We start from the raw sequence: 72,089 nt of genomic DNA on the forward strand, positions 1-72,089 counted from the left end.
CTTAACTGATAAAATTTTTATACTGTTTTCACTTTCAAATATATCCCTCCCCACTTCTTGACAAAGAAAGCATAATATGTAAGAAAAAAACTCAATCCAAATGCTCAGATGGCTCTGTGATCTTTACAATCCAATAATGAAGTTTATAACCTATCCATCTGAGACCATCTCTCTGAACTTCATCCATGTCCTCCCCTGGAGTTGGCCAGAAGAGTATGCTCAATGTGGAATTTTTTGAGTAGTTCAGTTACACTAACACATCAACTATCACAATGAATGCCAATAGTGTAATCATAATACCAGCCCACCCCCACAGACACAACACACACACAGAGACCTTTTTCAAAGAAGGTATGAAGGTTCATTTTTTCATTTCTTTGGGGTCAAACTTAGTTCCAATGTTCAGGATTAATTACATGGTATTGTTTCATTTTTTTTATTTTTTCCATTTATTTTTTATTTTTGCTGGGCAATGGGGGTTAAGTGACTTGCCTAGGGTCACACAGGTAGTAAATGTCAAATGTCTGAGGCCGTATTTGAACTCAGGTACTCCTGAATCCAGGGCCGGTGCTTTATCCACTGCACCACCTAGCTACCCCTCCATTTACTTTTTGTAATGCATATATTTGATTTCCTGATCCTACTTACTTTGCTTAGCATAAATTCACAAATCTTTCTAATGCATCTCTGTATTCTCCATATTGTTTCATATGATATAGTATTATTTCATTACATTTATGTATCAATTTGTTTACCCAATCTCCATCTACTTGGGCATCTACTTTGCTGTCCATACATGTAATTTTATGAATCACAATTCACATTTACCCAACCAAAAGATTTTAATCTTCATGGATACCCTTTTATTAGATTGAGGGTTAACTTCTAATTTTGCACTTGTTTTTAAATATTTCCTTAACAATATGTATTTTATGCGTTTGTAAGAAAGGATCCATAGATTTGTTTCATCTGACTTCTAGGAAATGTATGGCAAAAACTGGGGCAGCTAGGTGGCACAGTGGATAGAGCACTGGCCCTGGAGTCAGGAGTACCTGAGTTCAAATCCAGCCTCAGGCACTTAACACTTACTAGCTGTGTGACCCTGGGCAAGTAACTTAACCCCAATTGCCTCACTAAAAAACAAACAAACAAACAAGAAACTGATTTTAGATAAAATAAATATTTCCTCATGAGCCAGGCTTCCAAGTCTCCCTGATTTGGTTTCATGGGCCCACATTTCAATGACATCATTATAATTGATTCATAATGTTTTTATAAAGCTCCCTTCAGTGATTCTGATGCTTTCTTTCTTTCTTTTTTTGGTGAGGCAATTGGGGTTAAGTGACCTGCCCAGGGTAACACAGCTAATAAGTGTCAAGTGTCTGAGGCTGGATTTGAACTCAGGTACTCCTGACTCCAAGGCCAGTGCTCTATCCACTGTACCACCTAGCTGCCCCAATTCTGATGTTTTCTAAGCAGAAACTCCATTCAAAAGGCACTTAATTATTTAAGTTGTCGAGATGAGGTGACCTTATATGCTATTTTTAATTTGTGCCTCTCCAATTTCTCTTACATTTCCAAAACTCCATGATCTATAGCATTGAGTCAGAATGATTTCCTTAGCTAGAAATAACCCACATGCTTTGTGAAGAAAATCCTGAATTTCCACTTGACTTCCAATATTATTTTCCTAGGTCTCACATCTGTTCCATGATGTCCCACCCCATAATAAGGTAGGTGCTGTACTGTAGTTACTTCCATTTTACAGCTGAGAAAACTGAGATTAAGAGATGTTAAGTGACCTGCCAAGGGTCACTAATTATCTGAAACAGCTTTAAGGACTTTCCAATGAATCACTATACTGGTCAAAATGGCAGTCATTGCAATATTGTGAAACAGGTTGTTTCTACTTCCTTGGGCTCTATTGGTTTGTTTGTTTTTGCAGGGCAATGAGGGTTAAGTGACTTGCCCAGGGTCACACAGCTAATAAATGTCAAGCATCTGAGGCCAGATTTGAACTCAGGTACTCTTGAATTCAGGGCCGGTGCTCTAGCCACTGCACCACCTAGCCGCCCCCCTTGTGTTCTATTAAAGTATATGGAGCAGTAGAGTCTTGTCTCTGGAGTCAGAGGGCCTGGGTTCAAATTTTACCTCCAGTATTTATTATCTAAATAACCTTAGACAAGTCACAATCTTCGTGGAAATCATTTTTCTCAAGATGGGATTGGACTAAGTGACTTCTGTTGTCCCTTAAGATTTTAAATCAATGATCTCTGAATAATTAAAGGGGGTATGGGAGGAGAGCTACTGGATTAAGAGCAGAAACAGGCACTGGAGAAGTAGTAGGGTGGGGTGGTCACATGTTGGAGAGCCATGGAAGGCAGCTGGCTAGATGATCTCCATTACTTTCAATGTTAGGAGTTAGGGGTTCCAAGTGTCCTGATAGACACTAGCCATCTGTGTAGCTATGAGCAAGTAATTTAGCCTCTCTGAATGTCAGTTTTCTTATCTGTAAAATGAGGGTAGAGGGTAGATTAGGTGACTTCTAAAGTTCCTTTCAGTCCTAAATCTATAATCCTATCAACTGGAGATTTAAGAAATTAGGTTTGAGTCCTGAATCTGTCAGGTAATTTTCTTACCCTGAGTAAATCATTTTATGTTTCTGACCAGTTATCCCTACTGTAAAATGAGAAACCTATACTAGATTTCAGCTACAAAGTCAAACCAACCATCTTACATTGAGTATATTCCAAACCACAAAAAAGATGAAAAACAAATACTGTTTTAGAAAAGTTCAGATTTATAACTCCAAATAACTGTTCTGTCACTTGGAGATCAAGAGTGTTCCACCAAGTATCTCTAGATGAACATTTAAAACACATTACCACCTGCTGAACACAATAATCAGAAGGAAATAAGTCAATTAAAACAAAATGTTTTTATTCTGAAGAAAAATATACATATCAATATTCCTATGTCATTCAGTTCTGAAAGACATTTGATGAACAAGGAAATTACCCATGCTTTCAGCAAAATGTAACATTTTAGCAAATCAGATACTTCTTGACAAAGTTATACATATGATAAAAAAAAAAAGCAAAGCGAATTTTTAAAAGGCAGATTTGATGGATGACAGCTTAACTCCTGTAGTTTTATTTGCCCCCAATCTGGCGGTATAAGACCATAGAAAACACCAAGCCAAGGATCTAGAAAAAGAAAAGGTATACCATTATTTGGCAGTTTTGAAAAGGAAACAAAGGACTACCTTTAATGAGTCAGCTTTCTCCTTATCTTGGCACTTCCTGGGTCATCTCTACCATACAGTCACTTTCCCCAAACCCCACCTTCCAGCTCCCCCAATTAGCATATAAATTCTTTTGAGGTCAAGTGCAAATCTTGCTTATTTGCATGATTATCCCTAGCCCTTAACCTAGAACATAGTAAGTATGTAATAAATGTTTCCTCTTTCTATTTATCTAGTCTGTCATCTTTTATCTGATTCTAGTTATATCCATATATCATCTATCTATCCGGTCAAAAAGATATCTGAAAAAAAGAATCCCCACTACAAACATGAGCCATGTGTTCATCTAACCTCTTCAAAAAGACCTCTCTCTTCCTTAAGTTGGAGAGGAGAGGAACCCACCATTTCCTATGACAGTCCATTCCATTTCTAAAGGTATCCAATTATTGAGTTTTTCTAAATTTACTTCTTTGCGGGTTCTCTCTATTATTCCTAGTTGAAACCCCCTTGAATCCCCAAGGATTCAAAAGAACATCTAATCCCTGTTCTAAATGTCATTCTTTCAAATACTTTTTAAAAAATGGCTGTTTTGGACACATTCAGGACTGATCTCACTCAAACCATTTGGACCATTGGCACCTGATACTTAGATGGAATAAACTAGGATTGTTAACACAGATTGATTTTTTTCTCTTTAGAACAGATGTTCAATCAGTCAATTGTGAATTCCATTATGATTCCTATAGGACTGGCAACCACTATTATGTCACTACCTGGTCTCCCACCTTGGACTGCTTTTATTTCCAGAATGGAAGGTGGCTTCCCTAGTAATCCTAGATTCAGAACTGGAAAAGACTTCAGAAGTCATCTAGTCCAACTCAGATGAAAAAACTGAGGCTAAGAGAGAGTAAGTGCATTGCCCAGAGTAACACATGTTACAGGTACATGGCAGACCAGGGGCCAGTGATTCCAAATTAAGTTTTCCAAGTTCATTGCCTCAGGGTCACAGCATCTACTACCTCAGATACTGATATCAGATCAATACCTTCCTCAAGGAAGTCCACTCAGCACCTTCTCCAGACCTCTATCATTCCCAATTCAAAGACTTAGAGGATCACAAAAGTTGCCACAAAGAACTAAGGGACCCTAGGTTCAGGCAATCTATCTAAATCAAGATCTACAACATAAGATTCCAAGCATTACTAAGCAGGACCAAAAGCAAGAGGTAGCCTCTTTTGCACAATAAGCTTCAGTAATGAGGAAACAATATGGTGTAGTGGAAAAAGAGACTCAGAATCCAGAAAACTGGCTTTTGAATCTTCCCTGGCACATACTAGCTATGTGACCACAGACAAGTAATTTAAGCTCTCAGTGACCCAGTCAATCAACTGAGCTACATGCATGTTCTACATCTTCAAATTAAATGTTTCATAGGCATCTCAAAATCAACATCCAAACCAGGACTCATCTTTCCATCTGAATTCTCCACTCTTCCAAACTTCTCGATTTCTGTTTAGGGCATTGTCATACCCTCAGTATCCCAGGTTTATAAACTTATCATCTTCCTTGACTTGACTTCCTTGCCTTCTTCCTCTCACTCATCCTACATATCTAACCTATTGCCAAATCTCATAATTTCTACTTTTACAACATGATTGTGCACTTCCCTCATATAGCCCCCACAATTATAGGCAGCTAGGCAGTTCAATGGATAGAGAATTGAGTCTGGAGTCAGAAAGACCTGAGTTTAATTCAGCCTTGGACATTTACTACCCCCTGGATAAATTACTTAAATCTCTACTTGGCTCAGTTTCCTCAACTTTAAATGGAGATAATAGCAGAACCTTGCAAGGATGTTGTGAAGTACTTAGCACAATGCTTGGCATATAGTAAAATTGTAACTAAGGCTCATTCCTTCCCTCATCACCTCTTGCCTGGACTGTTCCAATAATGTGCTAATTATTCTGTCTCAAGTTTCTGCTCACACCAATCCATCTTCCACACAGTTACCAAAGTAATTTTTCAAAAATGCAGGTCTGATCATATCACCTCCCACCCCCTGCTCGATAAACTCCAGTGCTCCCCCTAATATGCCTCCAGGATCAAACACACTACTCTGTGGTTGTTCATAAAATGGCTCCTCCCTAATCTTTCCAGTCTTCTCACATTTTATGCCCCTTGTGATCTTCTGGATCCACTGATCAAGACCATTTGCTATATACCTCACATATAACATTCTAGCTATAACCCATCTCTGTGCTCTGACCATCTGTAATCCATTCTCAACTCTTCCTCTGGACATCTCTGGGTTTCATACAACTCAAACACTGCCCTTTTCAGCAGACCTTATCTAGCCAGTGCTCCCAAAAACTTTGTCCTTTCCTTCTAAAATTTCCTTCATTCCAATCTGTATGCATCTTGTCTATACCCATTTACTCAAATGTCTCTCCCATTAGGATGCTTGTTCCTTGAGATCAATCAAGGACTGTGTGTTTGGAGGGTTTTTGCCTTTCTTAATATTAGGATACAAAACCAAAATATGAAACCATCTAGTCCCTCAAGGAGTTTACATTCTATTGGATAAAACCACATGTGAATGTACAAGCACATGTGAAATATATACCAAATAAAGGGCAATTTTATGGGGAGAGGGAAGCAACTTGCATCTGGAAGGAATCAGAAAAATCTTCATGTAGAAAGTGGTGAACAGACTGAAGGAAACTTGGATTCTAAGTAACAGGGATCAGAAATGATTAGGGGTGTGGGTTTTTGTTCCTTTAAAAAAAAAATCACTATACTGTCAAATTTGAGTTTTTGTCTGAATTTTAGAAAAAAAGGTTCTATAAATTTGTCATTTTGCCTTTGGGGAGCAAGGAGGAGGAAGGGGAAGAAGAAAATACATAAAGAAATAATGGTACCAAAAACCAAACAAAACCAAACAAACAAAAAGAAATAATGGAAATAAGCAACTTGATGGGTAATGACAAGATGACAGAAACCCATTGCTCCATTTGTGAAACAAAAGCCAACATTCATTAGTTCAAAAGACAACTCTTATTATGATGTCAGCAGAAAAACATCGTTTTGGGAATGAGCAAACAATTAAGAGAGGCCATTCATATCATGGCATATCTAAAGTTTCATGATAAATTACCAAAAATGTCTTTCTCTAGGATATGTTGACTCACAGGGTCAATGACTCTTTGTCAGAACAAGTTGAACACTCATAGGTTAGAGACTGGATCTGTGATTTCACTGGTATACTTCCTGGGTAGAGAAACTCCCTTTGTCAATGAAGGTCATCATCTTAGCAATACAGGATATTTGAGAGTGACCTAGAATTAAGTGGCTAAGTGACTTGCTCTGGCTGATATAATCATTGCGTGTCAAAGGGAAAATGTACTCTGGGGTCTTCTGGGTTTGGAGGCTCACTTTTTACCCAAACTGCCATGATTGTAGGCTTCAGCAATCAAATGAGGAGATCTAATAATTACTTTTTAGTTCAGATTCTGACAAGGGCTCTGAAGATTTCTTTGGAAGGGAGACTTCCTTTGAAAATATAGCATTTTAAGGGGCAGCTAGGTGGCACAGTGCATAGAGCACTGGCCCTGGAGTTAGGAGGACCTGAGTTCAAATCCAGCCTCAGACACTTAACATTTACTAGCTGTGTGACCCTGGGCAAGTCGCTTAACCCCAATTGCATCATCAAAAAAAATACATAATTTGGAACTCAAAACTTTAAAAAAGTTAAAAGAGTTTTAACATGTAATTGGGGGAATATTCATTTTAAGTTTTAAAAAAAGAAAATATAGCATTTTAATTGATCTTAAATATCAACTCAAGTGGGCAGATTCAGGAAATGGGTCTTCAACATGGTCTCTGACCCCAACAGAGACATCAAAACAAATGAAGGGCCAATAGGAGTTTGGTTCTTTTTGGTTTTGGTTTGTTGTTTTGTTTTTACTTTGAGGATCTGTAACTTTATCATGGTGTAAACACTGCTACATTTGATGTCAAATCTAGTTAGTTACTAACTAAAGTTACTTTAGACAAGTTGCTTAATTTCTCCAGCTACTCATGTATAGTGAGAGAGTTGAACAAAGATAATTTCTCAGATCTCTTCTAGCTTCAACTTTATGATGATAATGAAGGCTTTGAAATTCTCTCCACAAATGCAGATGGGAAGCTAGTCTGTAATTTAGCTATTTGCCACACAGCCAGTAGGTGTAGGAATTCTTTATTTTGAGAGGCAATGAGGCTTAAGTGACTTGCCCAGGGTCACACAACTAGTAAGTGTTAAGTGTCTTGAGACTGACTTTGAACTTGGGTCCTCCTGAATCCAAGGCTGGTGCTTTATCCACTGTGCCACCTAGGTGCCCCAAGGCTATAGGAATTCAATACAAGTCTTAGTAACTTCTAGGGTACATCTTTTAGGAGCAAGTCTGAGTCTAAAATAGGGACTTTTAACTGGAGGTCTATGAACTTGGTTTTAAAATGCATCAGTGCTCAAAACTGGTAGTTCCATCTGCCTTCCTTGGGGCCCAGGCTGGAGGGCTAGAAGTAAAGATTCCCTTTGCTGGGTTTGTTTCCATGGTGATAGGCAGAAGGTTGCGGGAGGGGGAGTGTCTCTGCTGTGTCCAGGGGGTGGACCAACAGTCTTCTTCTATCCTACATTTGATAGTAGTTAGCCCTGCCGGCAAAGGTAACTCATTTCCACACAGTACTGGGTGAGTGGTGTATTTATGTATGTATGTATGTATGTCTCATAGTACCTCAGATCATTAAAGGAAAAAGATATTTTTAAAATAAATAAATAAAATGCTTGTGTATGCATGTTTTACATACAGACATATGCATACACTCATATATATCTATATCTATATCTATCTATATACCTATTTTAACAATTGGTTTCCTTTATAATCCTATAATTTTTTAAATATATATTTGAAGCATTCTTATGGAAAGGGATCCATAAGCTTTACCATACTACTAAAGGGGTCCATACAATAGTTAATAAACACAATAGTTAATGAAAACTTTTTATTGTGTTAAGATCTAAATGCCATCTAATCTAAACAAACAAAAATATTACTTGTCTTTTTAAATTCCCTTTGAATTGGTGGGATTCTTTGAAGAACATGTAAGATTGGACCTTAAATGAGATGATCACAGTTCAAATCTTTTTTACTAAGCAGCTGTGGGACACCTATCTGGGCCTCAGTTTCTTCATTTGTAAAATGAAGAATAGATGTCCCTAACCTAAGTACTAACTAAGTACTCTAAATGAGGTTTATATTTCCCTGAGTGATTTTGGGAATGGTTAAAAAAAAAAGCTAAGGATGGGCTAAGCAATAGGAAGGCAGCCTTAGCAAGGATGTGAAAGACTAATGCTCATTTTATGAGCCAAAATTTTCACGGGGAGGATGGCAGAAACTTTTTCCAAGGCTTCCCCTAAAACAGGGAGTCAACTAAAGCCAGAAGAAACACCTGAGGGAACACAAAATAAAGCCACCTTCATTAATAGCTGAAAAAAGATTAAGTTTAATGAATTGAGCAAAATATAGGGTTGTGTTTTTTTTTAATATGGGTCATTTTTTTACTCTACTTACAACCATTTCAGTGACTACCAGAAAGACCTAACCTCCCACTTTATTTATGTGGCATGTCTCAAAACATGGTCACACCTCATTTCCATTGTGGAGCTGCTATAAAGTGCCCTCTCCCTCTCCACCCCACTTGAATAACCTGATCTGTGTTTTAAAAGATATTTCCCTATACAGCAGCTGTCCTTGGAGCAACTAATAAAATATTCCATGTGCTCATAGCTCTCGTGTCTTATTCCTTATTGCTGTCCCTTTGATTTAAGGATTGTTGTAGTAGAAAGAGTGAAGTCTCTGAGGCAGAGATTTCTTTGTTTTTGTCACTTGCCAAAAGCAAAACTAAGAGCCCTGATTCCAGACCTTCTATCTGTCCCTTCATTTTTTGTAACTGTTAACTTATTTCCACATTAGCAGAGAAAGAGACAATGAAGACTCACTGGCTAGTGGCTGATGGTAGAGTTAGGAAGACCTGGGCGTATGTGCTGTTTCTCACAAATATTAGCAATATGATGGCAAGAGACTTGCTGATCTAATGACCTAGGAAAATCTTGAAGACTACAAATTATACAGTAGTTACTGATCTATCCCAGTAAAGAATTTATTTTTTTTTAATACTAGATGTTCCCCATCACAGATGAAATCACAAGTTTTTTTAAAAAAGAACACATGCTCATAATTCAGAAACAAGGGCAAGTTAAGGTGATATTTCATTCACATGTTAGGAATACCAGAAATAATCTAATCCAACTCTTTATTTTACAGATGAGGACTGAGATTTAGAGAAGTTAAAAGGTCACAGAGCTACTTAGTATTAGAGTTGGCTCTAGCTCTTAAAATTCAACCAACAGGGAATTTATTTGGGTTCCTTTGACCCCAATTTGTTATGGGAAATGGGGGCAGGATAGAAAGGAGGAAGGGAATCTACTTTGTCAGGAATATATGAATGAACTTATGCCGGTGAACCTCTAGGTTTTCCAAGGTTTGGAGTTATTACGCATCTCTAAATGAGTCATCATCTTTTATTCTCTTAGACATGAAAAAGTATCCATCAAGGGTATGCAATCCACAAATAAATAAAAATAATTTAAAAAATAAAATCCCATTCAGAAAGGCATAGATGCAGGGGATAGAGTGTTATTTTTAAAAGACATGAAGAGCTAAGCACACATTTCACCTGTAACATTAACACATTGTAGGTCTGTAATCTTAGGCAAGTCACATAAACTCTCAGTGACATAGAAAAGGTGCTAACCTGTATTGGTAAAGGAAGTTTCCTCTCTTTGAGAGTTCTCTGTGCTAATGAAGTAGCAGGTCTAATCTCTAGCCCCAGCAAGGTATGGATCTTTTTATATATAACATTAGTAAATGAATGAGGCATTAATTAACCTTAGTTGATCCATAAGGTATATTCAGAAGGTCACTGAAATGAACTCATGCTCCTTACTCTACTTAATTTCTAAGACTCGTTTGTCTAGACTGAAATAAAATCCTGGGGGTGGGAAGGAAGCCTTGTACAGGTTCAATTTCAACTTTATTACAAAATCAGGGAGATAAAATTGTAATGTTTTTCTTTCAATGTAAAAAAGTTGGATCAACTCTTCATTGTTTCCAGTTGGAAAGGACAATTGAGATTTAAGAACAAAGGAATAATCTAAGTGAATTCCTTGATTTTGATGTTGAAATCACAAAAAGTAGCCTTCCCCATGCCCCCCACTGATCAAATCTGCAAGATACATTTATAAGAAAGTAAATGCTACTCACCTCAACCACTGCCACTCCAAATGCAATTCCTCCAATAATTACCAAATGTTTCTTTAAATAACTTATTATACGTTCACCACATGACTGTAAGAAAAAAGGTAAATATTACAAAGGGTTTACTTATTATGTTAATTTGTTAGTACAAGAGAACCACATTAGATAATCATGCATGGGTTGCAACCCAAATTCCTGGGAAGAAAACCTCCACTGATTGGATTAGAGATGCACTGGAAAATTAAAATAATGTAATAGAGCAGAATTGAAGCTCATCAGAGCCAAGGACTATTGAATGTTCCATCTTTGTGCCTATCCACTGTCTTCAACATGACGTACTTAAGCATTTGCTTAATTTTAAGACTAAACTGAGCTTACTCTATAGAAACCCACCGGGGCAATGAAAAACTGAATTATTATAAAGGAAAGAACTGTACTAATAGCTCCAGTCTACCCTGTCCATGCCTTGTCTATATATAGTAGTTTATATGTTGTTTCCTCTATTAGATTGGGTGCTCCCTGAGGGCAGGGACCTTCTTTTGTCTTTGTATCCCCCTTACCTGGCACAGTGTCAGACACACAGTAAGGCTTAAAAGAGTATTAGCAGAGCAGCAGGAGGCAGCTAGGTGATGCAGTAGATAAAGTACCCTCCCTGCATTCAGGAGGACCTGAGTTAAAATCCAGCACACTAGCTGTGTGACCCTGGGCAAGTCACTTAACCCTCATTGCCCCACCAAAACAAAACAAAAAATTTAAAAACTACATAATATTGGGGCAGCTAGGTGGCAAAGTGGATAGAGCACCGGCCCTGGAGTCAGGAGCACCTGAGTTCAAATCTGATCTCAGACACTTAACACTTACTAGCTGTGTGACCCTGGGCAAGTCACTTAACCCCAATTGCCTCACTAAAAAAAAAAAAGAAAAAATATATAATATTTCCTACATTAGGAAAGAAACATAGTGTAATGGAAAGACCTCTTGGATTTGTTGTAGACTTAAATTCTCATTTAGTCATTTATTAGCTATGTATCTTTGAACAAGTCACAAACTCTGTGGGCCTGAATTTCTTCATTCATGAGTTAGGCTAAATGCCTTCCAGCTATAAGTAGGTAATTCTATAAGCCTGTGAGATAACAATACCCATTTTGCAGATTTAAAAATTAGGTTCAGAGGTGAGAACACAGAAAAGATTGCATAGTTAATAGGGGGTGAAGTTTCTTCTGAGTCCAGTAGTCCCTCTGTGTAACACTGTCTTCCTAATGTAGAAAAGACTGAAAGATTGGGCTAAATTTCAAAAACTATTGAAATTGAGGGAAGCACTATTGTCTTTCCTTTTGCTCAGGCAAGAAGATGAGTGCCAAAGGCGAATCGGCAGACTTTGCCCAGGGGAATTAACGTCATGTTTTGGGATTACTTTTTTCTGGAAAATTAAGATATACTGTCAGATGTGAGGTTGTTGGGACTTAACTATTGCAGAAATTGTGCTTACATTTATGAATTTAGTCCCTATAAGGGAGCTACTTACTGCCTTAAGGATCAAGGAAAAGTATACCCGACACCCATTCCTAATGCTATATCTAATAATTATCCACCAGTGGATTTCCCATTAATAGACAGTAGTCACAATTATTTCTTTGGGAAGTTAACTTCTAAGATGGCATAGTGTAAGCAATATTTGCAAAATATTTTCTCCATAACCCCAGGATGCATTTTCCCCACAAATAAAGAGATTATTCACGAGAAGAGTTGGCGCAAACAAAATGGTAGAAAGCCACAAATGTGTTAACGGCATCTCATAACTTGTTACTGAAGAGCCTGGAAATCCTTTCTCACTTGGAAAAACGTTTACACAGCCACCTTAAGGTGAATCATCTTAGTTATGTTTCTAGGTTATATTTTTCACAGTTCAACTCTTGATTGTCAGGGACAGCACACAAGTTGATAACTGGCTCTCTTCTATGCTGCCAAGAATACTGCCATTCGTCTAGGCTGCTTTAACTGCCTTTATCTACATCTGTCCAAAATGTGTCTCCAGTTCCTGAAGTTACTTGAATTCTTGTGAACCAAGACACTCTCAAATTGCTGAATGGAGTTTCTGGGTCAAGTTATTGCTAGACACCATAGCAAATTAATGTGGGGAGAGAAGAAAAATCTTTCTTGCCCACTTAAAAGAATCTCTTCTACCATAGTATTTCCAAAATCTTGAATGCCTCCCAGTCTCTAGGGCTTAGCTATTCAAAGTCTTCAGAAGGGCAGCTAATTTGTTTGCCCAGTCAATCATATTCCCTCCTGAGCCAATGGAAAGATGTGTTTAGACTAAAACAGTTGTAGGAAAATCTAACACTTCATTTATACTCCTTCATACCTTATTTGTGGGGTATAAAAAAAAATCCTTAACTCTTCTGTTACATGTTTTTTCTCCTTCTCTTAATAAATTGCAATTCTGATATGGTGGATAGACAGAATACTTGCAAGTAAGGGAAGTTGGAATCAGCTTTTTGGGTTGTCCAGTGGAGATTTTCTCCAGCTGGGGGCTTGAGCCAAGTGAAATATGGCAACCCCACCAAGCAGACAAGTATTTTTGACACAAGGATTAGTGTGGTAATAATTCTAAAGGTGTAAACAATTGATTTTTCAAAACTTAGTACTATTCCATTTGTTCTAAAAGTCTCTACAAGATTGCATTAGATAATTTTCATCCTTTCACATAACTTGTTTTCCCACTCACTTGGAATCCACAATTTAGAAAAGGGTTATAACTCAGAGGAAACTAATGAACATATCAAACAAGAATCATATTTTTATTTCCTAGACATCTGGGTTATCTTTGCAAAACTTAAAAAACAAAAACAAAACAAAACATGAATTATGATCATTCCAGGATTTGTAGTTTTCTGGACTTCTCACAAATGACACTAGGCAGATGGAAATATTTTGTGAATTTATGACCTGCCTTTTGGGAAAGTGATATATCAGTGAGCCTATGTCCAACTGAATTATGTGTGAACTTATAGGGTGTTTCTTGTTTTAAATGATTGTTGATCATTATGGAGGTTTTCAAAAATCTTAAAGGAAAGTCTTAGGTATAAATTGTTAACAGGAGAAAAATATAATCATGAAAAGTACATATTTTGCTTTCCCAAAAGGCTAGCTAGAAATTATTAAATAATTCTATATTTACTTGCATAGCTTAGCCTTTCTTTGGAACTATTTTCCCACAAAAATGGGTGGGTACAGAAAACTGGTCCCATGATACTAAAGTTCAGAGGATCAATGCTCCTCTGTGAGCTACTGTAGTTGAAGGCAGCAGAATAGACCTTCTAATGTCTTGATAAGAGAGGATAAAAAAGGTTGAATATTTTTATTTTTTATGGGTTTTTTTTCCCTTGGTTATTGTTTTTCAATTCTCCATTATGGTTGCCAGTACTGGGAAAGATGCCAGAGCTAAATGTAACTTTCTGGCATGGTAGAATATAATCTTATTAACATCAGTTATCAATTATGTATAATCTATGCTTTCTATTGAAAAGATCCCATAAACCCACCTTTGGGCTAAATCAAGAAAGTGCTTGAATTCAATCATTTCCTCATAAGCTTCCTACTTTTCTAGTTAACTATGCCAATACTCTAAAGTGCCAAATGAATATACTAAAATTCAAATTTTGCATATGTATGAAAAGCCTTTCCCAATTTTTTGGTAAGAATCAATAGTTTATTTCTTTGAAATAAGTTTTGAAGTTTTCAAAGGATAAATTTCTTTTGTTTTAAATTATGTGGCAAAAACCTTGAAGCAAACTTGAATTGTAATAGATTTTTTTCTAGTTTATTTTAAATTTTTCTCCTTCCTACTGCAGACAACATCTCTAGGATTGTTCAGAGTTGGCTAGAAATGAAGCCAAGCTCATGGAAGAAAGTGGCTATGTTACTTATTATTATTTTTGATGTCCAACTTCATGTTCTTGATCTTTCCAAAAAGATTCTTTAATGTAGAAAATTCTCTTGAATTTTTTGCACTATTGTTTAAACTGTTTCTTTTAAAATTTTCTTTGTGATGTTTTCACATAAAAAGGAGAACAAAAGAATTACTCAACATGCCAAATTCAAGTGATTCTTACCTCTTTGTAAACAGTTTTCCCCTTATACTGTACGCAAATCGATTTTCCTTCATTTGTACATTCACAAGACGCAGAATACTTGTCAAAGTTATTTCCCCAATCAGCAGCTCCATGGATCAAGCCACAGCATTTAAACTGTGAGGTAAAGAAGCAGAGATGAAAGCTTATTTCTATAACTAGAAGTTTCTTTCTTATATGGCGTATCTCATAAGTAATCCCACTCTATCCCAGCAGAAAGTAAGTAGGATCATTCCTCATTGGTTCCTTCAATATTTACATAGAAAATAGATTAACTAGTTTGCTTATTCTTTAATTTCTTTCTCCATGCCTTTGAGTAAGTCCTAAAATAAGAATCTCAATCTGGACTTGAATTCAGGGCTTCCTGACTCAAAGCCCAGTGTTCTACATGCTTTGGTACCACCTAGCAGTTCCAAAAAATATTCTCACAATAGAGCTCTCCACCCTGATAAAATCATAGGTCCTGATCAAAAAATTAAAATATTTTATTAACACATAGCTGACCCACTTAAAGTTTAAATAAAAAATGAAAGTATATTTTTACAATTACCTTCTTTTGAAGGAGAGGTTCTTAACCTTTTTTGTGTCATGGCCACCATTGGCCAAGAAGCCTGGTGAAGCCTCCAGACCCATTCTCAGAATGACATTTTTCCCTTTTTTGGGGGGGGGGGGCCAGCACAATCAAGGGTAAATGACTTGCCCAGGGGGACACAGCTAGTAAGTGTGTGAGGCCAAATTTGAACTCAGGTCCTACTCTTTATCATATTTAATATCCTACTATATCCAAGGTACTATACACAAAGGATAGATAAAAAAAAATTAAATAGTCCCACCCTCATTGAGTTCCATCCAAAGAAGTCATGGATTAGAATGGCTCATCTTTATCTTTCAGAGTAAATTAGCATTTTTTAAAGTTCCCAGGCACTGTGGGATACTAAGACAGGAAAAAGACAAAACCCTGTGCTCAAGGAGCTCATTCTAATCATAGACTATCTGTAAAATGGACATTCTGATCCTCTTCTAGAAGCAACACACAAGATGGAAATTGAAAAGCTGAGAACTCATGCCTCACTCCCGTTCTCCAATTACCTTTTGTTGCATTTTGTCCAAATTCTTCCTAAAGTTTTCGGATTCAGGATTAGACTCATTCAAAATTTTCACTTCACTCTCAAAAACACTTTTAAGTGTTTTTTCAACCTGTACAACAAAATAAAATATAAAAAGTGAGCCACAGCAGTGATTAACACCACAGGTTTTGCCTAGGGTAACATCATTCACGTTCTTCATACTCACCTTGGATCTGAAGACAAAGCCTACCACACCTGCAGCAATCTGAAGAAGCAGGATCAGAAGTAATCCAATGAAAAACTGGAGAGGAAAGAGACAGCAAACAATAGTTCCATTTCATCCAATAATAACCCAAAGTAATTCTTTTTTTTTGGGGGGGGGGGGGCAATGGGGGTTAAGTGACTTGCCCAGGGTCACACACCTAGTAAGTGTCAAGTGTCTGAGGCCAAATTTGAACTCAGGTACTCCTGAATCCAGGGCCAGTGCTTTATCCACTGCTCCACCTAGCTGCCCCAACCCAAAGTAATTCTAACCTGATAATAATCACTTCATGAGTAACTTAAGACATAATTCATCAACAAATGATATTATTATTACCCAACCTGTTACTTTTCCCTTCCTTCTACTTCCCCTAATAATTTGGGGGGGCGGGGGGGGGGTTGGTTTTTTTTTTTCCATTTCACTGCTCCATAATACATTGTCACATAAGGCATTGTCACAGAACAGTATTGACCCATCATAAGAGTTTAATAAAAGTCTGTTGATTGATTAAAACCAAAATATATCAGTAGGTTTCCTGACCAGTTCTAGGAATAGCTCAAAAGAGAAGGTTGAAAGTATAACAGATAACCTAAGACTTGAGTTATCAATAGTACCTAAAAGGGTTAACAATAACCTAACTAGAGGCGGCTAGGTGGTGCAGTGGATAGAGCACCAGCCCTGGAGTCAGGAGTACCTGAGTTCAAATCAGGCCTCAGACACTTAACACTTACTATCTGTGTGACCCTGGGCAAGTCACTTAACCCCAACTGCCTCACTTAAAAAAAAAAAAAAACAAACAAAAAACCAATAACCTAACTAAAAGGATTAACAAAGAAACTAAGACATGAGTTCTTATCAATGAACAATATCAACAGAAGCCTAAGGAGACATTAACCATTAATATCCATTAATATTCTGAGATGACAGGAAGCAGAAACTGCACCTAGAAACCAGATCCTAAAGTAAAGAGATATCCTAAACAGAGAGACCCCTGGGGTCCGACAAGTTGCCAAATTTAAGATGTTCCTGATTTCAGGTCCAGTATTCATTCTATCCTCTACACGACCTAGCTGAGACCTGGAACCTAGTACTCCATTCTAATCCTCTCCATGTGAAAGATGTCCTCAGATAATTCAACTTTCACATTCCATCCTTAAATGCAAACATATAAGGACTGCATTGATCATGCCAAGGAAAGATAAGCATCAAACTTCCCAAAATTCAGAGCAGAGACTGGGGTCTTGAAACCTACCAAGAGCAGCATGCAACGACTTTCCTTCATCGCACCACAGCATCCCAGAAAACCAAGGATCATGATAATGGTACCCACAGCTATCAAGAGATTCATAGCTGGATATACATTGATTCCATTCGCGTTTTCGCTGATGAGCTGAAGACAAAAGACAAGTTAGTCAAAAAGATAGCTCTTTCCTCAAGTTGCTCCAATGATTAATAATTTGCTAAGCTTGTCCCCCAAGCCCCCACAAAAAGGCAGCTAGGTGGCACAGTGGATGAGAGTCAGACCTGGGGTCAAGAAGAACAAAGTTCCTATCTGTCGTCAATTCTGGGCAAGTTGCTGAATCTCTGTATGCCTCATTTCATCATTCATAAAAAGAAAATAGCATTTACTAGTTGTGTGACCCTGGGCAAGTCACTTAACCCCAATTGCCTCACTAAAAAAAAAAAGAAAGAAAGAAAATAGGAACTGTCTGCAAAGGTTGTTGTGAGGACAAAATGAGATATTTATAAAGTGCTTTGTAAACCTTAACATAAATGCTATTTACCATGCTAATTACTATGTATTATTATCATCATCCTTATTACCAGATATTGAATACAAAAAAATTTATTGATTATATAGGAAAGCTTTGAAAACAATTTCACTATAGCTAATGATTTTTGGTTCATATGATAGTGATTTAGTCATATTTTAGGCCAGTTATACACTCAACTTGAATATAAGGTCAAGATTTGGTGACAGTGAATCCATGAATTGGCTAGCAAAAAAAAATAGAGAGAAAGAGAGATGGCATTTTTCACATGCCTCTCCTCCACCCTGGACCTCAAGGTTCTTATCTTCTAAAAAATGATGGGTTTCCCCAGAGAATCTCATGTCCCTTCCAGGGCTAGAATTAGGTAATTCTCATGTGATGTTCATTACCTCACTACAGAGTATTGTATCTAATTCTGGGCTTTCCTTCCTGAGATGATTGGAGATAATGAGTATTAAGTATTAAGAAGAGAGCAATGAATAGGAACTGTCTCATCTAATTGAGGAACATAACTTATTCAGAAATCATGAGCTCAACTTTCACCTGATGGACTAAATTTATGATTGGTTAAGTACTAACCACATCTTTCTATGGAACTGGAAGGTCACCAGACCCCTCTATACATAGAATGTACTTAATAAAGACTTCCTAGAGGGGATCTTACTTATTTGTTCACTCAAAATATTTTTCTCAGTCACTTCTACAAAAAAAGAATGGAATAGCTATGGGGAGGTGGGGAGGAGTTTTAGCTTACCTCTTGACCATATTTGCTAACACGTGCATATATTGATACTCCCAGGATCACACAGCCACATACCTGGAGGTGAGAGGGGAAATGTCAAGTTAGAATAAGTTGATACTTGGGATCAGATCTATATAGCTAGGTCCTAATTACTGGGCTCAAGAATCCCCTGAAATGGTTGCATTATTGGAATTTACACTGTGTATTTCTTTTATGCTGGAACAAATTACCATAGCTTACAAATAATTTTAACTTTATGTTGTGCAAATTCTTATACATGCTACCATGTCCAGGGGATTCATTGTTCACACTGATCATGACCTAATGTGTTCTAGGCAACTCCTAGACAAGGAATCTTCCTCAGTGAACAAATCAACAAAGGGCAGAACTTAATCTGTAATATAATAAAAAATTATATCTAATTTTTTTTCAACAACAAAAATCTGTCTACTCTCCCTCCCTTCCTCCTAACCGCTCACTCCCTCCACAATTCAGTGAAATAAACACCCCCCAATACAAACATATCCAGTCAAGCAAAAAAAATTTCTGCATTTGCCATGACCAAAAAAAAAAAAAATGTAGATATCATTCATGAAAAAAACACCATGAAGATTACTCAACCCTTCACCTCTGTCAGGAAGTGGATAGCATGTTTTATCGTTAGTCCTCTGGGGACATGGTTAGTCATTATGTTGAGTTCCTGAATCTTAAAGAATTGCCATGGGGCATCAGTACACAGTGGATAGATAAAGCACCAGCCCTGGATTCAGGAGAACCTGAGTCCAAATCTGACCTCAGACTTACTAGCTGTGTCACCCTGGGCAAATCACTTAACCCTCATTGCCCCACCAAAAAAAAAAAAAAAACGAAAAGAAAAGAATTGCCAAGAACTCTAAGGGAGCAAAGTGACTTGCCCAGGGTCACACAGACAAAATGTTGCAGAGGCCAAGAATTGAAAGCCAATTCTTTATCCACTGTGCCATGTTGCCCCTAAATTAATGAAAAATTAGCCTCTAATTCTAAGTATCTAATGGTTGCAATTACAAAACGTGTGTTCTTAAATAGACACAAAGATGTTATAGTCACATAGATTGAGATTCATTAATGACTATGTGGGGTTAGAGCCTATTAATAGTTCTGTGCTTCATTTACAGTGTATGTATCTATGGCAGTGAAATCACCTCAAATTGAAATGTAAATGAGTGTATATACACACACACACACACACATATACATACACACAATACACAGTATTGGAATTGAAGTATGGAAAATGTAGTATTTATATACTATAAGAAGTATGGAAAATATACTATACATTTGATATTGTACATGTTTTATTTTATATATATATATATATATATGTAAGTGTGTGTGTGTGTGTGTGTGTGTGTATTTCCCACCACACTGCAATTCTAATACTGTTTCTAATAGACATTTTCAGGTCCAAAAAAAAAAAGGGTTCCAACCATTTAAAGACAACATATTCTTACTAATCCCTGGGGGTCATCTCCAAGGGGGCTTTCCAAACCAAGGATGAAGTGAATAGCTGACTAATTGCCAACTATTCATTGTGAAAAAGAGGCAAGGGGCTGTTTGGGGTAGGCAGGAGACAATAGAGTATTTGTCAAAATTGTTAAACAACTAGGGCATGAGTTAAGGTTTGTGTATTCCAATAAAATTAATGCTTGAATTTTTTGTTCCCCTCTTTGTTTGGTCCTAAAACTCACTTGTAAAAGAAACAATGAGGAACAGTGCATAAGAGTCTTCAACTCCTTAATGACTTTAGCAGATTATTTCATTTGGACCACAGCCACTATATAAAAATGTAAAACACATTGACTTATTCTAAGCAAAATTCTTATATTTGGGGGAACAGTATGAGTTAAGATGTATAGTATAGCCTCCCCAAAAAGGAATAAATCAAGGAAATGTTATTGGTAAGAGATTCTGAGGTGTCTGTTGAAATACTATGCAATAGGAAGTAGGCCTTCGACTACAGCTGCTCTCACCTTGTCAATTTGCTAATAGAAGAAAGGAATAGGGCTCTTAAATTCAGTAAGAGTTTTCTCTGGAACTCCTCCCTAATGGAGCTCCATGACTAGTATAACTATTGGTTTTAAATTATGTTTCTGTGTTTACTTCATGGAAACATTGGCAAAAAAGTTTTTGTGGTGCTACCTACTTGAGGGATCCTAATATTTTGACGCTGCTAACCCCTCCCCAACCACATCTGAGGTTCCTAGCATCCACCATTTCCCGTTTCTTTTTTAATTTTTTTACTCTGAACCTAAATATTAGAGACATCAACAAAAGCAGAGATATAGACAGAGAAACAGACTCATAGAATGTTTCAATGGTTCTTTTTGGGAGGTGCAGCTTTGTTACCCTTCCTCACCCCCCTACTCCAACTAAATGCAGAGGCAGGATTTGAACCCAGGTCTTCTGACTCATGAGCCAGTGTTCTTTCCACTGTAACAAAATCAAAATCTTCACATTTTAAAAAATTAACATTTAATTTTTGTTTCAAATTTTTCTATTTTTAATAAATATTATCCTAATAATATTTTTAAAACAATAAGTTTACATCAAGAAACAGCACAAAAATTGCATTTCCAACCAGGTCTATTCAAATAAGTAATTGATAATGAACAAAATGGTAAATGACTCAAGGAAAATATGGAAACATGAATTACCACCATTTCTTATGGAAGTTTAGCTAATATAAATCAGTCAACACAATGAGAAGGCCAAGGAAGCCTAGAAAATGCCACAACTAGCAGGCAAATCGCCTTCCCAGAGAGAATACAGTGATTAAGAATGAAAAATCTTAAAACAGAGAAGAATGGCATAAAATGAGGAGAAATATTTCCTCATAAGCAAGAAATGGTAGAAGACTAAAATTGTAGAAAACTGAGTATGACATTAAATAAAGCTAGATAAACTATCCATTTAAAGGTTAACCTGAAGAGTTAAAAGTAGATACAGAATAAAGCTGCCAACATTTCTATAATTAATTCTTTTCTTCACCTGTGACAGAGAGGACTATCATATTTGTGCTCTAACATCTCAGCCCCAGGTGTGATAGGAAAGTGGAAATGGTCCTTAAGAAGAGAAAAAGAAATTACCAAATATAGAAAGTTAATCCATGATGGATATGGCACAATTTTAAGGTCATTGTGGGACAGATTCTGAAAAATGGAAATTGAGGAAGATACCAAGAAATGGGGGTGGGAATATTATTTATATACATATATATACATGTATATGGCATTACTACCAATAATGATAGATACAAGTACTGATATATAAAGCCACTATCTTTTAGTGACAAAAAAAAATCTGTTAGAATTATAATAACTATATCTTTGATGAAAATATGAAGAGGCAGGCCTTTGCAAATGACCAGATTATATAGAATTATTTTCACACAATTGAAAGAGAAAATAAAAGACCTGACCATGCTTATTTTTATTTGAAAGCATTTGATTAGTATGACACATCTTTATCCTCTTCCCACTTACATTACCCATTCTATTCTTCAAAATCACTGGGAGGGGACAGCTAGGTGTTCTCTTAAATAAAAACCTATCTTTTTAACATCAGACTATTTCTTATGGTTTTCAATCATTTTATGTCATAAGTCTGTGATGCATTAAAATTTTGGAGGACCCACCTGGAAAGCTTAGACTGTAATTTGTTACAAATATTGACTTATACACAATAAATGTACTTAAAAAAAAAAAGATATCTTCCAGGAGATGAACAATTGGGAAATTGCATAACCAGAGTAAGGGATAAACTAAGCATGAGTGATAAAGTGCTGCCCTACTACCAGAATAATGTTAACAATCTAAGAGGTCCTCCATCCTGCTCAGCAGATCCCATATTGAAGATTTTTGAATGAATATAGACAAGTATTATTATATAGGATGATAGAAGATGAAGGTTTCAATTTACATCAGAGTGAGGAATGACACATATCCACTGAAGTCTTGAAATAAAGTCATTTTACTTTAGTCTCCTAACAACTTTGAGGATCAAACTAGGCAGAAAGATAATGAAAACAACTCTTGTCCCTATTTATGAGAACTTTCAGTCTTGATAGCCATTGGAAAAATTAATGTAAACTAAGCATTAAAAGAGTAAGAATCTAAATATTTTAGAAACCACGACTGTTTTGCTCAAGCTGAATCTTCCAAAATAGCTACAATTTCTTGTGACTTTTATGTTGTCTAAACAAGCTTGTTTATACCTACCACAGTTTTATTGCCACAGTTCAATGGGTTTCATAAATGAAAACAGGAGTCTAAACAAATTTTAAAGGTATTACTTACTCATTCATGCCATCAGTGGCCACTAATGACATTTATTAAATACATATGTTTAAGTTTTGGTGACACGAAATTATCCATGTAGTGTTTGCTGATATTTATTTCTTAAAACTCACTTCTCTATTTTTCTTTAAAATTACCATTAATGGGGCTGCTAGGTGGCACAGTGGATAGAGCACGAGCCCTGGAGTCAGGAGTACCTGAATTCAAATCCAGCCTCAGACACTTAACACTTACTAACTGTGTGACCCTGGGCAAGTCACCTAACCCCAACTGCCTCACTAAAAAAAAAAAAAAAAATTACCATTGACTTGGAGCAGCTAGGTGGCACGATGGATAAAGCACTGGCCCTGGATTCAGGAGGACCTGAGTTCAAATCCGACCTTAGACACTTGACATTTAATAGCTGTGACCTGGGCAAGTCACTTTACCCTAATTGCCTCACTTTTAAAAAAATGCATATAGAAATATTAAACATATAATATATAGCAAACATATACATGTATATGTATGTGTGCATATGTATATAGGCATATATGTATGTTTGTATATGTGTGTGTGTACACATACATATGCACCCCCCCAAAAAAAAAAATCACCATAAACTGCTATCAGCCAAAACTGGATTCCATTATGGGAAGTATATTTGAATCCTTTCTTTGGTGTAACTTCAATTTTTTAAACCTTTTCTGTGACATTACACGTGGGGAACCTAACACTGATATCATTACTTGATAAATTCAATTTTGTTACTGGAGCCTATTTGTACTTTTTAATCTTTCCAGACATACTGTCCCAATAATGGTCCCTCATACACATTTCTGTCATTTTTACACGGGTTCAACTGAAGCCTTAACTGTTCTCCCTCCCAGCCTCCAACTCCTAAATTCGCTCCCTAGCTTCCTTCAAGTCTCATGTCTCACCTTCTCCAAAAGGCCATTCCAGGTCCCCACAGCTGCTCCTGCTTTCCCCCACAAAACCTACCTTTTATCTATTCCGATTTACTTTATCATGATTTACTTTATCATGCATCTGCTGATTTCCAAATTGTCTCCCTCATCAGAATTTTTTTTTTTTTAACAATTGGTTTTCAAAGGTCCAGCACTCTCCTGACTCCAGGACTGGTGCTCTATCCACTTCACCACCTAGCTGCCCCACCCCCCATCAGAATTTAAGCTCCATGAAGGAAAGTTTTTGGAATGCCTGGTAAATAGTGTTTAATAAATGCTTATTAATTTGTTTATGAATTGAATATATAGAATATATAGTTCTTAATTTGCCTATCCAAGGCTTCTGATTAGAAGAATTATGTTAGCAGTTAATTCAAGTTACTAAATATGGCAAGACAGTGGGGATAAAGGATAGGATTTAAGAGTCTCCAGTCATTAACTAGCTGTGATCTTAAATCACTTTACCAGCTCCATGCCTCAGTTTCCATATCTGTAAAATGGAAATAATACTTACCCTAGTTATTTAAGAGGATTATTGTGAGAAATTAAGATGATAACTATAAAGGGGCATACAAACCTATGGGTTAAGAAGACTATTATAGTATTTTAAAAGTAAAGTATTAGGGGGCGGCTAGGTGGCACAGTGGATAAAGCATTGGCCCTGGATTCAGGAGTACCTGAGTTCAAATCCGGCCTCAGACACTTGACACTTACTAGCTATGCGACCCTGGGCAAGTCACTTAACCCCCATTGCCCCACAAAAAAAAAAAAAGTAAAGTATTAAATCAAATCCCTTGAGAAATAGTAGCAAAGCATAATTTATTTATTGGAGTATTTGTCATAATTGAGTCTATCACATTAGTGATTCAAATGTGAAAGGGAAAAAAATTGGCTAGCCTTTTGTTGTATCTGTATCACAAACACTTTTGGAAGTCTGGTGAACCCTGTGACCCCCCTTCTCAGAATTAAACCCTTCTAATAAAATAGATAAGATTATAAAGAAAATCAGTTTTATTGAAATATAGCTATCAAAATGTTTATTTTTAAAAGTTTGAGCTGGGGCGGCTAGGTGGCACAGTGGATAAAGCAACAGCCCTGGATTCAGGAGGACCTGAGTTCAAATCCAGCCTCAGACACTTGACACTTACTATCTGTGTGACCCTGGGCAAGTCACTTAACCCCCATTGCCTGCAAAAAAACCCAACCAAACAAATAAATAGATGAATGAATAAATAAATAGATAAATAAAAATGTAAAAGTTTGAGGACTGGAGATTAAGAGTTCCTGTGCCTTAGAAGAGAAAAAGCATTGTTCCCACCATAACTATTATAATCCCATTTCATCTTCTGATTCAAAGTTAGACATAGAATTTCTCTCTGAATTAGGGATAGTTGATTCATACTTCATCAAGCCCAGCTTCCTAATATTTCAAAAACTTAACACAGTTCAGCTATACTTGTTGGGTTTAATATGGGGCATTTCAGTAAGCAGGGTCATTGCACCTGAAGGACATGAGATCTTGTCAGTTCTTAGGAACTCCCAAATATCCATAAAGTCCCAGAGAGCAGATTGGAGCAGCTTGAGTAGTTTAAAATACAAATACCTTGCCCAAAGTCACACAGCATGATCATGAGTTAAAATATGCATATACATGCGTGCGCATGCACACATGTGCACACACACACACCTTATTCTGTCAATAAATATTTCACAGAAAGTACATTTCAGCACTTTTGGTATTTAGGCAGCTACATTTGTAGGGAGAGTTGTGTAGTCATATTTTGGAGCATGTAAAGGTTCCCCCCCCCCCAAAAAAATCCCAATTCGAAATTTCAGTTTTAACATCAACATCAACTCAACATAACCCAGTTCCAAGAGATATAAATCATGATATTATATTAAATGAGGAATGGTTACTGCTCTCCATACTGATTTTTAAAGCTACTGATTCTTTTATCAATAATTCTATAAATTAGAAGGCACTAAAAATTTCCATGAGATATTATGTCTTCTCCCTTCAAAGACATCAACATATCACTGATAAGCTATATGTATATATCTTGAAGATAGCCAAATACTATTTGGTCTTATAACAAGCCTCATAGCTAAACAATCACCCTTGAAATAACATGATTGTGAAAATATAAGGTGATAAGGACTTGGAAAAAAACCATACCAGTCTAACCTTTCAATAAATTTTATGATTTTTATAAATTGTTAATTTCCTTTGAAGGATTTTTCTTCTTAAATCCCTATGTTAACTAGGTGTAAGTCCATTATAAAAGACAAAATAAATATGTGGGAAAATGAGTGGCAAGGCTTGAAATACTTTGTTCTTCAAATTCCCCACATCTCCCTTGCTTTCTGTGTTTCAGATTCAGGTACTGTTCCTTTCATTTGAAAAATATACTGTAAGAACCACTCAGGGGGCAGCTAGGTGGCTTAGTGGATAGAGCACTGGCCCTGGAGTCAGGAGGACCTGAGTTCAAGTCCGGCATCAGACACTTAATACTTACTAGCTGTGTGACCCTGGGCAAGTCACTTGGCCCCAATTGCCTCACCAAAAAAAAAAAAGAAAGAAAGAAAGAAACACTCAGGCTGGGCTTCAGAATATCATGAGAAAAGAATCTATACCAACACTCCCAAGGGAAATGAGAGGTATCAACCTTAATTTTATATAGCTATAAGATAATATATCTTTATTAGCATAGAATTAAAGAGTTGGGCATAACTATAAAATGATAATAAAGCAATACAAGTGCCATGCAATAAAAATCCCTGTGTGTGTGTGTGTGTGTGTGTGTGTATGTATACACATGTTATCTAAGCCCCAACCTTTCACCCATTTCAGATAATGCATTAAGTGTTAAAGTTGTAAAGTATTCTAGAAATCAGAAATTCTTTCCTTCAAGGACTGGTTCATTGCTATACAAGATCTGTAATCTGGGCTTGCAACAAACATAGTGACTCATTATTAGAGACAGGAACACTTTGTCCTCAAAGGTAAAGAAGAGGACATTCTCAGAACACAAGAAGCATGATAGAAAACTTTTAGAAGCACTTTTGGAACAAGCAGTCATCACTTTAATGAGCAATAGCAAAAAGTGACCAGAGGACCATTGTTCAAATTGTTCATGAAGCCCATAAAATGGCTAAGATAAAAGATTAAATGGCCTTGCTTTACCAAAGAAACATTGAACAAATTACTTGAGTTACACTGAATTTTGTTCTTAAAATAGAAAGGCTTATGATGGCAATTCAAAAAATCAGGTCCTCCAGGACAGCTAGGTGGCACAGCGGATAAAGCACCGGCCCTGGATTCAGGAGGACCTGAGTTCAAATGTGAACTCAGACACTTGACACTTACTAGCTATGTGACCTTGGGCAAGTCACTTAACCCCCAATGCCCCACACAAAACAAAACAAAAACACATCAGGTCCTCCACTATCCTTAAAGAGCCTAGATATACAAATCAATTGCATAGTATGCATGGAAATGATAGAAAATACTTTAGGATTTAAAGAATCTAGCAGTGGGGGGGGGGGGCCCTCAGACACTTGACACTTACTGTGTGACCCTGGGCAAGTCACTTAACCCTCATTGCCCAGGGTCACACAGCTAGTAAGTGTCAAATGTCTGAGGCCAAATTTGAACTCAGACCCTCCGTCCCCCTAAAGCAATGTTTGGCTTTTTTCCAGTTACACGTAAGTGTACTTTTCAACATTCATTGTCATAAGATTTAGAGTTCCAAATTTTCTCCCTCCCTCCCTTCCCTCCCCCCTCCACAAGACATCAACCAGGTTGTATATGTACAATCCACAAGTGCTCTTTTTATCAGTTCTTCCTATGGGGGTGGATAGTAAAAGCAATGGTTTTTAATAGATGTTGCCAAACCAAAAAAGGAAGAAAGCCTAGCAGAAAGCTTAGCAGAAGAAATCTTTTGGGGATAGGATGAGACACATATCATACTTGGCATCCTGTCTGCTTCTAGCTCAGAGGATGTTATAAGTGATCCTAAAGAAAATGAGCTTGAAGCCCTATAGTTTTTTTTCCAGTTGCAAAAGTTATTCTAGGGGCAGCTCAGTGGCACAATGGATAGAGCACTGGCCCTGGAGTCAGGAATACCTGAGTTCAAATCCGGCCTCAGATACTTGACACTTACTAGCTGTGTGACCTTGGGCAAGTCACTTAACTCCAATTGCCTAAAAAAAAAAAGTTATTCTATCCACCTACAGAATAGGAAATATGAAATAACAGGAAAATGATTTGTCCTTGAACCATTTCTATCTGAATGGCATCAAAACATTTAAAAAACAAGAGGAAAATGATGATGGGGATAATAAATGATTATGATAAAGATAGACACTACACCTGGGATTTCATTGATATAGGGAATTCCTAGATGAAGAAACTCCATCTGCCAATATAGGTCAGTACTTTCTGCACAATTTATAATCTTGGAAATTATGTGGAACAGAAAGGTTAATGTACTTATTTTTCCAAGGTCACACAGTCAGTATTATTTCAGAGACAGAACTTAAAATGGGGTCTTCCTCTCATAATAACAGAAATAATAGTAAAATAATACCTGTATGTGTACATGTTATTTTCCCCAAAAGAATGTGTTTCTTGAAAGCAGACTTTCATATTTGTCATTTCCTCACCTAGCATAGAACCTGACATGTGTATAGGTAGGGCACTTAATTGGTCTGATTCAATACTCGTCCCTCTCCAATTCATCTTCCACATAACTACAAAAGTATTACCCATAAATCACATGCCTTGCTTGCTAATCTCTATTTCCCTACCTATTCTCTTCTGTTAGGACATTTAAAGCCCTTGACTCCAACTTTCCAAGTTTCTTTTATAGATTATTTCCATTCTCATGTCCTTTGGTTCAACCAAAATGACCTTTCTTGCTTTCCCAAGTGACACAGGACACCTTCTATGTCTAGAATGCATTCCATCTACTCTTTTCCATCTTTTCCTCTTAGAATTACTAGCTTTTCGGGGCAGCTTGGTGGCTTAGGGGATGAAGCACTGGCCCTGGATTCAGGAGTGCCCGAGTTCCAAACCAGCCTCAGACACTTACTAGCTGTGTGACCCTGGGCAAGTCACTTAACCCTCATTGCCCTGCCAAAAACAAAAACAAAAAATTACTAGCTTTTCTCAAAGTTCAACTCAAATAACACCCCCATCATGAGATATTTCAGAATCATGCCAAATGCTATCTCATCCTTGAAAAAAAAAGGGGGGGCAGCTAGGTGGCGCAGTGGATAGAGCACCAGCTCTGGATTCAGGAAGACCTGAGTTCAAATCCAGCCTCAGACATTTAACATGTACTAGCTGTGTGACCTTGGGCAAGTCACTTAACCCCAATTGCCCCGCAAAAAAAAAGAAAGAAAGAAAGTACCTTGGATTTGCATGGTATGTATTTCATATATGCTTTTACTTGTATTTTTTATGCATGTAAGTATTATTCCCCCCAATGAGCTATTAGAGGCAGAGACCTTTTCCTTTTCTTTCTATCTTCAACACCTGGTACAGTGGCTGGTTGTAGCTGGTGTTTAATAAGCTTTGGTTAAGTCACTTAAACTCAATGGTCTTCATTTTTCTCATTTCTGAAACATTATCTGTCCAATCTACCTCAAGGGTTCTTGTGAGGAAAGTGGTTTGTAAGCAGTAAAATATGTCAATCTGATTATCGTACCTCATTCTTTTTCTAAATTGCATAGAGACAAAAACAAGATAGAAACAGTACTAATAGCTTGTGTTAATTATTGTACATCTTACAAATCAATTTCTTTAATATTATGGGCAAAGGATACTGAGGACTTGAATTTAGGTGGTTACCACCTGAGTGGAAAGACGAATTCAAGAGTTTTGTGAAGGTCATATCAGAATCCAATGAGCTTCCCACTTCATCAAGCCACCTTTCAAGAGGAGAGATAAACATGGCTTCTTTTTGGTTCATCTGGCTCCAAGGTTTGATGAGCCATCACAAAAACTCACATGTGTGCACAGAACTTTCATTTAAGAGATATGTCACCTTTCTTCCTCTCAGGGAAAGATAAGGACTAATTCTTTATAGTAAATGTCTTAGAAAACAACAAAGGACAGCCTGATTGAATCATCATTTTTCTTACCACTTAGTGGGGACTCACTATTCTTCACTCAAGCCCTAACCTCCAAATAATATCTTCCAAACAATTGCCAATATAATCTTCCTAAAACCCTATGACACTTCTTTTCAAAAATCTCTAGTGGGAGCTACTGCCCCTGGATTAAAACAATATTGCTGGGGCAGCTAGATGGCGCAGTGGATAAAGCACCAGCCCTGGATTCAGGAGTACCTGAGTTCAAATCCAGCCTCAGACACTTTACACTTACTAGCTGTGTGACCCTGGGCAAGTCACTTAACCCTCATTGCCCCACAAAAACAAAACAAAACAAACAAAAAAAAACCAATATTGCTGGGGGACAGCTAGGTGGCACAATGGATGAGGCACTAGCCTTGGATTCAGGAGGACCTGAGTTCGAACCCAGCCTCAGACACTTACTAGCTGTGTGACCCTGAGCAAGTCACTTAAACCCCATTGCCCTGGAAAACAAACAAACAAACAAAAAAAGCAATATTGCTTATCTTGTATTTAAAGCCCCTAGGATAAACAACAAATTCCTGACCTTACCTTTAATGCCTCTAGGATTAAAAAAAAAAAATCCTGGCCTTCTATTTAATGTCCTCCACAATCCAGCACAAGCCTGAAACCTATTATTCCCCTCCATGCATTCTGTGTTCTAGCCAATTTGGCCTACTTGCAGTTCCCTAAGCTTGACCTTTTACCTCTTACCTCAGCATTCATTGGCAAGTGCTGTGCTAAAATCTGGGGGTGCTGATAGAAACAGTGAGAGAGTCCCATGTTCCAAAGGAACTCACATTCTAATTGGGGAAGACAGCCTATAAATGAAGGTTCAGTGACATGGTAAATACAAAGGGCTGAAAGCCTTAGCAGTTCAGTGATTAGGACCAGAGGATCCTTAGGTTACCTCAGTAGGTCAGATGGCAGTGCCTGCCAGGGAGTCTGGGGACTCTGGAATATAAATGTAGGAGAGGCAGTGAGGTCTAGAGAACCTTCAGAGGCAGCAGCAAGGCAGATAGATGGTTAATGAAAAGGGTTAGTGACTCATCTCTTCCAAGTGGCATAAACAGTTATTAAGTAGCCCATATGGGGTCTAAGCAGTAGGACTGGGAAAGTGAGGTTAGGGAGGGGGTGAAAGCAAAGGCAGAGTCTTAAGTGGTGGCCCAGGTCTTGTCACAACCCATGCATGACTGGAATGCCTCAAGCCTCAGCTTCTTAAGAATTCTCAATTGGGGGGGGGGGGGGGAGCAGCTAAGTGGCACAGTGGATAAAGTACTGGCTCTGGATTCAGGAGTACCTCAGTTCAAATTCGGCCTCAGACACTTGACACATACTAACTGTGTGACCTTGGGCAAGTCACTTAACCCCCATTGCCCCGCAAAAAAAAAAAAAAAAAAAGAATTCCCAATTCCCATCAAAGTTCAGCTGAAGAATCCCTTCCTACAGGAAGCCTTTCTTGATCCCCATAACTATTAGTTACTATTCTCAAATTATAACATAATTACAAATTGTTATATTCTATCCTTGCAGTGTTGGGGTATTTTTTGGGTGGGCGTGAATCTTTGTATACCTTGCACATAGTAGCCACAAGTTTGCTAAATTGAATTGAATTCAGACATTGTTTCTAGAACCAATTCTGCCACTAAGTATCTCTTGACATTGGGGAAGTTCCCAGGTCTGTCTAAACTTTATTTCCTTCCTCAATTGAACTTATTTCACTTATTAAATATCTATTATGTACAAAGAGTGCTAAGAGCTGAAGATGCTTCAAACCTTCAATTCAGAGATTTTTTTTTTAGGGGCAGCTAGATGGTGCAATGAGCTTGAAATCAGAAAAATTATCTTCCTCAGTTCAAATCTGGCCTCAGACATTTACTAGCTGTGTGACCCTGGACAAGTCACTTAATCTTATTTGCCTCAGTTTCCTCATCTATAAAATGAGCTGGAGAAGGAAATGGCAAACTACTTCAGTAATTTTGCCAAGAAAACCCCAAATGGGGTCACAAAGAGTCAGACACAAAACTAAAACAACTCAACAACAAAAGTCCCTACCACAATGGAGCTTGTGTGGCAGGTACACAGATAAATGAGGTGGTAATGAGACCAAAAAAAAAAAAAAGAAAGGCAGAAAGGAGCCCTAGAAAATTTTGAGGTGCATTTTTAAAATAAAACATCACTATGACCCTTCCTAGTGCTAATAATACTTTTTCATAAAATGATTGCCTAATTTCCCATTTTAACCAATTGATTCTCTACAGCATAGCTTTCTTTAATCAATGACTCCTGCTGAATTCATCCAAGCTATTCAAATAATTCTTGGACTTCCAGGACCATAAAATTCAGTCAGATTTCTCCTTAACCTGAGCTACTTAGCCTCCAAAAAGCTTGTTTTGTTTTGTTCTGTTTTGCAGGGCAATGGGGGTTAAGTGACTTGCCCAGGGTCACACAGCTAGTAAGTGTTAAGTGTCTGAGGCCAGATTTGAACTTAGGTACTCCCGAATCCAGGGACAGTACTTTAATCACTGTGCCATCTAGCTGCCCCCCTCCAAAAAGTTTGAAACTCATTTAGAGAAAGAAAAACAACTCAGCAAAATTTTAATCTATACTCAAGATCAGTTACCAATGCTTAAAAAATCCAAGGAGCTGCTGGTGGCACAGTGGATAGAACACCAGCCCTGCAACCAGGACTTCAAATCTGACATTTACTAGCTGGATGACCCTGGAGCAAGTCACTTAACCCTCATTGCCTAAAAAAAAAAGTCAGTCCATCAATAATTAGCAAGCTAATCTGAAAAATCTTGTATATATAATGTGGATTAAATAATAGCAAAAAATTTACCAATCCATAGATACCTCACACCAAGCTTATTTCCTCCAAGTATCACAGAGCTATCTTAGAATGAACTACAACAGCAAGTCAAAGGAGACTGAGTTTAAATTCTGTCTTTGACATTTACTAGTTAGCTGTATGAAAATAAAACACAACTATTCTAATCCTCGATCTTTTCATCTGCAAAATAAACCCAATAATATCTTCACCACTGACCAACAGTTTTATTGTACATGAAGTGCTAAATACAGTAACTATTACTAAAATTAATCAGCATTGGATAAAGCACTGGCCCTGGATTCAGGAGGACCTGAGTTCAAATCTGGCCTCAGACACTTGACACTTACTAGCTGTGTGACCCTGGGCAAGTCACTTAACACTCATTGCCCCACCAAAAAAAAAAAATTAATCAGCATTCATTATTCCTCACCCTCTATGCCATTATTTGGCATAAGCAAATTTAGAATTATTTTGAAAATATGCTTTCATGCATTTTCTAAGGTTTTTGACCATGTACTTCAAAATAGTCTCTAAAAGTGCTCACAACTGAACTAATTTCCCCTCCCAACTCACATCTGTATCCACTAAAGAGGTCCATCCTACAAATGCTTACATACAAAGGCTTTCCAGTGCTATCTGGATCTTTTTCCCCCACTTGACTTTGGTTTATACTAAGGGACTTTTAGTTTAGAAAGTATAATATCTTGATTAAAAAGCAAAGCTTGTTTCAATTTTAAGGGTAGTATTTGAAAAGATTTATTGTTCAATGACAAGGTGATATCTTCATTACTTTTAGGATTAAGTTAATTATGTTCTTTCTCCCTCCCACCCTCCCCAAATCCTTTTCCAATACATACTTTTTATTTATGACTGTCACCATTCTTTTCGTGTGTGTGTGTGTGTGTGTGTGTGTGTGTGTATGTGTGTGCTTATACCCCACCTGCATGATTTCTTTGTATTCTAGGTGAGAAGGTTTGGGAGGAGAAAGGAATAGAGCAGAAATAGGATCAGAGATTTTTCTATGCAATTTTGTTCACTATTTGGAATGATCCCTTCAGGATCATTTTGGGTCCTGTCCCTCATTGATTATGTCTGTAATATCAAAAACATTCATGAAATGTTTGTCTTGGACGTTCTGAAAAAACACATTTCACAAATAAACAGAAACTAGCCAAATTAATTGCTTTCTAAAACAAATAAAAATACGTTTCTATAGTTTTGCTTTTCCCTGTTTCTCTAGCACCCCCTTCCTATCATGAAATTGATTGGTAAAAAAAAGATACAGACTTACCCAGAATATAAAGTTGAAGATAAACATAGAATATTTTACAAATCCACTGACAGCTCCCATTTCTAAAGGGAAGCAAGAAACCAAATGGCTCAAAAAACAATTCTCTTTTAACAGGAATATCCAGCAGTGTCTTCACTGTTGCCAGATAGATTTTCTGTGTGCTCTGTCACAAAGGAGAAAAAGAGAAAGAAAATATATTTTTCAATTAATGAGATGGATAAAAATTAACCAGCAAATCTAAATGTCACAAGGCACTATCTGGAGCTGCACCGGTTTATTTTCATGAGCTAGGCCAGGATATTTCTGGTCTGGCCTCAAAGATTACCTCCCCTAAAGCAAATAGATATGAAATTACTCAGGGGGATGGGAGAAGGAAGTAGAACCATGAGTTTCTGCTGCTGATTTCAAAAAGCAACAACAGCCTCTTGACTATATCTTATAGTACCTGTATGATTTCACAGTGAAAAAATTTTTTTTAATTTAAAGATATTTACTGGGGGTGGGGAGGGGGCCTTCCCTTTAACTCAGGGAAAGAGGGTATTTTTGATTTGTGATGAGACAGTTTTTATTATCATAGGAAGATAATTGTGTCTGTTTCATTATTTCCAATGCCATTTCTTTAGCCAGTTTGAACATCACATTTTCTTAGGGGGCCACAAATAATTGGAGAGAAATGCCAAATTATCATCTGTGAAACTGCACTGAAAAAAGAATAATTCACATTTATATAGTACTTTAAGGTTGTCTAATTAAATCCACCATGCATTTATTAAGTGCCTACTGGAATTCAAAGACAGAAAACCACGAACAAAAAAAAAGGTTTTGCCCTTTTAAGACACATATTCTGGGGCAGCTAGGTGGTGCAATGGATAGAGCACCGGCCCTGGATTCAGGAGTACCTGAGTTCAAATCTGGCCTCAGACACTTGACACTTACTAGCTGTGTGACCCTGGGCAAGTCACTTAACCCCCATTGCCCCACAAAAAAAAAACTGGATTAGCTCATTTTCCTCAGAACAGCCTTATAAAGCAAGCTCAATGATTATTATTCTCTTCATTTATAGTTGAGGAAACTGAGGCTCAGAAATTCTGTTTGCTCATGATCAATCATCCAGCTACCATTTACTTTAACTGAAGCATAAATACTTTATGGATATCATTCCTTCAGGGGCAGCTAGATGGCACAGTGGATTGAGCACTGGACCTGGAGTCAGGGAGGACCTGAGTTCAAATCTGAACTCAGACACTCATTGCCCAATCAAAAAAAAAAAAAAAACCACAACCCCACAGATATCATCCTTTCATATTCAGTTTCCAACCCACATCAGTGGGAAGGGAGGGATGAACAGAAGTTGGAACAGTTTTTAAAAATTGATGTCAAAACTTGTTCTTACATATATTTTGGAAAACAATAAAAGGAAAAGAAAAGAATACTTTAACTGAAGCAAAATTCAAACCCACATCTCTGTCTCTACATTTCAAATTCAAAGCTCTTTCCCCTTACCAAACAGTAGAATGGATAAGACAAATTATGGTACTTTTGCCCAATATTTATTATTTCTTTTTAGGGTTTGTTTGTTTTTGGTTTTGGCAGGGCAATGAGGGTTAAGTGACTTGCCCAGAGTCACACAGATAGTAAGTGCCAAGTGTCTGGGGCTGAATTTGAATTCAGGTCCTCCTGAATCCAGAGCCAGTGTTTTATCCACTGTGCCATCTATCTAGCTGCCCCCAGAGCTATTTTTTGTTTGTTTGTTTGTTTTTTAGTGAGGCAATTGGGGTTAAGTGACTTGCCCAGGGTCACACAGCTAGTAAGTATTAAGTGTCTGAGGCCGGATTTGAACTCAGGTCCTCCTGAATCCAGGGCCGGTGCTCTATCCACTGCGCCATCTAGCTGCCCCTCCAGAGCTATTTTTAATGGAGGCCAGTGGAAGAGGAAGTAGAGAGGACTTTTAGACTATTCAGTTTGTTGCTTACTTGCTGGATAAGGTGCAATAAACCTTCCCTATGTTAACCAAGTCACTTGCAGTTCCTGGAATTCTCCTGTAATGGTCTGCAGTCACTCTGATAAATTGGTTTGCTTTTGAGGTGAGTTTTGACCTACTTCCTCACTACCCAGTACCTGGCAATTCCTTTTCTTCCACCTCTTCACATAGTTCCTGGATTACATAGTCATCCTAGCTTGACGTGAAGTGGGGACAAACTTCAGGAATCAATGACCACATATTGAATTTTTCTTTCTAATAGTAGTAATAGAAGGACGAGGTGGTACCTGTTGCAGGCAAAGTATAGTTCCCTGGCCCATTCAGAGGTGGTGCACACAATTTTGTAGACTGGAATTAGTGACTGTCTTAGAAAAAATATGGTAGTTATAATATTGGTCTTAGATTCAAGAAGGCCTGACTGATACCTGCTAGCTAGCTCCTCTTTCCACTTCAGTCTTCTTAAATGGGAAATGGAGATAATAGCTGCAGTTATCACTAAGTTGCTCTGAGGCACAGATGAAATCATTTGTGTTTCAAAGTGTTTTGTGAGCCTTAAAATTAGATAAATTATTATTATAAATCTAATAATTATTTTAAACTATTATTATTGTGATCTGCCAATTCATAGGTTGGAGTCTGCATAATGGGAGAGTAAAGATGATCAGAGTTTCTGATCAATTTGAGACCCCCCCAACCATATGGATGAGATTAAAAAGGTATGCATGCAGTGTTGTCATAGTATAAACAACTTTGAAAGACTTAAGAATATTGACCAAAGTCATAACCAAAAAATATTTCAGGACTGATAATGAATACTTATCATGTCCCAACAGAAATAAAAGATTGAATGTGCAGAAAAAGATACATTTTAAAATTTCAAATTTGGGGAATATTTGCAAGGATTGTTTCTCCACCCCCTGGTGAAATAGGAAGGGGGGGAGAGAATGTTGTCTCTTTTGTGGTCTATAAAAGTCATATGAAATGGCCCAATTTTATTATTCTTTTCATATCCTTTCTCTCCCCATGGATTTCCAGATTGGAGTGAGGAATGAAGTATTTCTCCTTCTCACTCACATATTCCCCGACTGCAATAGAAAAAAAAAAATGGCGGGGGCAGCTAGGTGTCACAGTGGATAAAGCACCAGCCACAGTGGATAAAGCACTCAGGAGTACCTGAGTTCAAATCCGACCTCAGACCCTTGACACTTACTAGCTGTGTGATCCTGGGCAAGTCACTTAACCCCCATTGCCCCACAAAAAAGAAAAAAAAAAGAAAAAATGGCAGCCAATGGGACAAGCACATGATGAGTGGTTTTCCCAAGGGGGCCTGAGAGGGGACCTAGAACTCCCAATTATGTCCTTCCTGTTGCCTTTACTGAGTAAAAATCAGAGAAAATCTATCTAGAAAAAGGACATTTCCAGCCAAGAGGCTCACCTCAAAAATAATCATGATTATGAGAGTTAATGTTTGTGAGAGCTAGACACCAACCTCTAAGAGACAGATTTCGATAACAGAATGCTTCTCAGACAAGAAGGGAGCCATACTTTGAAGGGCTTAGAGAACTGTACTGACCCTCTAAGACATTGCTGAATTGCTTAATTGATGAAGGCCAAAGGTATGTAGGGAGCAATTGTTCAGCAGCATCCCCCACCCCCAAGTATCTTTACATTATGATTATTATATTATCATATTACATTACCTAATGATTACAGTATATTATATTATAATTATTATAATGGACTCTGAGTGTTTTATGCATCCTGTATTTGTTCATAGAGTCTGAATCATATATGAATCATAGGATTCTATGTCGTGTTTTTCTCTGGTTGGAGAAATAAAATCATATCCCATACCTGATAAGTTTATTGCACATTGAGTACTTTTTCTTTTTTGCAGGGCAATGGGGGTTAAGTGACTTGCCCAGGGTCACACAGCTAATAAGTGTCAAGTGTCTGAGGCTGGATTTGAACTCAGGTGCTCCTGAATCCAGGGCCGGTGCTTTATCCACTGCGCCACCTAGCTGCCCCCACATTGAGTACTTTTGTAGGAAAGATGTCGGAACTCCAACCCCCAAGAAATCCTAGAACTTTCTCTGGAGGAGAGGGCACTCAGTCTCCAACTTCAGAAAAAGGTGTGGCCAGAGTAGATAAGCAATACCCAAGTGTGCAAGATGATATGCAGAATATGGATGCTGCATATCATACACATTCTCCATTATTTAAAGATCCCCTCCCAGTTACCCTGCCCTTCCCTCCCCTTTGTTTTATAAACATAAAAAAGATCAGGTCTTCTCTAACTCTAGAGGGACAGTCTCCCTAGTGATCTGCCCCAGGCCATATATTCCTCTCTCCTAATAACTTTATTTTACAAGATTGTTGATGAGCCTCCAATTTCTTTGGGTGTTGTGGGTGAGCTAATCCCCACCCCAATCCAGATGACAAGTCCCCAACAATAAGGAAATTGAAATATTAACAATTACAGAAAAAATTTTAAATCCTTTACTGAACACAATGAAATAAAGTTTTGTTTAAAGAACCTCTGAATAAAGGATTAAAACTAAAATAGGCTAAATCATTTAATGTTAAATAACCAGCATATCAAAGAATAAATTATAGAGAATCCTTCTAAAGTAAATCCAATATTAATTTATTTTTTTAAAAAAAGCACTAATATCCACTATCACCATTATTTGCTTGTAGTTCTAGAAATGCTAACAATAAGAAAAAAATTGGAGGGAACAGGCACGGGGAAAGAAACAAGATCACACTTTTGCAGATGGATAGAATGGTCTACCTCTAGAACTTAACTAAAAATTGATTGAAGCAATTAATAATTTCTGGAAAGTGTGATATAAAATAAACATAAGTCAAAATTTATGTATATTATCAATAAAATCTGGTAGATATAACTAAAGAATACATGAAAAGTTTTGGGAGTTCAACCTATACACTAGAACTATGTGAGCCTAACTAAAAAACACTATTTACAGTATTATAGTATTATATATGAAACTAAATAACTGGAAATATCAGTTTTTCATGTGTGGCCCATTCTATATGCATATACCCACATACATGTGTTTATAGATGTGTGTACATTATGTTATCTAAATTATCCAGTACTATGCCAATCAAACTACCAAAGGGTTACATTATAATGCCAGAAGTAAATAACAAAATTTATCTCTAGAAACAAAAGGTTTAGAGAATCTTTGGAAATTTATATAATGAAAAAAATGAGGAGGGAAGCTAACATTACTGGATCTCAAAGTACACTAAAAATCAGTAATTATAAAAATTGATTTGAAAAAAAAAATTTTTTAAAAAGGGGCAGCTAGGTGGCACAGTGGATAGGGCACCAGCCCTGGATTCAGGAGTACCTGAGTTCAAATCAGACCTCAGACACTTAACACTTACTAGCTGTGTGACCCTGGGCAAGTCACTTAACCCCAATTGCCTCACCAAAAAAAAAAAGTTTAAAATTTAAAAAAAAATTGATTTGCCCCAATTTCCTCACAAAAAAAAAAATTTGATTTGCATTGGTTTAAAAATAGAAAGATTAGGTACAAGAGATGGAAAAGCAATTGAAAATTTTAACATAGTGTTTGATATGAAACTGTCACGGGGTGCAGAGCACCCCAGAAGTTCTCTGGGGCACACCAAGGAATCTTCTCCTTGAGAAACTAAACCAGAGGACAGATAACGCCTAGAGAGATAAACTGAACCAAATTGGACAGAGCTAGCTTCGGATTCCTACCCTTCATTCTGGTCTACCTTACCCTGGGGAGGTAAATTTGGGTGTGGCTGCGGCCTTTGTGTTCGGAAGAGGGATCCGTAGCCACCCCTCACCCAATTCCTCTAGTCACTACCAGTGGGGGATGGTCCTCCACTCCTCACCCAATTCCCCCAGCTACCACCAGTGGGGGATGGTCCTCTTTCACTAAAGGAACTTTTCACTGGCAGATGGGCCACCCCCATCAGTCCCCTATAAAAGTACCTTCCAGTCTCCTGTTCGAGATTTGGTACCTCTGAGCCATGTGCTTTATGCCAAATCTCCCCATGAAAAGTCCAAGGATTTCTTTCATGGTTTCCCTCCCCCCACCCTTCCCTTCCCTTGCTCCTAAATAAACTATCACCTTATTCTAACTACATTTTGTGTGCAAGAGGGTGTAATTCTTTAAAGAAGAATTCCCAAGAACCCCAACTCCTTCCCACCAACCCGTACCCCATTTTCCCCCATATCAAAACCATAAGACGGAGTAAGGAGTCACTCAAAAATGGCTGGAAAAAGTAGAAAAGTTTGCTATATTATATCATCATCTTATATATGACAATAAGCCCTAAAAGGATACAGGAACTATGGTTAAAGTCTTCATTATAAGTAAAGGAGCGGCAAACTGTGGCTAGCAGGAGAGTTCATACTCCAAAAAAAAGAGCATCATAGAAAATAAAATGAATAATTTGCATTACATAAAATTAGGAGGCTTTTGCACAAATAAAAGAAATGTAGGTGAAATTAGAAGGGGCATAATTGAGGAAAATCTTTACCAGTAACTTTCTCTGATAAGTCTAATATTCAAGATATATAGAAAATTGACTGAACTATATGAGAACAAGAGCCATTTCCCTATAGACACATGGTTAAAAGATTTAAACAGATGGTAGTTCTCAAGGGGGAGATACTAGCTATTTAGTTATACTTAGAGGAGAGGGAAACAAATTATCAACTCTATATGGAGGGATCTGACAACCTGGAGTCCAGGTGAAGCCCCCGCTCTATTTCCCACCCTCAGACTCATCCTCACCCTTTCACTCTCAACACCCTCCCCAAATCCAATGAGTGGTCAACTAGTAATTTTACCAACACATTTCCCACATCTATATCTCTCTACTCTACAACTACCTCCCAAATCCAAGCCTTCATACCCTCTTACCTGTGTTTTTGTAATAGGTGTGTAATCAACTTCTTTAGCTCAAGTCTCTGTTCTTCACACTGCGGCCAAAACTGATTTTTTAAAGCATAGGTCTGATCACGTCACTACCTAAGGGAAGAAACTTCCTTCATTCCAGATTGCTTCTAAGAAAAAATGCAAAGTACTCTGCCCTTGACAGCCCTTCACAAAACCTGGCTTCAACCTGCTTTCTGAACAGATTATATATTATCTCTCCTCATCGCCTCCAGATTCTAGACAGAACAGCCTACTTGTAATTTTTTTAGTGTTCCACCTTCCAGGCTCTATTCCTTAGTCTTTTTAAAAGTTGTCTCACATTCCTGAAATTCTCTCCCTTTTCACCTTTTCCCTAGGGAACCTCAGTTCCCTTCAGGGCATAGTTGAAGTACCAGTTCCTGCCAAGGGCATTTCCTGATTTCTTGGGTGAGTACTATGCCTGCCCTAAAATTTTTTAAATGAATTTAAATTTACCATCTTGGGGTATGTTGTTTTCCCCAGTGCATTCAATGTAAACTCTACTTGGTTGTGGTTATTTTTGTCTTTCTATGCCCAACCACTCAATCAATAAACATCTATGAAATGTTCTGTTTCCTTTTGTATATTCAGCTCCTAAACACAGTGCCTAAACTGAAGTAAGCACTTCCAATTCCATTCAATTGAGATTGAATAACAATTGACAAGTTCTTCCCTTCTGCAGATGATCTGAAAGACAATTTCCCTACCCCCTCAAAAGTTTCTCCCAGGTATTTTCTACCCCACCTACTCCTTCTGGAGGTAAATTTCACTGGTTTGTATATGGTGGTAGAAAATTATTTTCATATTTTTCTTGGATTATTTGCACGTTTACAACATGAATGTTTTAGCTCTTGGATTATTGATTTCTTGCATGGACTGATAATAGAAGAGTTGTACTGGTTGGAGTTCAAGCTATGATTTGCATAACTGATTACTTAGAACAGCCCTACTGAACCCTGGGAAAGTTGTCAGAGACTCCAGTGCTAGTCTCCAGTGTTTTTAGGAGCTCGGTTGTTACAAATACTTTTTGCTATGATGAGAAAATAACACTTCAAAACCTCCTACCCTTTTACACACCCTAATGTTCAGATCTCTTTCCCAGAAAATCATATATGTGTGTACATATATATGTGTGTGTGTGTGTGTGTGTGATGACTTTATCTGTGTTGATTTTGTGCAAAAACTTATTAATTTAGCATAAGCAAAATTGCCCATTCTTATGATCATCTCTGTCTCTTTTTTGGTAATGCCCTTTTCTCCTAATCCTAATTGGGTATGGTATCATTTCAAGAAAGTTATTGTAATCCCTTCAGTTTCATCAAAGTGTTCCCATTGCCTGTCTGGGCAGAGAATCAGAGGTAGCAGCAACATAGTTCCTAGATGTTTCTTTTTCACTTTCTCTAATATCATTTTAGAGATTTTAGTCCTACCACTAGATCAACTAATTCAATCTTCTCAGACTTGTATTATGTGTTAGGGACTACACCAGAAAGATAATGGATATGCCCCAACAATCAAATTCTACCAAATGGCAAATAACAAACGTTACAGGATACTTATTTGTCCTATGTGCCTTACCCCACCCTCTTCTTCCCCCTGCATATACACACAAGCACATGCACTACACCATCATCTTCTTGGTTTTTTCTTTCTTCCTTTTCTTTTTCCTTTCTTTTCTCTTTTCCTTTCTCTTCTCTTTCTTTCATAACCCTGAATTCAAACCTGGATCTTTTTTTTTCTTTATTTTATTTTTTCTCAATTACATGTAAAAACAGTTTTAACATCTACTTTTTAAAATTTTGAGTTCCAGGGGGCAGCTAGGTGGCGAAGTGGATAAAGCACCGGCCCTGGATTCAGGAGTACCTGAGTTCAAATTCGGCCTCAGACACTTGACACTTACTAGCTGTGTGACCCTGGGCATGTCACTTAACCCCCATTGCCCCACAAAAAAAAAATTTGAGTTCCAAATTCTTCCCCTCTCTACTTCCCCTCCCCCCCCCAAATTTTTAGTTCATAATTCATTCTCTCCCTCCCTCACTTCCCCCCTCCTTGAAAAGGCAAGCAATTTACTATGGATTATATACCTGCAGCCATGTAAAACATTTCATATTAGACATGCTGCAAAATAAAACAGACCAAAAAAAGAAGAAAGAAAGAAAGAAAGAAAGAAAGAAAGAAAGAAAGAAAGAAAGAAAGAAAGAAAGAAAGAAAGAAAGAAAGAAAGAAAGAAAGAAAGAAAGAAAGAAAGAGTTCATCAGTTGTTTCTCTGGAAAAACTGGATCTTTTCTGTGAGACTTTCATTGATAAAGACCATGATGACTCCAAACCACATGCTAGTATGAGGGGTAGAATTGGCCCAAGAATTTAAGTGAGGAGAGCCATTTTTCTTCCTTTCTGCTCCAAAAAAGAATACATGTGGTTCTATGGTTCCAGATCCTCTTTGGAGATAAGTCCAGAGACAAAGGAGAACAGAGTAAACTAGATAAACATGTAGGGGAAAAAAAAATCAGCTCCCCTCTACATGCTGGATTTCAAACATACCTCTCTAGAGCTTGAGGGAAATTTTCCCTTAGAAGAAATTGTGTGTGTGTCTGTGTGTCTGTGTGTCTGTGTGTCTGTCTGTCTCTTTGGCTCTCTGTCTCTCTCTCTTCTCTCTCTCTCTCTCATTCCCTCTCTCTATTTTTCTCTGTGTGTGTCTGTCTTTTTCTCTATCCCAATCTCTGTTTCTGTGTCTCTATTTTTTACTCCCTCTCTGTCTCTGTCTCTGTTTCTGTCTTTCTCCATATATATAATATATGTATATATATATATATATATATATACACACATATGTGTGCATACATAATGTGTCTCTCTTTGCCTCTGTCTCTTTTTTAAACATTTTATTTTATTTTTAATTTATAGGATAAAACAGGCATTTCCATAACATAGTAAAACAAAAAAAGATGATTGCACATAAAAGGGCAAATATGTTACATACAACTTGCTATTCTTTTTAAACATATACTAAAGTTTTCATGTAAATTTTTTTTCCTATTTTTTCTTCCCTCCTTCCTCATCCTAGAGATGGCCACCATTAGACACAAATACTTCTCTTTGTTTCTGTGTCTATCTGTCTGACTCTCTCTCTCTTTCTCTCTCCATCCCTCCTTTCTGTCCCCTTTCTAATGTACCAAGTGACAGTAGTAACAAACAAAGTGTGAAATGGCTTTTTATTCTAAGATAAATTAAAGGAGTTCTACTTCATTTCAGAGGACAATGAAGTTCAATCATTGGAGATTTTTTTCCAGCAGAGGCTATATGTATATATATGTCTCTGTGTGTGTGTGTGTGTGTGTGTGTGTGTGTGTGTGTATTGGAGATATGATAAATAGGATTCTTAGTCAAATAGAGTTTGAACTAGATGGCCTCTAAAGTTTTTTCTCAACTCTGAAATTCTGTGATTTGTTGATTCTACATGACCATAAATAATGGAAAGATTCAGTCAACTTTCACTCTGTTTTGTTTTTTTTTTGCTTTTTTGTTTTTGTTATTTTCTGGTGAGGCAATTGGGGTTAAGTGACTTGCCCAGGGTCACACAGCTAGTAAGTGTTAAGTGTCTGAGGCCAGATTTCAACTCAGGTCCTCCTGACTCCAGGGTTGGTACTCTATCCACTGTTCCACCTAGCTGCCCCCACACTGTTTTAACAGGTTGTATAGGAAGGGCATCATTTTCCCCCATAAAAATCAAGGAGTGAGGATGAAGAGGTGCAGGGGAAAGAGCACTGGACCTGAAGTCAGGAAGAGCTGTGCTCAAATCCCTTACTTATGCTAAACTGAGTTAGCTGCACTTTTCCTTGAGGCGATAGGGTGACAGTAATATTTTTGAGCAGAGGAATAACATGATGAGACATATAATTTAGGAAGATTCATTTGGCAGCCATCTAAAGGAGGCATTGAATCCAGCCAACAAAAGGAAACATAGGCACTAAGCACAGCAGGTTAATAAATACTTGTTGATTGATTGATACTGACATTGCCAATCAAAATTCCATTTGAATACATCAATTCATTTCAAAAAATAACCCATCTTATAATGGCAACACCAAAGGAGGTAAAGTGACTTTAACTGGAACAATAATAGAAGAATGTCTCTGGTAATTTCTTTTTTTTTTAATTATAAAAGTATTTTATTATTTTCCAGTTACATGTAAAGATAATTTTCAACATTTGTTTTTCACTTAAAAGTGAAGGAGGGGCAGCTAGGTGGTGCAGTGGATAAAGCACCAGCCCTGAATTCAGGAGTACCTGAGTTCAGATCTAGCCTCAGACACTTGACACTAGCTGTGTGACTCTGGGCAAGTTACTTAACCCCTCATTGCCTTGCAAAAAAAAAAAGTGAAGGAAAGGAGGCAACTAGGTGGTGCAGTGGATAAAGCACTGGCCCTGGATTCAGGAAGACCTGAGTTCAAGTCTGGCCTGGGACACTTGACACTTACTATCTGTATGACCCTGAGCAAGTCACTTAACCCTCATTGCCCTGCCAAAAAGGAAAAAAAAGTTAAGGAAGAAAACCCCAAAAAAGTGAAAATAGTATGCCTCTGGATGTGGATAACATTTTCCATCATGAGTTCTTTGGAATTGTCTTGGATCATTGTATTGCTAAGAAGAGCTAAGTCTATCAGAGTTGAACATCACACAATGTTGCTGTTACTATATATACTTTTCTGGTTCTGCTTGCTTCACTCATCATTAATCCATGTAAGTCTTTCTAGGTTTTTCTGAAATCTGCCTGCTCATCATTTCTTTCTTTTTATTTTTTTTTGGCGGGGCAATGAGGGTTAAGTGACTTGCCCAGGGTCACACTGCTAGTAAGTGTCAAGTGTCTGAGGCCAGATTTGAACTCAGGTCCTCCTGAATCCACTGTGCCACCTAGCTGCCCCCTGCTTATCATTTCTTATTGCACAATAGTATTTCATTGCATTCATATATCACAACTTGGGCATCCCCTCAATTTACAATTCTTTGTCACCATAAAAAGCATAGTGGCAATTAAATCCCTACAATATACCCCACACTCCAGTCCCTAGCACAGCTTTGAACAAAGTAGGAAGTTAATAAATGCTTGATAAATTGAATATTTAGTGCAAGTCCTGAATAGAGTTAGTGCTTATGAAAATGAATAAAAATTTCCCTCTTCTTTGAAACTTCCTTACAACCTGGTTCCAAAATGGTCAAGGTTTCTGTCATTCAGGTTACAGTGAGAATTATAGATTGAGATTGCCCGTTAGGGTTTTGTTTCATAATTCTAGGAACTGTGCCAAGCATATATATTTGTGGGTTTCCTACTTTCTTTGTGTTTATTAAAAACATTTCACATTTACAAGAGTACTTTTAGGCTGACAATTCACAACAATTCCTGAAATTGATAGGATGTGTTGTTATTCCCATTTTACAGATAAGGAAACTGAAGCTCAAAGATCTTAAGATCATAATAGCTAAGAAAATAAAAGAGGCAGGACTTTGAACTTCCTGAGGCTGCATTCCAGACTTCTCCACTATTCCACAGAAACTTCTTCATCCTGGGAGCTCACTCCATCCTTGAAATTCACACATTGTTACCACTCTCCACTCCAACCTCCATTTAAGGAGCAAAGTCCTCATTTCTTATCAATTCTCTAATCCAGACTTCTCCATCATACCCTACTGAGTACCTCCTCCTCTCCACCCTTCAACTTCTTTAGAAGCAGCTAGGTGGATAGAGAGGTAGACCTAGCTTGATTGAGGAATACCTGTGTTCAAATGCAACCTCAGACATTTGCTATCTGTAGGGCAAATTACTTAACTTCTGTTTGCCTCAGTTTCTTTTAGATCACAAGTTTCATCTACCTCACAAGTTTATTGTGGGGATCAAATGAGATAATTTATTGGCTCATGTTGTTGTTCTTCAATCGTGTTCATCTCTTCATGACCCCATTTGGGGTTTTCTTGGCAAAGATATTTGAGTGGTTTGCCATTTCCTTCTCCAGTTCATTTTACAGATGAGGAAAATGAGCAAAGAGAGTTAAGTGACTTGCCCAGTAAGCATCTGAAGCTGGATTTGAACTCAGGAAGATGAATATCCCTGACTCCTGCCCTGCCACTCTATTCACTGGACTACCTAGCCACCCACAGTAGTGGTATATAGTATATAAATTGTTTTCTAAGTTCCTTATCGTGTCCCTTACTGGGACGAGCTATTATGGGAAATCTTGGCTTCCAGTTTATATTAAAACCCCTTCTCACACTCCCTGAATCATCTACCCCCCCCCCCGCCCCCCCAAACCTGATAACATCCCTTTAGAAATCTGGAAACAAGTTGACATTGGTGTCTGGGACATATGGGATCCCAGGAGTGTATCTGGTCATGACCCAACTCAAACCTTCCTCCCCTTATCCAAATAGAAAACAATGTCCCCTTACAGAGGCTACTAGGGAAGGGCTGCAGCCTCTCATTGAGAAATTCCTAGTTTATGGGCTCTTGATTCCCTGTAATTCCTCGTGTAATTACCCTGTGCTTCGGGTCCAAAAGTCAGACGGGTCTTGGAGGATGGAGAATGTGGTTCCCCTTCACCCTATTGTCCCAAATCCATATTATAATAACCCAGATTCCTGTGAATTCTTGCTGATTCTCTGCAATTGACCTTAAAGATGCCCTTTTTTGCATTACTCTGAAGGAAGAAAGCTAGTTTCTTTTTGCATTTGAATGGACTTTCTCTTTCGACCCCCAACCTCAGCCATTTACTTGGACTTCTTTGCAAGGGGAGATGGCATGGCACCGAGGCATGACTTTCTGAGATACCTTTCTCTTCGAGCAGGAGACAGGTAGATACTTTTATAGGGGACTGATGGTGGTCCCATGAGGTGATCATCTGATTGTGGAAAGTTCCCTTATTGGGGGAACATCATCCCCCACTGGTGGTGGCTGAGAGAATTAGGGTGAGGGGTGGCTCCGAATCTCTCAAGCCATCTCTGTCCTCCCCATGCCACAAAGGCAGCAGCCACACCTAACCTTATCTCCCTGAGGTGTGAGGGAGACTGGAATGAAGGGTGGTGGTCCTGGAGCTAGCTCAGTCCTGATTCAGTTCCACTTATCTCTTTAGGTGTGTCTGTCCTTTGGTTTAGTTTTTCAAGGAGAAGGTCCTTTGATTTACCCCAGAAAACATCTGAGGTACCCAGGGGCCCATAATATAAATGTTTATAGCCTCCTTATGTGGTTGATTTCCCCGATTCTATAGTAAACTCCTTGAAAGCAGGGATTATTTTTTAATTTGACTTTGTATTCCCCATATTTAGTACAGTGCCTGGCATATGGTAAATGATTAATAAATACTTGTTGACTGACTGACTCTGAGTTCAGCACCACATCCAGAGCACTCACATTAATGAGATCACATATATGTTAAAGTATTGAAATTCTTGGCAAGTTGCATATTCACAGATGAATAGCATCCTCATCCTCATCCCCACATGAATTAAGTAAAATGTTTTGGGGTTTTTTTTAAGTTAAATACAAACTCATTTTTTTTTATGTTTCTGGAACAGAACAAGGATATTCACTCTCCATAAATAAGATCATGCAACAAAGACTCCCTTGCAGAACCTGTCCCAATAAATTCATTTTCATGATTCCACGTGGATTCTTTACCAGATGTGAATTGTCCTTTTATAGCACAAAGGGGCTTTCCTGTGCATCCCCACTTGTTTCCTGCAGAAATGCTGATACTAATCACAAGCTTCAATAGCAATATTCAAAGAGCAAAATCTTCTCATTGGGAAGCTGGGAGCAATAGTGATTTTGTGAATTATACCCAAACCTTCTTACAATACCATCCAGTCCTTGAGTTTGGTTGTTGTTGGGTTTTTTTTGGGGGGTGGTGGTGGAGGTTGTTTGTTTTGTTTTGTTTTTGTTTTTAAATATGTGGTGATTTGACCCTTAGCCACCCATTAGAAAAATCCTGAGAAAATTTCTTTACCTGAAACATTTTATCATTTAATTTCTACCCTCTAGAGTCTTTGGAAATGTTAAGTGCTTTTGTTTTGCGTTTGTTGTTGTTCTTGTTGTTCTTGTAGTTTTTTGTCATTGTTGCCATTGTTTTTCCATCCCATTTTCTTTACTGTGGCCAACAGAATTGATATACTCTAATTCTATTTAAAATAACCATCTTTCCCCATCCCCACTCACCTCCCAACTGGTGGCAATTTTTTTCACTCAAATGTGTGTTTTTGTAAAAAGTAAACAGCTTGTTGCTTGCTGAATTCATACATAGTTTCTGGTTCATTATACAAAAAATACAGTCAGGTTTACATCATAGCTTCAGAATAAATAATACACATTCATGGAGGAAGTGGGGGAGGGGAAGCAGGGTTTAGAAATGAAGTGGTTTGGGCTATCTGTTTGTGGTTGTCTAATCTATATCTGCATCTACACTTGCCTCCTCCTCGCCAAACACTCTCTCTCTCTCTCTCTCTCTCTCTCTCTCTCTCTCTCTCTCTCTCTCACACACACACACACACACACACACACACACACACACACACCCTGTGACCGTTAAAGTTCCAAAAGCTATCTAAACTGCAGCTGCTTTTGCTGTTGTTGCCCCCCCAAAAAAATAATTAAGGAAAATCAATATGGAACCAGATGCCAGCTCATCCCAGAGTTAAAACAAGATGGGGGGGATTACAAAGCAGTTCCACATCCTTAAATATTTAAAACATCCCAAATATGAGACAGCAACACCCAAGGGGGAATACAGAAATTAAAAATCCCACCACTTGTGTGACTATCTGCGAGTTTCACCATTCTTCCCATTTCATGCTAAATCTGGTACCTCATGAAAGTGAACAGTTTGTTTCATTTAAAACCCTTTGGACAAGCTTAGTGAGAACAGCTGTGATACACATCTTGGCTTTAACTTTAATCCTTCAGAGTATACAATTTTTGTTCTGTACCCTGTCTAGACTTGATTATCTATATTCAGAAAATGCTAGGATGGATCCTGTTTAACCACCTGCCTACTGGACCAAGGTGGATAACAATTTATGGCAGGTGAATTTTTCTTTTATTTTAACCATATTCACTTTGCCACAGGAGCCCCCCAAAGTGGGAGAGACAATCTTTCAAAAGCCCATTGTGTTTTAAATGGAACTACTTGACTCCACCTGCTTTCACTGAATGGCCAATAATAGCCCCAACCCAAGTCTCAGTTTTGATGGTTTAGAATGAATGTAAATAGCAAATATCGTCAGTTCTAGCCAGATGGATTTCTTTGTGATGGTAAATTGAACCATCTTTCCTCTCTACTCTTACCCAGTCCTCAGTCCTGGAATGGGGATTGCTTCCTACAGAGTCCCTGGAAAGACTAATTTAGAAGGGCCATGGTCAGCCACTACATCCTGGGTCCTCACCCGTTGTTTAGACCTTTGTCTTGCCACTGGACTTCCATGACTCAAAATGAGGTGGTGGGGAGGGGTCTACTAGGTGACTTCTACAATCTTTTCCAGCACTAAACCTACGAGAGGTGCTATGGACAATTAACAGAAGAGCATTTCTTCCTGATAGGCTCAGAAAAATTAAAGAACCAAAAAAGGAAGACCTTTAGAGAGAAAATGAGAAAGTATCCAAAGCATTTAACCTGGGGACAAATACTTATGTTTGTCTGCATTGATCTCTTCATGGTTGGGCAGGGAGGGAATGGGAAGGTGTTATGGGGAAATAGGGTGGAGGTTCGGGATAGAGGTTTGGGGTCCTTAGGAATTCCTCTTTAAAGAACTACACCCTCTTGCACACAAATCCAATAGAATAAGATAATAGTTTATTTAGGGCCTAGGGGAGGGAAACCAAGAGAGAAATCCTTGGACTTCTCATGGGGAGAAGGCATGGCACAGAGGCATGGCTCTCTGAGATACCTATCTCCATGAGCAGGAGACAGGCAGATACTTTTATAGAGGACTGATGGGGGTGATCATCTGACTGTGGAAAGTTCCCATATTGGGAGAGGATCATCTGGTGGTGGCTGAGAGAATTAGGGTGAGGGATGGCTGTGGATCTCTCAAGCCATCTCTGTCCTCTTCATGCCACAAAGGCAGCAGCCACACCTAATCTTATCTCCCCAGGGGTGAGGGAGACTGGAATGAAGGGTGGTGGTCGTTGAGCTAGCTCAGTCCTGATCTAGTGCCACTTATCTCTTTAGATGTGTCTGTCCTTTGGTTTAGTTTCTCAAGGAGAAGGTTCTTTGATGTACCCCAGAAAACTTCTGGGGTGCTAGGCCCATAACAAAGGGAAGAACCTTTTGTTGTTGTCGTCCTGGTCCCTCTGGTATTCCAGTGAAGTCTATGAACCTCTTCTTAGAATGTGTTTAAATGCTTAAAATAAAATACATAGGATTTCAAAGGAAATCAATTTTTGTAATTTTGTTGTCGATTCATTTCAATCATGTCTGACTCCCTGTGACTCCATTTGGGGTTTTCTTGGCAAAGATCCTGAAGTGGTTTGCCATTTCCTTCTCTAGTTCATTTTACAGATGAGGAAACTGAAGCAAAAAGGGTTAAGTAAGTGTCTGAGGCCAAATTTGAACTCAGGTTGTCCTGACTCCATGGACAGTACTCTATCTGCAGCACCAGCCCTGGATTCAGGATGACCTGAGTTCAAATCCAGCCTCAGAAACTTGACACTTGCTAGCTGTGTGACCTTGGGCAAGTCACTTAACCCTCTTTGCCCTGCAAAAACAAAAAATTACATATTTACAATAATAATGTGTATATAGGGTTTTAATGTTTGTAAAGTACCTTACAAATATTACCCCATTTTTATCCTCACAAAACCAAAACCCTGGGAGGTGGGTTTTGTAAGGATAAAATGGAATAATATTTGTAAGGCACTATACAAACTTTAAAACATTATCTATTTAACAGATGAGGAAACTGAGACAAACAGAAGTTAAATCAATTGTCCAGGGTCACACAGCTAGTAAGTGTATGAGATCAGATTATGACAGGTCTTCCTGACCTTAAGTCCATCACTCTAGCCACTGTACCCTGCTCTATCCACTGCTTCTAGTTGCTTAAGAAAACAATCATAGACACCAGATAAAGAACCCCTGCTTTAAAACTTTCCAACACAAATTTTAATTTTAATTTAATTTAAGCTCAATTCAATAAAAAATTTGTTGAATATAATCCAAATTTAAATTAAGCTTTAATAACCTAAAATTGCACTAAGGCTTATGGGACATCCTGCATAAGCAGTCCATGTTGTTATAGCATTATTCTAACTCATTGTTATCATTACTAAGGAGCTTGGTACATATTGGGAAAGTAGTACTGGATATGGGAATGTAAAAGCCAAAAATGGGTGGGCGGGGGGGGGGGGGGGTGAATTACCAAATGGTTCAAGGAATTCTGCAAATATAATAAGTGGATTTAATATATACATCACTCAGATAGCTAAGTGGGACTCTCCCACATGTAGTTCATGAGATCTCCTGACCAATGAGAAGATGCTTCCAAGGTTGGGAATTAGAAAGCTGTTCCAGTTAAAAGAATGTTACCAAATTAAGGTCAGGTAAATCACAACTTTTATGAGCCTCAGCATTTCACCTATTGAGGCCATTAGACTAGATAACCTCTGAAATCTCTACAGAGCTAATGGTTTATGAACTTCTATGAGCTTTAAACTGCTGAATGAATAAGTCTTACAAGTTTGCCAAAACAGCAGCTATTAACTAACTGAAAGAAGCATCTCTTTTGACCATTAAGATGAAAATGAATACATGCTATAGTTTTGGTAAACTAATCAGACTTTTTTTTTTCTCACACAATGTACATAGACATAGCATTTGTGTGGTAAGGCTGCCCAGGACTAAAGGGTGGAAGTTGGTTCAGAAAAATGCTGACACTAAATTTACATGTATTTTAGAAGTAGGGCATTAATCACCGAATGTTCTTTAAGTTTGCACATCTGGGGAGCTCTTCCTGTGGGTTTCTACATACACAGCCTTGCTAAATAAGGTAACAAGTTTTGCATTGTTGCAGGATTACATGTTGTTTTGTAAACCAATATGAGTCCTTTGGAGTTTTCTAAGACACAGCTCTCCAGACACAAGCTTCCCAATTGCTGTGTTTAACTAATTTTTCCTTTCCAGCTTATCAGAGCTACAAAAACCTAGCCTTGCAAAAAAAAAAAAAAAACAGCCAAACAAAAAAAATTTAAAAAACCCACCATTCTCTAATTCCACTGTATCTTATTCCTTTTCCAAAGTCAGTGGGAGCAGGGCATGTAATCACCCTCTATCAAAGACATGAGTACTGTCCAAATAATTACTGTATTTCAAGGGGCCCCCTGTCAAGAGAATGGGGAAGGAAAGAAGGCATTTGCCCACAATTTAAATTTTAGTTTCTGGTCTCTACTGAAAGGTGATAGACTTCTAAGGCAAATAGATTGAAGATATATTAGTCCCAGATTTCACCTAACACAGGAGTTCTTAATCTTTTTTTGTATCATTTACTCTTTTTTTTAACTGTCTATTAAACCTGTGGATTTTTTCTCACAATAATGTTTTTAAAATATTTCATAAAATATTATATGCATCAATGCATAAAATGAGATACATAGGATTACAAAGGAAGCCAATTGTACTTAAAAACAGCTATCAAAATATTTTTCAATGCATTAATAGATCTTAGACCTTACTTTAAGGATTCCTAGTCTAATACCAATTCCATCTTCTGGCATGAAAGATGGGGGAGCAGGAATTGGGGGCGGGGATTACTGAGCACTTCACCTTTTTATTGCTCCCAAAGAGCAATAGTGCTGTTGTTGTTGTTAATTATTATTATTATTACTCCTACTATGTTCCAGGCACTGTGCTATATACCTTAATACCTTAATGTGAATTAATACCTAAGAGATTTTCCTCTATGATCAAACTAATGGAAAAGCATGAGAACTCCAATTCTTTGATTTAAGAAAGATCAATCAGTCCATACACATTTATTAATTACATTCTAATGTAGGAGACAACATGTAAAAACCTGGATACATACAAGACATATAGAGTAGTTGAAAAGTAATCTAAGAGGTTTACTCAAAGAAGAAACTAAGGGAATAAAGAATATCATTTTTAAAAAATGATGGAAATATGCCAAATAAATAACTTCATCGATTTCACAATTTTGGTTGGGTCGATCCTGTCATCTTTGTGTGTCAGTTATATTCAGCAAATGGGATGGTGCATGGGGAAGTGTTACAGAGTTGGTTTCTGGATTCAAGAAAGAGAAACACAATCTACAACCCCAATGAATTTACCTTGTCTTCATTTACTGGTGTCAAAACAAAGGCTATAGGGACATACTTGTAACAACAATCAGTCATTAACAATCTAGATCCCCTTTGTCCTGAATATGGGATATACTTACAAAACCTGTGAGGTCTAACCAAGAGTTAGTCACAACTGAAAGGGAACTAGGAGTGATTGCCTTATTGTGCCGTTTTCTGTGGGGGAAGGGCAGGAGAGAAAGGGATGAAGTGTTTCTTTCAAACTCACAACTAAACAACTTATTCAGACCCCTTTTTACAAAAGTACCTATCTATGGGATAAGAAAAACACATCAAACATGAATAGTTAGGAAGTAACCCCGTTAAGAGTTTGCAATTGGGGCAGCTAGGTAGTTCAGTGGATAAAGCACCAGCTCTGGATTCTGGAGGACTTGAGTTCAAATCCAGCCTCAGACACTGGACACTTGACACTTACTAACTGTGTGATTCTAGACAATTCACTTAACCCTCTTTGCCACTCATACACACACACACACACACACACACACACACACACACACACACACACAGTTTGCAAGCAGTTTGCTAGCTTTTGTTGATACCTTATGGATTCACAAATAACTATGACAATACCTGATAAAATGGACCCCCCCCCCCAACTGCACCCTATCCCTACTACCATGTAGTGTAGTGGAAAGAGCTCTGGGTTTAGAGTCAGAAATCTGTATTCCATCCCTTAATCTGATAACATTTGTATGACCTTAAACAAGTCTTTTGAGAAATTCCTTATCTTTAAATATTTCCTTATCATTAAAAGACAATTTGCTTATCTTTAATAGAAGATTGTGTCATATAACCTCTAATGTCCTTTATAGCTCTAAAAATCTGCTTTCTTGAGCCCCAAAGAAAGGAGCCAAATCTGACTAAATAATCTCAAAGTGTTTAGCAAACTGTAAACTTTATATATACACACATATACATACATATATACACACATACATATATACATATACACACATATACATATATACATATACACACATATACATATATACACACACATATATACATATATACACATACATATATATGCTTATATAGCAATATAAAGTACTATTCTATGAAATGATGATGGGAGAAATCTCAGTGTATGTTGATACACTTTTGAGCTGCTAACACTGAGCAAAATCACATATTTTTCTAAGGAAGCAAAGGTCCATAATTGAGATCATCTGACCAATATCCCTGGTATAGAATTATCTGCAATCCAAATGACCTCCAGCACAATTTGTCTAATGACATCCTGTAGATTCTTCAGAGAAGATTTCTTTTTTGAATGGCATCATTTCCATATTTATGACCAAAGTATATTGGCCATTCAAATGATGTTGCTCAACCATGTATATTTTTGTTGTTGTTCAGTCATTTTTTCAATTGTGTCTGACTCTTTGTGAACCCATTTGGGGTTTTCTTGGCAGAGGTACTGGAGTGGTATGCCATTTCCTTCTCTAGCTCATTTTGCAGCTGAGAAAACTGAGGTAATCAGGGTTAAGTGACTTGTCCAGGTCACACAGTTATTAAATGTCTGAGACCAGATTGGAACTCAGGAAGAGGAGTCTTCCTGACTCCAGGCCCAGCTCTCTAGCCACTGCTCTACCCGGCTGGATTACTAAAAATATCAGCTCTCATTGGCTTCGAGAGTGACAGTCACTAACAACATTGGAAAGATGGAGGAATTAGAAAATCCTCAGAAAGATTTTCTTGAATTGGATAGCAACAATAAAAGATGGTGGTAAGTTCCCACATGATTTACTCTGGTTTGAAAAAACAAAACAAAACACAACAACTTGTTGAATATGCTGAGAATGGGATGATTTAGTTAATTGAATTTTCTGGCTCACAGAATCATAGGAATCTCAAAGTTGGAAGTGACTTCTAAGACAGAGTCCAACCCAAATCTGATTGGGAATCTCCTCTGTGACCATTATCTCCAACTTCAGGGAGCCAGAAGTGTTAAAGGACCTTCTGAGAAGGGGGCACATATTCAACATTCTTTAAAAGATACAGCAGAACTCCTGAGCCTCCTAAATGACTCGAGGCCTTGGGCTTCCGTGAGACAGGTAGATGGTGTGGTGGATAGGCCCCTGGACCTGATATCAGGCAAACCTCACCTCAGATACTTACTAGCAAGGTGACATTAATAGATAAGCCACTTAAACTTTCAGTAAAAGCCTCTGTTTCTTCATCTGTAAAATGAGGAAATTGGATTTGATTAATGGCCATTAAGCACCCTCTAAAGCTATGAGCCTATGTTCTAATGCATCACCTTGCCGTAGTCCTTTCCCAGACCTGATCCTATAATTGACAGTTTTAATAATACAATATTCTCTACCTTAGGGCCTGTTATCTCTTTGTCCTTTTGCCAGTGTTGCCTTACCAAACCCCAACCTTGAGTTAATCTCACCATCCTCTCCTGCTCTCAGGCTACTGAATGATCCTGACAGATTTTACACAATTCTGCTGAATGGGTCCACTACAAATCTTCCCTGGATTCCACTGGCTCTCTTGCATATTATTTTTTTTTTTTTGCAGGCAATGGGGGTTAAGTGACTTGCCCAGGGTCACACAGCTAGTAAGTGTCAAGTGTCTGAGGCCAGATTTGAACTCAGGTACTCCTGAATCCAGGGCCGGTGCTCTATCCACTGTGCCATCTAGCTGCCCCCTCTTTTGCATATTATTCCCAGCAACCATTTCAAACCTTCTCTTTTCTCCTTAAACCTCTTCACTTTTCCCCTTGATTCCCAGATGAAGACCTCACTTGCTATTTTACTGAGACAATATAAGCCATCTATCATAAGCCCCTTCTTTCCACCTCCCGGTCTCCAGACATCTTCCCCAAGTCTCTCTTCATTTGGTCTAGTTGCTGAAAAAGAGATGGCCTTTCTTGCCAAAGGCAACCACTCTAATTGCATCTGCGACCGACCCCATTTCCTGTCTCCTCTTGGAGCTTACCCCTTCAATCATTGTCTCTCTTTTATCTTCAGGTTCTCCTTATTCACTGAGTCCTTCCCTAGGGATTGGGGCTAGCTAGGCCTTTAAATTCATTGGTACAGGCAATTCAAGGTGAGGAAATTCCCTTTACCAATTCAGGTTCGTATCTTCCCTGAAATTTGCAGTGTTAGAGAATTGACCAGAGTACTTTGAGGTGAAACGATTTATCCCAAATCACACAGCCAAGATATGTTAGAAATGAAATTTAAGCCCAAGTCAAGCCCAGGTCTTCCTGGGGCTTATGGTGACTTGAAGGGCTTAAGGATAGGTGTCTAGGTACTATGATACACTGTCTCTTATACTTTTTGTTTGACACCTAGAAATAGGTTTATGTCTCATCCATCCTAAAAAATCTCTTCAGGGGCGGCTAGGTGGTGCAGTGGATGAAGCACCGGCCCTGGATTCAGGAGTACCTGAGTTCAAATCCAGCCTCAGACACTTGACACTTACTAGCTGTGTGACCCTGGGCAAGTCACTTAACCCCCATTGCCCCGCAAAAAAAAAAATCTCTTCAGTTCAATCTGTTATCTCTTCATACTGCTATACTATATCTCTTTTCTCTCTCTCTCTCTTTTTTTTTGTTTTGGTTTGGGGTTTTTTGCAGGGCAATGGGGGTTAAGTGACTTGCCCAGGGTCACACAGCTAGTGTGAAGTGTCTGAGGCTGGATTTGAACTCAGGTCCTCCTGAATCCAGGGCCGGTGCTTTATTCACTGTGCCACCTAGCTACCCCTTTTTTCTCTTTAACAGAATTGCCTATGCTTATCAATTGTCTCCATTTCTTTATCTCTTGCTCACTTCTCAACACTTTCTAATCTACTTCCAATCCTGTTATTTAACTTTTTTTGGGGGGGCAGTGAGGGTTGAGTGACTTGCCCAGGGTCACACAGGTAGTTAAGTGTCATGTGTCTGAGGCTGGATTTGAACTCAGGTCCTCCTGAATCCAAGGCCAGTGCTTTATCCACTGTGTCACCGAGCTGTCCCCCCTGTTATTTAACTTGTAACTGATAAATTCAATGCCCTTTTCTTAGCGCTCCTTCTACTTGGTCTCTTTGCAGATTTCAACACTGTCAACAACCTCCTAGTTTTTTTGTTTTCTTGGCTTCTGTAACACTGCTGTCTTGTTCCTCCTACTATCTACCTGACCACTCCTCAGCTTTCTTTGTTGTATCATCATCTGTTTCCTTACTAAGCATGGATGTCTCTGAGGCTCTTCTATTCTTTTTTTACTCTCTATCTGGTTGATCTTATGAGTTCTCATCAGTTCAATGACCATTTCTACACTGATAACTCCCAAATCTATTTATGGTTTTTTTGTTTGTTTGTTTGTTTGTTTTTTTAAGTGAGGCAATTGGGGTTAAGTGACTTGCCCAGGGTCTCACAGCTAGTAAGTGTTTAGTGTCTGGGGCTGAATTTGAACTCAGGTCCTCCTGACTCCAGGGCCGGTGCTCTATCCACTGCGCCACCTAGCTGCCCCCCCAAATCTATTTATGTAACCCCAATCTCTCCTCTAAATGCCTGTATCACAATGTGAACTGTTTGCTAGACTTTAACTCACATTAAAACTTCCACAATAGGGGCAGCTAGCTGTGTGACCCTGGGCAAGTCACTTAACCCCAATTGCCCCACCCCCCCAAAAAAAAGAAAAAAAAAGAAAACTTCCACAATATTGCTCCCACCTACTATTCTAGACTTATTTCACATCACTCCCTTTAGTCCCAACCATAATGGCTTCCTAGCTTTCCTTCAGCTCAACATTCCATCTCCCAACTTGGTGCCTTTACATATGCTAGCCCCAGTGCTTGAAATCTCACTCAGTCTGTCTCACCTGTTTTACATAATCCCTAGCTCCCTCAAAGACTGGGGTCAGGTTCTACTTCTGACATAAATCTTTTCTTAATCCAGCCCCACCACCCCAAGTAGGTAGTATTTTATCTCTCCTAAAATCATCTCTTATTGGGTCATCTGTATACATATGGTGGTCACTATGTGAAATATAAGTCCCTTGAGAGAAGGAAGTGTTTAGTTTTGGTTCTGTGCCCCAGCACCTTGTAAATCATTGGTATTTAAATGTTTGCTTGGTTTAACTGGTGAATTGAAGTTGACACAGTCTTTTGTCAAAAGACCAGTAATAAGAGGTAGACCCCTTCTTCCCTGTTCTACTAGCCAATTGAAAGCTCACCAGATAATTCTTTTTTCTACCCTATGGAAGATACTCCCTGGTGACTGCTACTGCACTTTCCTGTGCTATTAGAAAATAGAGTATGGCAAACAGAGTTAAATTATAACTAATAAGGGGCAGCTAGGTGACACAGTAGATAAAGCACCAGCCCTGGATTCAGGAGGACCTGAGTTCAAATCTAGCCTCAGACACTTGACACTTACTGTGTGACCCTGGGCAAGTCACTTAACCCTCATTGCCCCACCTTATTATAACTAATGAGCTGTCAGTTTCAGGGTTATTATTCTGAATGTCAATGACTTTTGTACAATAGGCGAAGGGCAAGTAGAAGGTATAAGAGACTGATCTTAATACAGGGCACATCATGGAAACGAGCTTTTTTTTTTTCCCCCAATTAAAGAAATCCTGAGTCGATCTTATTCTGTTGCCATTTGCCTCTTTCTCCTAAAGGCACGATATAGAAGTTTTAGAGCCACCTGAAGGTTCTTGTTAGTTGAGTTCCATGTTTTACTGATAATTAGTTATATGGAGACCAAGTAACATCCAAGGAGAGGGAGGAGAGTAGTATATATTCCATAAGAAGAGAACAATTTGAAGAGCTGGATGACTTTGCAGGATGAATTACATACCCATTCTTGGGAGGCTACATGGAAAGATTGCTGAACTCTGAATCATAGGGATTGAGTTTGACTCCCAGTTTATCCAATTCCTACCTGTATAACTTTGGGCAAATCATTTCACCTCTCTGAAGGTCAGTTTTATCACAAGTAAACGAAGGCATTGGACTTCATGACCTCAAAGTCCCTTCTAGCTCCATACCTATGATCTTAAACATGCAGTTGTGATAATAGCTCATATTACTAAAGCATTTTAAGGTCACTATGAGCTAGAGTAAGTCAATCTAGAAAAATTCATTCCAGACCAATTTCATTTCCTTACTTAATGGGTTTACTAGACTGATAGATAAGAGAAGTGCCAGGGACAAAGTCAAATTGAGTTTAAGCAAAATATTTAACAAAGTCTTTCATGATATTTCTCTACTTTACATCTGTTGCTCTGCCTAGTTTCTAGGACACAAAACAAAATGCACCTCCCGGGATAAGCCAATCACTTCTAATGTTATCACACAGCTGCTAACTCAAGCCTTAGCCTCCCCTTCACTCTGCTTGGAGGGATGGAAGGTGAAGTTTCCAATTTCTTTAAAAGCTTTCCTTTATGTAGAGTAGAGAAATTGGACTCATCAGCTGACTCCACTTTCTTTGTTTCTTTCTTTCTTTATCTATTTATTTATTTATTCATTCATTCATTCGTTTGTTTGTTTATTTATTTATTTGTGGGGCAATGGGGGTTAAGTGACTTGCCCAGGATCACACAACTAGCAAATATCATTTGAACTCCTGAATCTAGGGCCAGTGCTTTATCCACTGTGCCACCTAGCTGTCCCCTCACTCCACTCTCCATTTGCAGCTCTGCCTGGTTTCAACTCTATGAAACAATATACCCCCAGATGGCTCTCTCCCCACCCATAGTGGGTGTTTCATTTTGTGTGTTGTCTTCCCCCATTAGATTGTAAGTTCTTTGAGGGCAAGGACTGTCTATCTTTTCCTCATGTGTATCCCCAGCACTTAACACAGTGCCTAGCACATGGTAGGCACTTAATAAATATTTATTGAACTGTACACAAGATGTCCTAGCTGAGGGCAGCTAGGTGGTACAGTAATTAAAGTACTGGGCTTGGAATCAGTGAAGACTTAATCTTTCTCAGTTAAAATCCAGTCTCAGACATTTACTAGCCCTGTGACCCTCAGCAAGTCACTTAATCCTGTTGGACTCAGTTTTCCCATCTGTAAAAATGAACTGGAGGAGATTTGGTACCTCTGAGCCATGTGCTTTATGCCAAATCTCCCCATGAAAAGTCTAAGGATTTCTTTCATGGTTTCCCTCCCCCCACCCTTCCCTTCCCTTGCTCCTAAATAAACTAACTAAAAAAAAAAAAATGAACTGGAGTGTCACATGCTACTGAAATGACTGAACAACAACTACAAAGACAAGATGTGAGAAAGTATGATATGCAGCAATAGAACTAAAAGGATTAATTGCTTGATTGACCAATATCAAAGAGTGTTCATTCCTAGAATGACATAAAATGCAGGGGGGGGGGTTGATTTGATTTTTTACTTTATAGTATTTTTTTCCAATTACATGTAAAGATGGTTTTCCACATTTATTTTTTAATATTTTAGTCCTAAATATTTCTCCTTCCCTCCCCTATCCTCCTCCCTCCCTAAGACAGCAAGTAATGTGACATAGGTTATACATGTACATGTACAATCACATTAAACAAATTTCCACATTAGTCATGTTGTAAAAGAACAATCAGAATAAAAGGGAAAAACCACGAGAAAGAAAAAAAAAAGGGAAAACAGTATGTTTCAATCTACATTCAGATTCCATAGTTCTTTCTCTGGATGTCATTTTCCATCTTGAGTGCCAGGAGGATTGTAATGAAATTTCTTAGGACCTTGTCTTTGGCCCTACTGAATTCAAAACTCTTATCACTTAGTTGGATAAAGGCATGAATGACCTCATTATTCATAAAATATTTACCAGAGTGCCTGGTACATAATAAGCACTATATAAATGTTTATTACTGGCTTTAATCAAATTTGCCAGGAATGCAAAATCAAGAGGATAAATAATCTGTTGGATGGTAGAAATTAAGTCCCAAAAGACCACATCATAAATATTATGTGGATTAATATATAAAGTAACAAACTCAAGTTTAAAACTGCAATTACATGAGGTTAGGCTAGGCAGGGCATGACTAAAAAAAAAAAAACAAAACACAACAGGGGCAGCCAGGTGGCACAGTGGATAAAGTACCTGCCCTGGATTCAGAGGACCTGAGTTCAAATCTGACCTAAGACATTTGACACTTACTAGCCGTGTGATCCTGAGCAAATCACTTCAACCCTCATTGCCCCACAAAAAAACCCAAAAACCAAAACAAACAAACAAAAAATTCAAGTGGGGGGATCCTATCAATTTATATTATTGGGGCAGCTAGGTGGCATGGTGGATAGAGCACTGGCCCTGGATTCAGGAGGATCCGAGTTCAAATCTGGCCTCAGACACTTTACACACTTACTAGCTGTGTGACCCTAGGCAAGTCACTCAACCCCAATTGCCTCACAAAAAAAAAAAATCTATATTATCAATTCAAGTCAATAGTGGGGCATAATCAATCAAGCATGCAATCTGAACATACATTAGGAGATAACTAGTATCCAGAATGAGGTAGAGTATCGATCCATAGCACTCTATTCTGTGTAGATTATATGTGGAACATTGTGTACATTTAAGAGAAAAATTTTTTGTTTGTTTGTTTAGCAACAAACATTTATTTTATTTTCCATTTACATGTAAGGGTAGTTTTCAACATTCATTTTCATAAAATTTAGAGTTCCAAAGTTTTCTCCCTCCCGCCTTCCCTTTCTTCCCCCCTCCACAAGATCGCAATCAGGTTATATATATACAATCCACAAGTGTTCTTTTTATCAGTTCTTTTTTTGTTGTTGTTTTTGTTTTGCAGGCAATGGGGGTTAAGTGACTTGCCCAGGGTCACACAGCTAGTAAGTGTCAAGTGTCTGAGGTCAGATTTGAATTCAGGTACTCCTGAATCCAGGGCGGGTGCTTTAACCGCTGCGCCATCTAGCTGCCCCCTTTATCAGTTCTTTCTATAGGGGTGTATAGTAAACTTCCTCATTAGTTCCTTGGGATTGTCTTGGATCATTGTACTGCTGAGAGTAGTTAAGTCATTCACAATTGCTCATTCAACAATACTGCTGTCACTATGCACAATGTCCTCCCAGCTCTGCTCACTTCACTATACATCGATGTTCATTAGTCTTTCAAGGTTTTTCAGGGATCATCCTGTTTGTCATTTCCTGTAGCATAAGACCATTCCACTACAATCATATAGCACAGCTTTTTCCATCATTCCTCAATTGATGGACATTCCCTTGATTCTCAATTCTTAGCCTCCACTAAGAGTTGCTATAAATATTTTTTGTACAATTTTCCCCCCTTTTCTCTTTTTCATGATTACTATTGTTAACTGTTTCCCTTCCATCCTATTCCCTTCCCCATGATATTTATTCTATTATCCATTTTCTTTCATCCTATCACTCTTCAAAAGGGATTTGCTTCTGTCTGTCCCCTCCTCCACTCTGCCCTTCCTTCTTTCACCCCCCTCTCTTTATCCCCTTCCCCTCCTATTTTCCTGCAGGGTTAGAGAGATTACTCCACCCAATTGAGTATGTACATTATTCCCACCTTGAGCCAATTCTAAAGAGATTGAGGTGTTTGAGCCAATTTTGATGAATGTTAGGCTAATTTACTGCCCAGATTAAATAGATTACTCCACCCAGTTGGGTGTGTCTATTAGTCCCTCCTCGAGGCAACTCTGGTGAGTTTAAGATCTTTGAGCCTTTTCATTTGCAGGGCAATGAGGGTTAAGTGACTTGCCCAGGGTCACACAGCTAGTAAGTGTCAAGTGTCTGAGGCTGGATTTGAACTCAGGTCCTCCTGAATCCAGGGCCAGTGCTCTATCCACTGTGCCATCTAGCTGAGTCCCCTTAATCAATTTATTGACTGCTTGACTATATGGAAAAGCTAGTATCAAAATGTCATCACTAGGGGCAGCTAGGTGGCGCAGTAGATAGAGCACCGGCCCTGGAGTCAGGAGTACCTGAGTTCAAATCCAGCCTCAGACACTTAATACACACTTACTAGCTGTGTGACCCTGGGCAAGTCACTTAACCCCAATTGCCTCACTAAAAAAAAAAATGTCATCACTAGGGGCAGCTAGGTCACTTAACCCCAATTGCCTCACCAAAACCAAAACAAACAAACAAAAAAATGTCATCACTGGGGCACAGTGGATAAAGCACTGGCCCTGGATTCAGGAGGACTTGAGTTCAAATGTGACCTCAGACACTTGACACTAGCTGTGGAACACTGGGCAAGTCACTTAAGCCACATTGATCTGCAAAAAAAAAAAAAAAAAGTTATCACTGTATACCAATACCAATGAAATAAGACAACTAGTTGGGAAAAGCACCAACAATTAATAAGCAGTATATAAAGACGTGTAAAATTCTATCCTGGAAGACATACTATCAAATTATTCATATTTGTGAAATATGTGGGGAAAACATACAAGGAAATGTACTTTAAAAAAAACAAATTTAAGAGAAAGATAGACAACAGTTAGATGAAGAGAAGCTGTAGGTACCATAATATCAGATATATAATTGTTATTGGCAATTGTTTAGCAGTCAAGAAAATGTCACCTTGATTAAGAGTAAAGAAATTGGGGGCATCTAGGTGGCACAGTGGATAAAGCACTGGCCCTGGATTCAGGGAGGCATGAGTTCAAATCCAGCCTCAGACACTTGACACTTACTAGCTGTGTGACCCTGGGCAAGTCACTTAACCCTCATTGCCCTGCCAAAAAAAAAGAAGAAGAAGGGTAAAGAAATTAATATATGAGAACTCTTTCTTCACAATCTAAATTTCATATTTTCCTTATGTGAGAAATGGGTAGTTGGCTCCTCTCAATGTGGATATAAGTCAGACATACTTCCCTGACCTGTTTGTAGGACAAAGGTCTCAGATCTCCTCCTCCCCCTCAGGTTAGTAAGGTCACATGGTTCAAGGAGCCCTGGTCTCAATTAGGTCCTCTCTAGAGTTCTGTCCATATAAGGAAGTATAAGGTCCACTCCTGAGTTATGCCCATACAAGGAAGAGGGGTGGGAATACTGCGTTCTGATTAGCTAGTTTTTGCGCGTAGATTGTAACCCGACCAGTGATGAAAAAGGGGAAGGTCCATTTGCCTTAGGGACTAGGGTATAAAACAGGGCCTCCGAGCCCCCTTTCTGGGTACCCACTAGCTGCACACTAGGGTGCCTCCTTCTCATGAGAAGAAAATAAAGCCTTTGTCACCTCGCTGCTGAGTTCCTGAGAATTATTGAGAAGAGGATGGATTTTTTTCCTCACACCTTACAACAGCCCTCTGAGGTAGATAGTACTAGTATTATTCTCATTTTAATAGACATTTAATAGGTTTTTATATTTTTTATAATTTTTTTTTTAGTTGGGCAACTGGGGTTAAGTGACTTGCCCAGGGTCACACAGCTAGTAAGTGTTAAGTGTCTGAGGCTGGATTTGAACTCAGGTACTCCTGACTCCAGGTCTGGTGCTCTATCCACTGTGCCACCTAGCTGCCCCCTATACTATGGTTTTATACAGAGATACCGAGAGATGGACAAAGTGATACCCATTCAGTAGGTATGACAAAGCCAGACCTCCAAGTCTTGGCTAAAAATCCAGTGCTCTTTCTAGGACCCAATGAATGGTATTTTGGAAAGCTACAGATAAAGTGGAGCAACCAGGGTACTATACCGGGTAGCCAAGAATTACCGGCATCCAAGGGGTCTGCTTCCTCCCTGTGACTGTCCCCTATCATGCAGCATGCAGCATGATCACATATACTCCTTTGTCTAGCCTTGAGCCACCACCACCAAGGTCTTTTTGGCGTGGCACCACTTTGCCAAATCCTCCCAGTCTCAGCTAAAAGCCTTTTTCAAGGCTCCTTAATCTTAGTAGCTTCCCTCAGAGACTATCTCCAATTTATCCCATATGTATCTTGTTTGTACATAGGTGTTTACCTGTTGCTTTCCACATTAGACCATGAGATTCTTGAGAGCAGGGACTATTTTTTTTTTTCCTTCCTCTGTATCCTGAGCTCTTAGCACAGTGCCTGGCATATAGAAACTTAATAATTGCTGGTTGACTGCCTGGCTCACTATTTTCTGTCACTGTCACTCAGAGAATACGCTCTAAAAGACAGATTGTCCCAACTGTTAGTACAACTATACTTCACTAGGGTGTATTCACCTCTACCCACTCCCCCTTGGAATTTTATGTGAGCTCAAGAATTCTTAGTTAAAGCTCAGTTGTTTTGTATTATGAATGCATGTGGAAGTTGTATACTTCCAAAATAGTTTATTTCATATTCCAGCTTTCTGGTATTTATATTCAACAATTCAAATTCAATTAGACAAATATTTAAGTGCTTCCTACCATTTGTGGTAGACCATACAAAGCAAAAGAGAAGCTAAAATTTTGGGCTAAGAACAAATTCCTGCCATAATGCATGATAAATGTGCAACAGAGATGCAAAGAAATTTGTATGAAATTTGAGGGGAGAAAAGTCAATACTAACCAAGAGTGGGAGTAGGGAGGGATCGGGGAAAGTTTCATGGAGGATGTTTCAAATGGAATAAGACTTCAAGAATGGAAAGAGAAGGAGGAAAATAAATTCTAAGTATTTGGGGTTTTTTTTTTGTTGTTTGTTTTGTTTTTGTTTTGTTTTGGCAGGGCAGGGCTATGGGGGTTATGTGACTTGCCCAGGGTCACACAGATAGTAAGTGTCAAGTGTCTGAGGCCACATTTGAACTCAGGTACTCCTGAATCCAGGGCCAGCGCTTTAACCACTGCACCATCTAGCTGCCCCCGTATTTGGTTTTGTTCTATCTTTTTTAATCACGTCCAATTCTTCACCACCTCATTTGGTGTTTTCTTGGCAAAGATGCTGGAGTGGTTTGCCATTTCTTTCTTTGTGTCATTTTACAAAGGAGGAAACTGAGGCAAACAGGATTAAGTGACTTGCCCAGGGTGGTCACACAGCTAGTAAGTGTCTGAGGTCACATTCGAACTCAGGAAGATGTCTTCTGACTGCAGACATGGCACTCTATCCACTGTGCCACTTAGTGGCCCATTGTAAGTGTAGGGACATTTCATATATTAACTCAAATTTAGTCCATTTTTTGGAAGAAAAAAAAGATATGAACACGAAAATGGTTTGAAGTTCTTGGGCACTGGTGGCAGTAGTTCACCTGCTATGTGCATAGTGTTGTGGTTCCAACTTTGCCTGGGACACTTAAGTTTCACATGCATGGAGAAATATTCTGGTTTTTGTTTTGTTTTGTTTTTTGGTGAGGCAATTGGGGTTAAGTGACTTGCCCAGGGTCACACAGCTAGTAAGTGTTAAGTGTCTGAGGTTGGATTTGAACTCAGGTCCTCCTGAATCCAGGGCCGGTGCTCTATCCACTGCGCCACCTAGCTGCCCTATGGAGAAATATTCTGATGATATGGCTACCATGTAAATGATTTGGCTATAAGAATACCTAGGTAAGAAAGAATGGATGAATGAGCACAAATTCATCCAATGGACCAAGGAGAAAAAACATTTCAAAGCAACTGCTCTTTATTTGCAGGGTCAGGAGAGTTAGCTTATAGGATTAAGTATTTTTCTAGGTCCCTTACAGCTCTAAAGCCAATATTTAATTATAAACTTAGCTGCAATACTAAAAAAGTACAGCAGGTGGAAGTAGAGAACACCAAAACAGATTGCAACACCCAAAGGCCATGTCTATGCAGTATTTAATCATAGATAGACTCCTAGAACTCAATAGGACTTTAGAAGTCATCGTAGTCTAACTAACCCTTTTATTCATAGATGAGAGAACTACATCCGAGAGAGGTTTTGTGAGTTGGCCAAAGTTATGTAGCTACTTAAGGAGTTTCTAATTAATTTCCTCTAATCCTTCAAAAATACTATTGGGTGATTCCTTAACATTACGATACACATAATGTGTAATTACAAGATGAGCTACAAATGCAAAAATAGACTACAACCAGCATTTATTAGGGGCAGCTAGGTGATACAGTGGATAGAGCATAGGGAATGAAATCAGAGAGATTCATCTCCCTGAGTTCAAATCTGACCTTAGACACATACTTTGTGACCCTGGGCAAATCACTTAAGTCTATTTGCCTCAGTCTCCCCATCTGCAAAATGAGCTGGAGAAGGAAATGGCAAATCACTCCAATATCTTTGCCAAAAAAAACCCCAAAAGGGGTCATGAAGAGTTGGATATGATTGAAATGACTGAACAATCATGAGTAATGAAACATTAGTCTCTAAAGAACTGGAATTTAGGATCACCTAAAGAGGTATACAAGTGGATTTGAGTTGGTCGCTACTCATTGAGAATAAGAAATTTCGAAGCAGCTAGGTGGCTCAGTGGATAAAGCACCAGCCCTGGATTCAGGAGGACCTGAGTTCAAATCTGGCCTCAGACACTTGACACTTACTAGCCGTGTGACCCTGGGCAAGTCACTTAACCCTCATTGCCCAAACAAAAATTTAAAAAATAAATTAAAAAAAAAGAATAAGGAATTTCAAGGCAGCTAGGTGGTGCAGTGGATAAAGCACGGGCCCTGGATTCAGGAGGACCTCAGTTCAAATTCGACCTCAGACACTTGACATTTACTAGCTGTGTGACCCTGGGCAAGTCACTTAACCCCAACTGCCTCACCACCACCACCACCCCCTAAAAAAAAGGAATAAGGAATTTCAAAAATTTTTTTAAATAATTTAATTTTTTTAATTAAAAAAAAATAAGGAATTTCAAAGGAAAAACAATTGGTCATGTGTTGAGAACAAAGGATACTGAGGAACCACCTGATTGTTCCACTGGTATTCTCATAAGGTCAAGAGAGCTTGAGGAAGGTAGGTCCCCAGCACTTTGGATGCACTCCCATAGTGAAATTATGAGAGGACAAGGAAAAGAGTTACATTAGATGGGTTGAGATTTGTGTCATTGGAGCAAATGTGCCCATTAATCAGATCCCAGCTTTATTTGAGGAGCTAAGTATTGAATATATACAGAGCACAGTGGCAGGGACTAAGAAGAAGGTAATGCTTAGTTAAAATACAGTCCTGCCTTCAAAACCCTTCTATTCTAGTAAGGCATTTCTAACTATCAGACTAATATAAACTTGATCTCAAAAGTTTCATGGCTTTTCAGGGGGAAGAAAAGTGTTGGGAAAACAAAAGGATGTTTTCTTTTCTTATGCATTTTTGTTCACATAGTAAATTTGCAATTAGTGATGCCAAATAGTGATGCTAAAAGAGATGTCATTAATGTAGGATTTTTAATATTTATACTCTCTTTCAAAATGGAAACACACACACACACACATATATATTCACTTTGTCACACAGTCATAGACACTATGCATCTAGGTGGCACAGTGAACAGAGCACCAGGCTTGGAGTCAGGAAGACCTGAGTTCCAATCTTTCTTCAGACACTATCTGTGTAACCCTAGACAAGTGATTTAAGTTCTTTCTGTCTTATTTTCTTCATCTGAAAGATAAGGATCTTAATAGTATCTACTTCTCTTGGTTAGTAAGATATTTTGTATATTTGCAAAGTGCTTTGCAAACCTTAAGCACCATAGAAATGTTCATTATTATTATTATACATGCACATGCCACACCCATCCTCCCAATACATAGATCTCTCCTCTAACTCAAATCCCAAACCCAGTCTTTATCTTTAGTGTTGGCCACCTGGGGCTGTCTTTATAATAAGATGAGATAATAAAGACCCTTCAAGCACAATTGTCATTATAGTCTGGAAAGAAAAAAAAAAATCAGAGACTCCTATACCCCAATCCCTGCACTTCATGAAGACTGAACAGGATAGCTACAGCAAATAACCACTCAACAAAGAGAAGAGGCAGGCAGAAAAATAATTCTTGCAGAAAACATTTCTATCTTAGACAGAATGAAGGAAAGCTTCCCTTAAAAGATTTCTGTCTTTTCTAACTCTATAGCTATCTTTGTATCCTTAGTGTTGCATTAGAGAAACTTTGGCAACAAAATAATAGCCCCATTAACTGCATAAGTCCAATGGGACATTTACTTAGTATTCAGGTTCGGGCTAAAGCAGACACCCACACTCACCACTCTGTTGATTGAGCCTATTTATTGGTAAGGATGGATACTCAATAAGAACAAGAACAAGGGCACTTCACCAGAATCACTTCCATCCCCCAGATCCCCAGACTCACAGTATATATCTCAGCAGGGTATAGATTTTGAAAGATGTTACTGGTTTTCCATGAAGTGACAGACTTCTCAGTTATACTGTAGGCATATATGATTGGCAGTGTTACAGGTCAGTCTCGTCGTTGGGAATTCTTGCCCAGTCGTAGCACCCAGTCCAGGAACCTGCCGTTCAAAGCAAGGTGGCACAAAGAACTAGATCAGGATTTTATACAGTTCCAAATAGCATGAGTTGGCAAAAGTTGAAACCCTAAGCCAATCAACCTTTAGCATTGAAAAGTACAGGAAACCATTAGAGAGTGCTCTGATCATTGGCAAGCATGATATAATTCTCTAATGGAATCACTTAGATGAGAACATTCTCCTACAGTTATGATACAAACAAGCCAGACAAAGAATAAAGTTATAAATCAATCTGACTATAGAATTATAGGCCTTCACTATACTGAAGGTAGGGGAGGCGTTCTATCTATCACCATCTGTCTTAAGGAAAGAGTCTTTTCTAGACCAGATGTGAGTTACAAACAGAAAAGAGGAACAATTCCAGGAAATGGAAAGGATGGCTGTCCATGACTGGGTGGTAGGCTGAGTCATGGCACAGGGTCAGTGTGTCAAAAGTATGTTGTATAAGCCCCAGATGCCTGTCATAATCAAATCCCTGATGCTACCAATGCCTAAGACAGTGCCTTTTACATAGTAGGCATTTAATAAAGGTTTGCTGAATTCAAGAAATCCCTGGTCTTGTAAACAGTCCTTTAACTCATTGATACAGAAATCTGATCAATCAATAGATGATGAGCCAAAGGTTATTTAAAATATAACAGCTACTTTAAAAAATTTCATTTATTTTGATACTCGTTGCTTTTTGCATCCTATTTATTTCTAAATATACTCCCCTTTCCTTCCTTACCCAATGAGCCATCCCTTGGAACCAAAACTCTTTCTTTCTTTCTTTCTTTCTTTCTTTCTTTCTTTCTTTCTTTCTTTCTTTCTTTCTTTCTTTCTTTCTTTCTTTCTTCCTTCCTTCCTTCCTTCCTTCCTTCCTTCCTTCCTTCCTTCCTTCCTTCCTTCCTTCCTTCCTTCCTTCCTTCCTTTCTTTCTTTCTTTCTTTCTTTCTTTCTTTCTTTCTTTCTTTCTTTCTTTCTTTCTTTCTTTCTTTCTTTCTTTCTTTCTTTCTTTCTTTCTTTCTTGGTGAGGCAATTGGGGTTAAGTGACTTGCCCAGGGTCACACGGCTAGTAAGTGTAAAGTGTCTGAGGCCGAATTTGAACTCAGGTCCTCCTGACTCCAGGGCCAGTGCTCTATCTACTGCGCCACCTAGCTGCCCCTGGAACCAAAACTTTAAAAGTAAGAGAAAGAAAAAAGATATTAACTAATGTGTCCACTGTGTCTGTCAGCATATACTACATTCCCTACCTCTAAAGTGAAGGAATAGCAATGCATTTCTTCAAATCTTCTTTGGAACCAAATTTTTACAATTTACTTTTTCTTTTCTTTCCTTCTCTTGTCTT

The 72,089-nt window shown here is 38.3% G+C and overlaps 1 protein-coding gene across 1 annotated transcript; it reads right to left on the reverse strand.

Annotated features, from left to right (window-relative positions):
* Nucleotides 1-2,964: 2,964 nt before the first annotated feature.
* Nucleotides 2,965-34,405, reverse strand: TSPAN8 (tetraspanin 8). Its single transcript, XM_043968534.1, has 8 exons — nucleotides 34,125-34,405; nucleotides 18,591-18,653; nucleotides 17,317-17,454; nucleotides 16,029-16,103; nucleotides 15,825-15,932; nucleotides 14,718-14,852; nucleotides 10,609-10,692; nucleotides 2,965-3,206 (listed from the first exon to the last, which is right to left on the reverse strand). Exons 1-8 carry the CDS (start codon nucleotides 34,182-34,184, stop codon nucleotides 3,153-3,155), a joined length of 717 nt encoding a protein of 238 aa, XP_043824469.1. The 5' UTR covers nucleotides 34,185-34,405; the 3' UTR covers nucleotides 2,965-3,152.
* Between the last annotated feature and the right edge of the window lie 37,684 nt (nucleotides 34,406-72,089).

This window comes from Dromiciops gliroides, chromosome 5, assembly GCF_019393635.1.
Source record: "Dromiciops gliroides isolate mDroGli1 chromosome 5, mDroGli1.pri, whole genome shotgun sequence".
Taxonomy (NCBI): Eukaryota; Metazoa; Chordata; class Mammalia; order Microbiotheria; family Microbiotheriidae; genus Dromiciops; species Dromiciops gliroides.

Excerpts from the sequence above, each read along its gene's own strand:
- TSPAN8 (XM_043968534.1), bottom strand. The coding sequence starts at position 34,184 with ATGGGAGCTGTCAGTGGATTTGTAAAATATTCTATGTTTATCTTCAAC. Across the intron at positions 16,104-17,316 it reads GTCGTTGCATGCTGCTCTTG|TTTTTCATTGGATTACTTCT; the intron begins GTAGGTTTCAAG and ends TTTCCTCTCCAG. Across the intron at positions 10,693-14,717 it reads GGAAAACTGTTTACAAAGAG|TCATGTGGTGAACGTATAAT; the intron begins GTAAGAATCACT and ends TTTTTCTTACAG.